At 34.5% G+C, this 72,089-nt stretch overlaps 3 protein-coding genes and 1 long non-coding RNA gene across 4 annotated transcripts; all 4 read left to right on the top strand.

The window, feature by feature from the left end:
• The first annotated feature begins 5,032 nt into the window (after nt 1-5,032).
• Nucleotides 5,033-7,444, top strand: LOC112029006 (subtilisin-like protease SBT1.7). The gene has a single exon (XM_024061691.2). The coding sequence runs from the start codon at nt 5,115-5,117 to the stop codon at nt 7,314-7,316; it is 2,202 nt and encodes a 733-aa protein (XP_023917459.2). The 5' UTR covers nt 5,033-5,114; the 3' UTR covers nt 7,317-7,444.
• Nucleotides 7,445-40,324: 32,880 nt separating this feature from the next.
• LOC112028985 (subtilisin-like protease SBT1.6) lies at nt 40,325-42,955 on the top strand. The gene has a single exon (XM_024061672.2). The coding sequence runs from the start codon at nt 40,457-40,459 to the stop codon at nt 42,692-42,694; it is 2,238 nt and encodes a 745-aa protein (XP_023917440.2). The 5' UTR covers nt 40,325-40,456; the 3' UTR covers nt 42,695-42,955.
• A 3,980-nt stretch (nt 42,956-46,935) lies between these two features.
• LOC136063384 (uncharacterized) lies at nt 46,936-53,303 on the top strand. The gene is made up of 3 exons (XR_010625063.1): nt 46,936-47,144; nt 49,876-50,095; nt 52,926-53,303. It is a non-coding gene; the product is annotated as an uncharacterized LOC136063384 (long non-coding RNA).
• Nucleotides 53,304-63,919: 10,616 nt separating this feature from the next.
• LOC111987265 (NADH dehydrogenase [ubiquinone] 1 alpha subcomplex subunit 6) lies at nt 63,920-69,393 on the top strand. The gene is made up of 2 exons (XM_065763711.1): nt 63,920-64,239; nt 68,995-69,393. Exons 1-2 carry the CDS (start codon nt 64,027-64,029, stop codon nt 69,178-69,180), a joined length of 399 nt encoding a protein of 132 aa, XP_065619783.1. The 5' UTR covers nt 63,920-64,026; the 3' UTR covers nt 69,181-69,393.
• Nucleotides 69,394-72,089: the final 2,696 nt, after the last annotated feature.

The following is a 72,089-nucleotide window of genomic DNA, read 5'->3' as shown; positions in this document are numbered from 1 at the left end:
AACCAAAATATTGAGCAAAACATTAGAGTATAACAAGTAAGAGGAAGCATCAATCAAGAAACTAAAAGTAAGCTACTGAATATATATTTCAAACAGAAAATATATGTTCTCGTTATAATGTCACCAAGCCAAAAAGAAAAAATGAAATGAAAAAGAAAACAAATAAGAGTGTCCTACGCCACCCCCAACTCGGTAGGCAGTTTGTCTAGAGGAGCCTGTTGAAACACCTAGGGACCCTGATTCGGAGGGGCTACTTCCGAGGACCCTTCCATAGTGGGAGAAATCTGAGGGACAGTAGGGGTGGCTTGGGAGTCAACAGGACGCCTCACCCCACCTTGGAACACCTCTTGACCGTCGGTTCCAGCCCCCTCCAACGCTCCATGGGGCTCAGCCTCCTCAGGTGGTCTGTCAGCTAAGGATGTGTCCTCGCAGTCTTGGTCTAACTTTCACTTGTCGCGGGTAATGCAGACTCCTCCTCGGAAGTAATGGAGGTGCCCTCGCGAATTGCGGGAGGATAATATATTCTCTCTGCCCTCCTAAGGTCAGACGAGACATCAACTCCCGCTTGGTTGAGGGCTTCATTCTAAGTCTGGGAACAAAAGCCCCTGCATACTTCAAGGATCTGAGCCTTGAAGGTAGCTTCAGTCTTAGCCACCCCCTCAGCAAAGGCCTCCTCCTCTGCCTATTCGAAGGAACACTCAGTGTGTATCCTTGCAAATACAACCTCATCTTTGGCCCTCACGGCCTCGTCCCTAGCATACTCGGCAATACCCTTTGCCCCAACAGCCTTGACCAACTTTTTCTTTAGATCGGCGACGTCCTCTTCAGCAACCCACAGCTGGCCCTCGGCATCCTACAAGCGCTTTGTCTGATCCTCGGCTTGCTTCGTAACCGCAGCTAGGTCAGAGGCCACTCTATCTCTGTCCTTTGTCATCTCCTCCAGACTTCCGATCACCTTCTTGAGATCTGCCTCAGATCTCTTAAGGGTACTTGCAGCATTTAAGAACTTGTTGCGCTCCTATGCCAGAGCTTTACTCTGACTGTCGACCTCCTCATCCAACCTAAAAACAGCCTGAATGGCCTGCCAACCGAAGCAAATATGTTGTAAAGAAGAAGGGTGATGCTAGGCATTAAAACTCAAACAGAATAAACAAGCATCAGAGGTCTTACCATGCCCAGGTATCTCTTGAGGTTGTAAGCAACTTCTGGCCCATCCATGCTCCCCAGTTCAGCCATGTCGACGGGGAGAAGGAGGGACCTCTCCAGTGCATCGGCTACGCGGGCCCCCTCACTTCCTCAGGATTCCAGAATCGTAGCATCATCCATCAAAGGTTTCCCATGGAGCATGGCAGCAGGCAGCCAGGCCTAGGCCTCGAACTATTGAGCGATCTCTTTTCCTTTGTGCTGGCTACCAATTCTCAGTTGTTTAGAGGTTCGGCGTGCCTCATCTTCCCCTGGGGAAGAATGGGATCTGCCCCCATCCACGGGATCCTTACCCTTAGAGGATCTCTTTCTCTTCGAGTCGGAAGATTTAGGCTGAGAGTCTGAAATTAGAGGGACAGAAGACGACCTAGTCCGTGCAGGTGGGGGATCCTTCGGGAAATGCAAAACCGTCCTCTACCACAGTGATTTGCCTGAGCTGAGGATCACGAGCCCTGATAACATACTTTGGGACTGGGAACGACTTCTGGGCTAGATCGCATCCGAGGATCTTGTGGGCGGCCCTAACTTGGTTGTCGACCTCGTTCAGAAAAAGTTCCGCCCTAAGAACGATTTCCAAGTCCTCCTTGTTAACCAGATGAAAATGACGCGTGAAGGCGTGCGGATTTGCAGAAGGAGAAGCAAAACTCCTATGATCAATCAACCAAAGCAAATATACAACAAAGAAAAAATGCAAGAATCTAGACCACCTTCTACTTCGGGTACCCTACCTGGCTCTCCCTCTACTATCGGGTAGTAGAGACCATCGTGCCATTCCCCCGATACAATGAGGAAATCTTAAGTCAAACCCTTACTAGAATCGGGGAGACACTGGATAAGCCGAACCCTATCGTCCGTCTTCATATAATATGATTTCCCTTTCAGGTGCTGAAGATTGTAGCACCAATTCACATCATGATGGGTTAACCTTAACCCCATCTTCTCATTCAAGGCGTCTACGTACCCTAATATCCTAAACACATTAACGGCACACTGGGTAGGGGCCAACCGAAAATGCGTGAGGTAATCTCTCATCACTGGTCTCATAGGGATTCTCATGCCTCCCTCTACGAAAGCTACTATGGGAATCACAACTTCGCCCTCGTTCCTTTTAGCGTACCACTCTCCCTCCTCATAATACCTCAAGCCCACGTTATGGGGTATCCCATAATCGACAACAAATTTCTCCATCATCTCTTCAGATTCAACTAACTTCTTAAATTTTCCCATCCTTGACAACGACTAAAGGACTCGAAAGAGGGAAAGAGAAAAAAGAATCAAAAAAAACTTTGTACTAGCGGGGGAGGAGAAGACTTACAGAAATAGGGAGATTCTCCTCGAACAGGCTTTCGTCGCTGGAAAAGGAAGCTGGACGATGTGGAAATTGAACCAGATTCACAGTACGTGCATCGAAGTTAGTGAATATGCAAATAAGAATGCCAAACGGGTCAAACGAGTATTTATACCTCCAATTTAAGTTAACCAACCGTAACTTCCCGCCCATAAAAGCAGGAAATCCCTGCCAAGTGATTACCATCACACCGTAGGAAGTGGGAAATGTGAAGCTGCTAGAATTTAATGCAAGCACACATTGGGCCTTGAAATGCCAGAAACGAACATCGGGTAGGCGAAAAGACTCCAACGTTGACGTGGGATGAGGTTGGGTGAATCATATGGAGGGCCCAGGGATATCAAAACCCTCCTCCCCGTCCGTGGGTACGGACAGCAGAATTTTGAGGGGCTATTGTGCGGCCTATGGGCCTGGTAACCTCAGCCTACTTCACATCTGGCCCAGGGCCCATGCTGAGGAAGAAATGTTGTACGAAGATAATATATGAAGGCCCAAGCTCTTAGAACCCCTGCCGATGATATCCCTGTCCTCGGCAAACCGAGACTAACCCCAAGTGGTGGGGGGGGGGGGGAGACGAGTTTAGGAGAGATTGTCACCTCCACAATAAATGCGCTCACCTAACCCCTGGTCACATTAATGGAGATGTGACTCCTAGACTGGATAACCTTGGTCACTGTAAATCACTTGAGTACTGATAGTACAACTGATGGAATGGACAGTCAGAAGGAAGGCGCATGGATGACCAACAGATGGAAGAAAGAGAAGAAAGAGAGGGGGCTATATAAGAAGAACCCAACAGAACAAAAGGAGGAAGAAAGAAAGGGGAAAAGGAAGGAAGCTCCTCGGATGAGCGCCGAGGAGCAACCTTAAGGAGCTGCTTGGATGCCTCGACCCTAAAAGGGTTGGAATTCCTATTTTTAGAGTTGTCTGTCTGTTAGGGCCTAATTCTTCATCCCACTCTCTAAAAATGTTTTGTTTGGGCTTGTTGGGCTAGATTCCCATCCTTTTTCTGGATCCAATCCAAAATGAGTCCCTACATATATAATAATTGTTTATTTGATAATATGTTTTGGGTGGCCGAAATTATAATTTCTACAAAGAAAATAACCTTAATAGATTATCAAAAAACAAAATTTTATCCTAATATTGGTTCAATTAATCATTGTTAAGTTTTATTAATTTTATTTTAGTTTACATTTTTTTTGGTGTTTTAGATTGTTCCTATGTTACATATATGATTATTCCTATAATAAATAAAAATATAATTATGAAATGCATTACTCATTATTAGATTAGTTGAAATTGTAAAAAATAAATAAATAAACAATTAATAAAATCACTATAAAAATAATTATCACGCACAATGCGCGGGTCCACGCCTAGTTAATATTAAATTGGGAAAACAAAAAAGGTTAGTAAGAGGAAAATAAAGGAATATCAAAAAGACTTACCAACATGATTTTTTTTCTTTTATAATTAGTTACAACAATGGGACAAGATGTCTCCATTAGAAATGCTAGAAAGTGTCAGTTGAGCTACAATGTTCTTGGCAACCAACCAACCCAATTTTAATTAAGGACCCAAAACTAAATAGAACAAAAGAAAACCGAAATGTCAATTAATCACCACCAAAAGACTAACCAACTTTACAAAGACCAAAATTTAATGGAGCACTCGTAATTAAACATTTATACTCATAATTAAACATTTACAACTGATTCCAAACAACATGTCAATCAACCATAAGTCTCAAAGTTTGATGGGGCAACACGAGAAAAACTAGAAAATAGAACAAAACCTCCATAGTTATGCTATACTAATACAGAGCGATAATGAGGTTGTCTAAACAGATTCAAGGAATTGATCAACTCTACAAAAAAACTAAATACAGAAATCACAGGTTAAGGTGGTTTCTTTTATCAATTTAAATACCTTCCATGAATGATGAATGTCATTAACCTTAGCAGTTAGCAACTCCCAGTTACAAAATCAAGAGAGAAAATATCTATTGAAAGAAGATATAGCCCTTTGGGCATTTTTACTATGGCTGTAAAGCATGGGATGTCTACGGTAAATGTGCTTGTCCTTCCTATTCTTTATTCTCTCTTCAATTTATGCACTCTACGATTTCCTCTCATTCTAATTCATCTTTAACACACATGCATAAGAGGTTTTCTAATTTGAAAGGTTTAACCCAATCAAACAGTCTTGAATTTATAAATCATGTAAAAACTGCACCCAAAAAAAAAATGTAATGTAAATTTAAAAGATCTCATAATGTCAAGCCGTTATTTGGAGACTTGTATTTATCAACGAAATCATGACTTCGAATCACAAGTTCCCATGTTTTTTGGCTTGTGTGCAAATTTGTTTGTAATAGCTTATGTGCACTAGCATCTTACCTTATTTGAATATCAATTTCAAATTTCATTCAAGTGCATTTCAATAATTCACCATTCTTCAATTGATCTTGCAGAGCCCACTGCCTTGGTTACTATTATTGCTACTTGGTGTGAACTATGCAGTTTCAGCTGTAGAAGAATACCAGACATACATCATCCACATGGACCATTCTCAAAAGCCTGCACCTCACTCAACACACGAGTCATGGCATCGGTCCATTCTAAAATCCTTGTCATCATCTCCGGCAGATGACGAAGAAGAATTATTGCTGTACTCATACAGCCATGCCCTGCATGGCTTTAGTGCAAGGCTCACACCCACTCAGCTATCTGAGATACAGAACTCTTCGGCTCATGTTGCCACATATCCGGAGTCCTTTGGCAGGCTGTTGACAACTCACACACCCAAGTTTCTAGGACTACAACAAAACTATGGCATATGGCCTACTGCCTCTTATGGAGAAGGTGTGATTGTAGGCATTATAGATTCAGGAATTTGGCCGGAGAGTGAGAGTTTTAGCGACGAGGGTATGCCACCAGTGCCACAAAGATGGAAGGGGAAGTGTGAGAATGGAACAGGATTTGGCCCTTCAAACTGCAACAGGAAACTCATTGGGGCTCGATCCTTTAGCAAAGGATTTCGAGGTGCAGGAAAGAATATATCCAATGTAGAAGACTTTAATTCTGCAAGAGACTTCTATGGTCATGGTACGCACACGGCATCCACAGCAGTAGGTAACCATGTACCTGGTGTGAGTTACTTTGGATATGCAAGAGGCACAGCCAGTGGCATGGCTCCCCGTGCACATCTTGCCATGTACAAGGTTCATTGGGCAGGCGAACTAGGAGACATTGGTGTAACTGATGTACTCGCTGGCATGGAACAAGCAATTCGTGACGGGGTTGATATCATATCATTGTCTTTGGGCTTTAATCAGTCAGCTTATTTCTTGGATGCCATTGCCAAAGGTTCTCTTTCTGCAACTGAGAAAGGGATTTTTGTTGCCTGTGCTGCCGGCAATGAGTTTAATTATGCAACAGTAGAGAATGGAGCGCCTTGGATCACAACTGTAGGGGCTGGTACACTTGATCGAAGTTTCCTGGCAACAATGACTCTAGAAAATGGGCTAACCATTGAGGGTACATCGTACTTTCCAGAAAGCATTTTCTTTACTAATTTAACATTGTACTATGGAAAAGGAAACAAGAGCAAAGAAATTTGCCAAGACACAGCATTCGATAGAAACGAGGTTGCTGGAAAGGTAGTCATCTGTGATAGCCAATCGTTTCATATTTCTCCACAAATCAAAGAAGTCCAGAGGGCAGGTGCTTTGGCGGTCATCATTCTGACTGATGTATCACTTGGTCTAAGTCCAGAGAATTACTCACTTCCATGCCTTTTGTTATCTGAGGCTTCAGCAAATTTAGTTATGGAATATGTGACAAAGGAGAGAAACCCAAAAGTGAAAAGCATGACGTTTGTGCATACAAAATTGGGTACAAAGCCTGCACCTCAAGTAGCCGTTTTCTCCTCAAAAGGACCAAATCCAATCACTCCAGGAATTCTCAAGCCAGATATTATCGCTCCAGGAATGGATGTGCTGGCCGCATATGTACCCAATAAACCAAGGGTGACCGTCGGCAACTATGGTTTGGTTACAGATTATGCATTATCAACAGGCACTTCAATGTCAACACCCGTTGTTGCTGGTGTGGCAGCTTTACTGAGAGCCGTTCACCCAGAGTGGAGCCCTGCAGCCATCCGATCTGCTCTAATGACCACGGCCTATGTCAAAGACAATAACAGCACAAGTTTTAAGACCAATTTTATTGATAGTATTGCCACACCATTGCAAGTTGGAGCTGGGCATATTGATCCCAACAAGGCCATGGATCCTGGACTCATTTATGACACAAGTTTTCAAGATTATGTGGACTTCCTTTGTGGCCTGGGGTACACTAACGAGCAAATGAGACTTGTCCTTAAACGAAATGAATGGCACTGCAACAAGAAGCTTAGTCATGAGCTTAACTACCCCTCGTTTATGGTTGTACTCTCCAACCAAACCACATATCCAATGTCAATGAACTTTAGCAGGGTTGTGACAAATGTTGGGAATGACACATCTTCTTACCAAGCACATTTGGAGAACATTCCAGATGGAATGAAAATCAGAGTCGAACCTAGTACTCTGACATTCACTCAAAAAGACCAGAAACAAAGTTTTGTTGTGAGTGTTGAGATTGATAAAGAAATTCCAAGGATAATCTGTTGTTTTCTCAAATGGATTGATCAGCATGGCCACATAGTATCAAGCCCCATAGCAGCTGCAAATCATGAGGCCCCAAAATCATTTTTCTAGATGTTACTGTCAAATTGTAGAGGGTGTCTTGATAGTAAAAGCAGTGGCTGAATGAAGTATTGCCTTTGTGATATGAAACTGAAGTTAGAATGAAAGTACTTCTGTGTCTGTAGAAGTAGAATTTTTTTTTTTTTTTTTTTAAACAATGTATCACTCATCACTATTTCTGATACTATGATGACATAATGCTTATCAAGATTTACCAATTGAACTTGTCGCTTCCAACTTAGTGTCAAAAAAATATTGGTCGTGAAAGAAATCAAAATTTGAAATTTAGTTATTTATATTCTTTAACTATTAAGGTGTACAAGCCTAGGGACCCAACATTTTTCTCAACTGCTTACATTATCTGTTGTAATTGGTGCTAAATAAAAATGATGTCGATAGTAGACCCAAGTAAAAAAGATATTACTCTAATAACAACAAACCAAGTCAAATGGTTGTGAAAAAAGTTGTATCCATTGCATTATTGTTGGCTCCAAAGTTTGTTAGAGATGCCGGAATTCAATATATTGGGTTGGAAGGAGACATTATCCAACTCTGTATCAAAATCAGCCATGCTTCTCAAGTGTGGTCATGTTATTCAGAAAATCAGACATCTACTCAGAACATTTCAACAATGGCAGATCAGTTGTATTCATAGGCGTTGAAGTGTTGTATAGCTTGTGACATAGCAAAATGTGCTAGGAATGTTGCTGATGCAAGAGTTTGGCTTGAGGAATCTCGTGCTTTTCTGTTGGAGGCAGTGACCAAAGATGTGTATTTAATACACCCTTTCGTAATAATGTACTCCACCATTTCCAATAAAAAATTATAATTAGAGTGTCAACTTTTATAATGAAAATAACTACTCTATGACAAAGGTTATGTTCTTTTTCTGTATGATAGAAGTGTAGATCGTCTCCCACTGCTAGTTGCTCCTGTGAACAGGTTAATTCCTCTCAAAGTGATGGCTTCAAAAGCATATCCATATCTTCTTGATCTCCTATTTCTGTAGGCTGCCACTTTGATAATAGCTTGCCAGTTCTGGTGGTCAATGGTCTGTGATTGATTCAGTCTAGCACCTGCTTCAGGATGATGTAGATTTTTCTGGAATGCTTCCTTGTACCATTGGTTGATACACAATGTGCACCATCGGACACACAACAAGTATCATAATGAAACTTGTGATTAGAATCGTAAATTCATGAGCCAAATTAAGTTTTAGTATAAATTAACCACAGGCTCACGTGATGCGTGAGAATGTTATTAATGATCATTTGTGTTTAAAAGTAAAAATATTTATAACAATAGTTCTTTAATGAACATTTTGTGAATTGCCAAAAGAAAATTTTTACCACATAAGTTATTAAACAACCATTACTAAAAACAATCAAAGAAATATAACACAACTTATCAAATTATTCAAACAAAATTTTGTCAAGATATCATTTGAATCAGCCATCAAATTATACAGCATACCTTAGAAACTTCATAAATAAATATAGTGTAGAGTAAACATGGATTTTACAAAAATTAAACAATGAATTCAAATTGACATAATAAAAATAATAAATTATTATTTTAATTCGTCTTTTTACTTTTTTTTTTTTTTTTTTTAAGACAAAAAAGACAAAAAGACAAATCATGGTGTAAATTTTTGTGTCATTGAATATTACTCTCGTACTTGTGAAATATATATATATATATATTGAGTAAGAATGTAATTATTATTTGAATGATTATTGTGATTTATTGATAATAATTAATAATAAAAAATTAAAGCCTAAAACGTTTTTTTCCTGATATAATGGAGGAGGCAATTGATTGCCATTTAATTTAATTAAAGCAATAGAGAATATACTCATATAGTCATACATTCTAATTACTAGTATCTAACTCATGATTACGCACAAGAATGGTGAATTGTAGTTGTGCTATTGATATTAGTTTGAGTTATTAAATATATTGGCATATTTTGACCGGTACATTTGGAGGTACTAAAATAGTTTTTTCTTGCAATTTTCATGATATTGGTTATGCCAAGTTTCTCATTACATTGCTATTATGTATATAATTTTGAAAATCACTATTGGATCTACATATACAATATCAATTCACAATTATTTTCTGTGAAATTTCACCAAATACAACACAAAATAAAATAATAAATTGGTTAAATAATATCTCTTAAATTGAATGAGGATAGGTGTATGAGATCGTTTAGCTCAACTACAGTTTGTTACGTTCAATATCTTCACATACAAATATTTGAATAGAAATTGTATAAAAAAATTTCTCATTAGTTCAGAGAATAAATAATAACAATAATCTAAACAATTTAATTTTTATGGAAAACTAACAAAAGCAAAATCCAAATTTTGATTCAAATTGAATTTTCTCTAAACTATGGTTATATATATATAACCTAGTTAGTAATGGACCGTACGCATGGTCATGATATATTACTTAAATAACTTATAAATTTGAACTTTTTTAGTTATATGATTAGGTTTTTTGTGGTTTATTTATATTGAACTCCTAGTTTTCTGCACTAAATTAACTTATTTGGCACAAAAATTAAAAAACTTAGATTAGATGGGACACTTAGCTCAAGGTTAAACTCTAATTAAAAACCAATTTTTACACTGAATAACTCACTTGGCACCAAAATTTAAAACTTAGATTAGATAGAACACGTGGCGCAAAATTAAACTCTAATTGAATTCCAATTGAATTTTCTCTTAGTTTTACCAATTAATAGATATATAGATTACCTAGGCAAACAAAGAGACATTCTTATAATATTTGATGACTTTAATATTCAATGAACGGTTTAGAAAAGACTTTGATTATTATTATTATAATGCATTAGAGTCACAAAATATTTAGATAGTTTATTCAAATATGATGTGGATAATGAAAATAAAAATGGCACTATAATTTCCCAAAAAAGTAGTAAGCCCGTGTGCTTACAAAAAGAACACACCTGAATTGTCAGAAACAATACACCAATAATGGGAAGAAACTAAATTGAGCATTAACATTATTTTCTTTACAAAACATTTTCCGTGTTTCACATAAGATAGTTGAGAGAACTTAGAGAAGACAAAACATATTCTAAACCTAAGTTTCTATAACATATTGGACATATAGAGTGTTAATGTGTGAAAGCCCATAACAGTTGAGAGAGGAGCCTATATGCATTAGGCTTAGACAAAACAATTCATATGCATTAAACTTTCATTCCAATCACACTACATACTCATGAACGCATAGAAACTTAGAGTGAGGAATCCAAACATATTTTAATTTTACACACTATCTATAACGGATTATTACTGAGTAATCTATTTCTTTTTCTTTTTTTTAAAGTAATCCAAGATTAATAGCTAACAAAAGCTGAATTTTTTTTTTTTTAAGTGTAATAGTAAATGTAGGCTAATGGAGAGAATAAAAGTTTAGAAAAAGAAAAATAAGAGGTTGATAATAAGTGGATGATGTGACCGCTGGTGTGGCTCAATAGGATCTTAATAACAATAAATGTTACGCTTCAGTTTTTAGATATAAATATAGATTAAAGCATATCTTTCCAAAAATATACAAGCAGATATCTTTAGTAAAATCTAATTTTCTTCTCAAATTAGAACTCTCTTTTTTTTTTGTATTTATTTATACATGAATTGCAAAGATTTTTTTCCATTAAAAGGACTAATTGTGATCAATATAAAATTTAAATGATAATTACAAATGATTTAATTGAAAGAAAATATTTGTCTTAATTATATAATTGGACTTGATGAAATTTTCCCATATACCTAAAATAACATACACACACATATATAAAAGACATTCTTTGAGTATAAATTACACGTTTGTTGTATTATTTTGTGAATTTAAAAATTATTGATAGATTTAGCTTAAAAACAAGACTCTAGGAAGTCCATTGGTAGTTGGAGCTTGTATATCTCAAGTACATTGTAATTTAGTAGCTCAGACTTGAAGGGTTTTTGCATATTCTTGTACTCTAACTCATTCTCTAGTGGATCATTTTCGACTTTGAGGTTCATGGAGAGGTTTTTATATTGAGTACTTTAGTTTTCCTTTTCGATAACACATTAGATGTTATCTTTGATTTGCATCCTCTTTACCTTCTACCCTTTATACTGATTGCATTTCTTAATTAAGTTTATTCATGAAAACTAGTAGTAGCATGCTTGGTCAATTTCATAAATTTTGCATTAATCATTAATTAGCCTTAATAAACTCGGTCATAATTAAAATCAACACCTAAATAATTAAGTTTTGTAATTTCAATATGTAATCATGTTAAAGACATTCATTAAGTATAAATTATAAATATGTGTGTGTTATTTTGTAAATTTAAAAAATATTGATCTATTTAGCTTGAACTATACAAAAAGGGTTTTCAATTTCAACACTATAAGGAAGAGTTCAAGTGTTTAGCTTTTGTCACTACAACAGATACAATTATGCTTAGTTCAAACACTAAGAAAAAAATGATAATGGAGGTGTCCACAAGTCATATCGAGTTTGGTTTGGGCTTAATCCGACACTTGACCAATCACATTGGGTGAGGAAGCTGAAACCCATTGTGAACCAAACAAAAAGATCATCTCAACCATGCGGGCCTCCACCCGTGGCAGTCCAAATTGGTCGAATGGGCTGATCACCACTGCTGTTGAAAGTTGAAACTGGTCAAATTATGGCAAGTGAGTCCGAGTCCAGAGGGTGGGTTGGTTTGACCAATTTTATGGTTAGCCTTAAATTATATAATGTCAATCTAAATCCCTTTTACAAGGATTCGACACTATGCATTAGACATTTGATTTTTCCTTAAAACTTAAGGTTTTCAAACAATGACGACGACGACGACAACAACAACAACAACAATAATAATAATAATAAAACATGATACAATATTATTCGTATCTGATGATGTTGAAAAATCACCAATGAATTACACGTCGCTCATACGCTCCAAAAATCACCTGCACAATAAGTAAGAGAAAAAGAACCTACTGAGAGCACCAGTGTGGTGCCGGCCAAATGCCTTCTGAAGGTCAAGTTAGAACCTTTTACAACTCCAGAGTGCTAGAAATGGTTAATTACGTGTATCTTGATTTGTGAGGGTATTTGGGCTTCTATAGTAGTCAAAAGGTGCACTCTTTTACTTGGAGTCAAAATCCTTTCCTTGTAGAAATCATCTTTAAGAGTCCAAAACGTGGTGGACAAGTCTTTTTCTTATAGGGAAGATCTTCACTAATATACATAATCTCTAGAATCCACTTTGCACTAGGATTCTGTTTAAGGCTTTCTGAGAATGGGCCACAAGTATTCCCATCAAGAAGTTCAGCAGGCCCATGGCCGATCAGTCCGTTCCTCTCTTATCCATCCACTCTGGATCCGTCCTCAACAGGCCTTGCACATAACAGGCTCGTCTACCTTTCAGCCCACGAACCATAATCAGCGCGTCCCGTCACACTAGGTATCATAGCCGTACATTTTTTCCCTTTCAGTTGCCCCCTCACCCAATGGGTCCGTCATAACAAACCAGACGGACCCGTGGGGTGACAATTTTAAAACCTCGATCAATTGACTATGATACCTAGCACTGTGAACTTATCTCCATACACTGACAGGTTAGAAGTAACACATTTATGACCCATGCCAAGTGTCACCCCTTCAATGGTCGTTGTTTTAGAACAAGGTGTCGCTTCGTCTTCTGTGCACATCTTCTATAAATATCGACCCCTTTGCCTCTCATTTTTCTACTTTTCACTAGAAAATATTGTCAGAGTGAGTCTGTCATACCCGTCAGAGAGTACTCCGTTCACTCTTATACCTGTCGTCTGCAACCTCTTGCTCATTCTGAAATTTTGGTAAGCAATCCTCTATCCGTCCTCTTTTTAATTTTTATTTACTTTTTAATGCTATATATTTTTTAGACTTTATGCCCCCGTCGCTCTTTCCAAACCCGTCAGAGTCTTAGGTTTTGTCATTACATGTAGGCCATGTCTAGTGCATCAAGAAACCAGTCGGTCGTCCGTGACGGGGCAGACTACGAAGAGGTATACCCGTCAGGTCCTAAAGACCAAGACGCTATGAGCGAGGAGAGTAGTCTGTCTTCATCCTCCCCGTCCTCAACAAATGAGGATATGGAGATGATTGAAATGGAGGAGGGTTCAGCTGACGACGAAAAGCCAATAGTTAGATTCGTCGTGGGAGCTGATGGACTTAGGGAGTTCATCATGCTTCCAGAATGGATGGTGCATGCCTTTACATCCACCATTAAAGAACCTCACTTTAATACCCTTATGGCCCGCTACCAAATCCCAGATCACATCCCACTCTGTCTGCCCTACATGTCAGAAAAATGCTATTATGAAGGAGTGGACGGCGTAGGGGAGTATGAACAGATGCTCAAGGCGGGCCTAAGGTTCCCTCTAAATTCTCTTCATCGTGAACTCCTTAAATACCTAGGTTTATTCGTCAGCCAGTTATCTCCTAACGCCTAGAGGGTCTTTATAGCAATGAAGGTCCTGTACGGAGCTATGTCGGACGGTAAAAGAAGGCTTACAATAAGGGAGTTCCTTCACTGCTACCGTCCAAACGAGATAGATAAATCAAGGGGAATGTATAGCTTCGTCCCTAGGAGCCCCGTCCTAAAAGTTATATATGAAACCCTAGACTCAAACAAAGACTGGAAGAGCCGTTATTTCTTCGTCAGGGGAGACGGTTGGATGTGTCATCCAGGGGAAACGGATTACATGCCCGACGACACAGTTTGGGGCGTTTTAAACCCATCTAGTATGGCCCATCGTGTAGAAACCACTAAGTTTAGTTTATTTAATATTTATTGCATTTTTTAGCGTTCGTCTTCTTTGGCACAATTCGACGGCGTCCACAAATCACTCTTAAGGAGTTCAACTTCCTTGAGAAAATTTTTGCAAAGACAAAACCTGAGGAACGGACCTAGGCTAAGCTCGTCAGTCTCAACACCATTCACTGGTATTGCGACGGGCCCAAACCAACCTCAGTGGCACTTAAGTATAAGAAGCGCACCCGTCAACATAAGTCCATCGCTCCTCCTTGATCTCCTTTTTTTCTTTTTTCTTTTTTTTTACCCGTCTACCTCTTTCAGAGATGGACAACGCTAAAAGGTGAGCAGCTATCAGACTTCAAGCTACCAAAAATAAAGAGGCTGGAACGGACCCTATGGGGATGGGCTCCAACAAACAAACTCTTAAGAGGAAATAGCCCATGAAGGGTGACCGTGCACCCAAACAACCCAAGGTTTCCCTGGAGCCCATCATTGACTTAATGGCTGGGAGGAATAAGACAGTCACCCCTGTGAAGCATGGGGCTGGTAAGGGCCTAATGACAAGTCCGTTTAGTAGCCAGAAGAAGCCCCCCGTCCTACTCCGTGAGGACTCCAAGTATGCTCTTGAGAGGTTGTCGTCCATCATTACCACTAACGACTACAAAGACTTGGGGAACCACTCGACGAAGGCGATGGGAGAGACGGGCCTTTTCAATATTGCGCAGGTAACTCATCCGTCGTCATATGGTCCGTCCTTTCACCCCTTTTCTTTCTGCCTTTGGTATCTTACTTATGTTTTTTTTTTTTTTTTTAGGCCATGATCATGATAAAGGGCATGATGGGATGGTGTCTCAACCATGAGATGACCCTTGGCCGTGTACATGAGAAAGCCAAGGTGCTAGAGAACGAGCTGCTTGAGCTTAAGGCCTAAAAGATCGTCAGGAGCAGAAACTTAAGATGGCTGAGATGGCTCGGGATGAATGTATCAAGCTGACGGACCGTCTGAAGAAAGCTTTGGAGGAGAAAGACAATGAGGTCCATCAGGCGAAAGAGGTCGTGATACGCGAGTATCGTGACTCCTACGCCCTGATCACGGAACTGAGCCTTGCATATAACAACGGTTTTGACAATGCCATTCGTCAGGTGAAGACTTTGCACCTGGAGGTGGACCTGTCAGCCGTCGCTATCACTGCCCCCGAGCCAACATTTGTTCAACTCGTCCAGTCAGAAGATACAGACGCTCTCTTTGACGAGAACCTTCCTGTCCGCGAAGCTCCCGCTGACCAGACCGTCATTGAAAGCCAAGCTAAGGATGATCAGGACCGTCATGGCAAAGAAAGAGAAGCTCCTGTGGAAGATTTGTAATAACTTAGTGTTTTTTTTTTTTTTTTTTTTGAAGTGCAGAACAATTTCTAATGCCCCGTCATGTTTTTCTCCTGTGGAAGATTTGTAATAACTTAGTGTTTTTTTTTTTTTTTTTTTTGAAGTGCAGAACAATTTCTAATGCCCCGTCATGTTTTAGGGTTTTTGAACATTGCCCATCCGGGGTTTTTTCTTTATATATTTGTTAAACTCTGCAAGGTCCGTCGACCTTTATTTTATTTTTGTGAAATGCAGTCATTTTACTTTGAGTATATTTAATGCTATTAGATGGACTCCGTTCAATTTATGTGCTCCATTCGTTCTCTTTTTATTTTATTGGGACGATCCATCCAGTCTTGTGGACTTAGTTTTTTATCCATCCATTCTTCGGTCTTTTAAAGGTTGTCATCCTATAGGATGATCCGTCCATTCTTTGGACTTAGAGTTATCACCCTTTTAGGATGGTCCGTTCAGTATGTGGACTTAGCTTTTTGTCTATCCATTACTTGGACTTTAAGAGTTATCATCCTTTTGGGAAGATCTGTCCAGCTCGTGGAGTGAGTTTTTGTCCGTCTATTCTTTGGACTTAGAGTTATCACCCTTTTAGGATGGTCCGTTCAGTATGTGGACTTAGTTTTTTGTCCGCCCATTATTTGGACTTTAAGAGTTATTATCTTTTTAGGATGATCTGTCCATTCTTTGGACTTTTAAGTGTTTATCATCCTTTCAGGACGATCCGTCCAGCTTGTGGACGTTGTTTCTTATCCGTCCATTATTTGGACTTTAAGAGTTATTATCCTTTTAGGATGATCCGTCCATTCTTTGGAGTTTAAGTGTTATCATCCTTTCAGGATGATCTGTCCAGCCTATGGACGTTGTTTCTTGTTCGTCCGTTATTTGAACTTTAAGAGTGATTATCCTTTTAGGATGATCCGTCCATTCTTTGGACTTTAAGTGTTATCATCCTTTCAGGACAATCCGTCCAGCTTGTGGACTTAATTTATCTCCTTCCATAGTCAACAAACATAGTCGAGTCTGAATATTCATCTTATTAATTAAATGAAAACCATATGTTTGTAATAAGTCAAAAATGCCTGCCCCCTTAGGCTTAAAAAAAGTACTTATAGAAAGAACTGATTGAAGTAAAAACTAGGAAAATGAAAAATTAGGAAAATGGGGAATGTTGATATTCTTCGTATCTTCACACCGTCTCTACTGGTAGTATTTTCAAAGGTGCTCCGTGTTCCATAGGTGTTGTAGCTTCCGTCCGTCCATGGTTTCGAGGTGGTAGGTCCCCTTCCTTTACCATAACGAGATCTTATAGGGTCCTTCCCAGTTGGGGCCAAGTTTACCTTGTGAAGGATCTTTAGTTGCTCCCATCACCTTCCGTAGCACAAGGTCACCGATTTGAAAATCTCTATATCTGACATTGGAGTTGTAGTATTTTGCCATGAGGTTTTGGTATCAAGCCAACCTTTGCTCTGCTGTAGCCCGAACTTTGTCGACTAGGTCTAGCTGTAGCCGTAAGGCCTCTTCGTTCTTATCTTTGTTGTAGTTTTCCACCCGATAGCTCGTAAGCCCTATTTCTGCTGGAATGACAACCTCGCTTCCGTATGCTAGTCTAAATGGTGTTTCTCCAGTAGGCGTTCTTGCCATAGTATGATATGCCTATAAGACACTTGGTAGCTCATCAAGCCAGATGCCCTTTGCCCCCTCGAGCTGGGTCTTGATGATTTTGAGCAAGGACCGGTTTGTGACTTCGACTTGACCATTGGCCTGTAGGTGTGCAGGTGACGAGTAGTGATTCCTGATGCCTAGTTCCGAACAGAAATCTTGGAACGCCTTGTTATCTAAACTGCTTTCTGTTGTTGGAGATGAGTACTCTTGGTATCCCGAACCTGCATATGATATTTCTCCACACAAAACTTCGGATGTTCCTCTCTGTGATAGTTGCCAGGGCTTCTGCCTCCACCCACTTAGTGAAATAGTCGATTCCTACTACCAGAAATTTCAACTCTCACGCAGCCGTCAGGAAAGGGCCCATAATGTCTAGTCCCCACTGGGCGAACGGCCAGGGGGCCGTCATGGGTGTCAGCTCCTTGATTGGTTGCCTGATTAGGTTGCTAAACCTTTGACATTTGTCGCAAGTCTTGACGTAGGCTTGTGCGTCCTTTTGCATTGTAGGCCAATAATACCCTGCTCGAATCAGTTTGTGCGCTAAGGACGGTGCCCCCAAATGGTTTTCGTAGATACCCTCATGGACTTCTCTCATTACGTAGTCTGCTTCTTTGTGGCCTAAACACATTAAGTACGGTCGTAAGAATCCCCTTTTCTATAAGACATCATTGATCATTACAAATCGCGAGGCTCGGACTTTTAGTTTTCTTACTGCGTCTCTTTCGTCTGGAAGCGTGCCCGTCTTCAGGTATGCTATTAACGACGTAGTCCAATTGTTTTCGGGATTCATTTCCTACACTTTTGTTCCGTTGTCAATAATTGAGAAATTTTGGATAAACGACAATACCTGATCGGGGACCGTCATAAACTCTGCGGAGGCTGCTTTTGCAAGACGATCAGCACATTTGTTCTCCTCCCTTGGGATTTGGACGAATGTGACTTGGAGAGTGCCGATCCGACTCCTGACCTCTTCCAGATATTTCTTCATCCTTTCGCTCCTACACTCATAGACGCCACTAATCTGACTGGTTATTACCTGCGAATCGCAATGTACAACCATGTCCTTGACACCTGCTACCTGTGCGAGGTCTAATCCTACCACCAACGCTTCATACTCGGCCTCATTGTTGGTCGTTGAGAAGTCTAGCCGAATCATACACTTGATTTTCTCTCTGTCAGGGGTTTGAATTAACACACTGGCGCCTCCAACTTACTTGTTTTGAAGATCCGTCTGTGTGGATGTTCCATTGTCTGAGGGCGTGTGCCCCCTTGTCTTCTGTTTGGGTGTACTTGGCAATGAAGTATGCCACTCCTTGTCCCTTTATTGCAGTTCGCGGTCGATAATATATGTCAAACTCGCTCAACTCTATCGCCCACAGAGCCATTCGTCCGGCAACTTCAGGGCTGCTTATTGCTCTTTTTAGTGGTTGATCCGTCAAGATAATGATAGTATGGGCCTAGAAGTATGGTTTGAGTTTTCAGGCTGCAGTTACCAAGGCGAAGGCGAGCTTCTCCATCTGGGAGTACCTTTCTTCTACCCCCCGAAATCCCCTACTTATGAAATAGACGGGTCGCTGAGTTCCTTCCTCTTCTCTTACTAAGGCCGCGCTCACCGCTACCCGCGAAACTGCTAGGTACAAATAGAGTTCTTCTCCTGACTTGGACGGGCTGAGCAATGGTGGATAGGCGAGGTATTTCTTCAGGTCTTCAAATGCCTTCTGACACTCATCCGTCCACTCGAATGATTTCCTTAGGATGCGGAAGAACGGTAGACACTTGTCCGTTGCTTTAAAGACAAACCTGTTCAAGGCCGCAACTTTGCCATTTAAGCTTTGCATGTTTTTTATCGTCCTTGGCAGTTCTAGCTTCATGATAGCCCGTATCTTTTCTGGGTTGACCTCTATTCCCCTTTGGGATACCATAAACCCCAAGAATTTTCTCGTGGTTACTCCAAACACGCACTTGCTTGGATTTAGCTTCATGTTGTATGATCGTAGGGTATCGAATGTCTCCTAAAGGTCGCTTAGGTGATCATTTTCACGCAGGCTCTTGACCAGCATGTCATCAACATAGACTTGTACGTTCCTCCCAATCTGGTGCGCGAACATTTTGTTCATTAATCTTTGGTACGTTGCCCCCGCGTTCTTAAGTCCAAATGGCATCACCTTATAGCAAAAAATTCCTTGGCTAGTGACGAAAGACGTTTTCCCTTGATTAGCTTCCTTCATCTTGATATGATTATAGCCTGAAAAGGCATCCATAAAACTTAGGAGCTGGTGTTTGGCCGTTAAGTCGACCAGAGCATCTATCCACGATAGGGGGTAACTGTCCTTTGGGCATACATATTCGCCACTTTCCGTTAGCCTTTTTTACCATGACTACGTTTACCAACCATTCTAGGTAATATACTTCCCGAATGAAATCCGCCTCAAGTAGTTTTCTGACCTCTTTCGCTATCGCTCGGTCTCGTTCCTGAGCGAACGCTCGCTTTTTCTGCCAGACGGGTGGGGATGCAAGGTTCACGTTAAGCTTGTGTACCATTATAGAGGGATCGATCCCGGGCATGTCTTTGTGGCTCCATGCGAATACATCTTGGTTCCTCCTGAGGAATGCTATGAAGGCCTGACGGATTGGCTGGCTGGCTAATGTCCCTATCCTAGTCGTTCGCTCAGGTTTTAATTCATCGAGTATTATCTCCTCCAGCTCTTCAACCAGTTTCGCAACGGTCCGCTGTTCTTCTATGCACATTGTCTGATGGTGATCTTCTATTTCTAGCATGGCAATGTAGCATTCCCAGGCGACCACCTGGTTTCCTCGCAACTCCCCAATCCCATGGTCCGTAGGGAACTTGATCGTTAGGTGGTACGTCGATGTTACCGCTTTCCACGAGTTAAGTGTGGGTCGTCCGAGAATACCATTGTAAGCAGACAAGCAGTTCACCACAAGGAATGTTACATCCCTAGTGAGTTCTTGTGGATAATCGCCCACCGTTACCAAGAGTGTGATTGAGCCTATTGGGAATACCCTTGTTCCTCCAAAACTGACAAATGGAGCACTCGTTGGTATCAATCGCACTCTATCGATCCCCATTTGCTGGAATGTTGAATAGTATAGAATGTTTGCCGAGCTACAGTTGTCAATTAATACTCGATGAACATTATAGTCCCCCACACGTACGCTGACAACTAGCGCGTCGTCGTGTGGATGGTGGAGTCTCCTTGCGTCTTCCTCAGAGAATCCAATGATAGGGTTTTCCTTCCGTGCTATATTAGGTGCAGAGCTTATTATCTGGACATTCTAGACCATCCTAAGGTATGTCTTTCGAGCTTTTTTGGAGGAAACAGTAGTCACAGTTCCTCCCACAATCATCCTTATATCTCCGATGAGGGGTCTAGGATGCTCATTATCCCGCCGGGGGGCCTGCTCTTGGTCATTGGGATTCATTCTCTCTTTGTTAACGAATTTCTGCAACTTCCCTTATCTAATGAGGGCCTCAATCTGCTGCTTCAAGTCATAGCAATCGACCGTGTCATGACCGTGATCTCGGTGGAAACGATAGTACTTGTCTCGAGGTCGTTTGCTTGGGTCGCTTTTTAGTTTCCCTAGGAACGTCAGCGCCCCTCGTCTTTGATTTGCATCAAAACTTGGTCTACTGGGGCATTCAGTGGTGTGAAGCTTCTGAACCTCCCTCCCGAGGGTTTAAGGCGTTTTTCATCCTTTCTGTCTCCTGTCCTTGGTCTCTTTTGCCCTTGATCCTGCCGTACGTCCACCTGCCGCTCTCTCTTCTTGGATTTTTCCTCCAGGCTAGTAATGCGTCTTCTGTGTTCATGTACTTAGTGGCCCTGTAGAGTACCTCTGACATGGTCTTGGGGTCGCTTTTGTATAGTGAGAACAAAAACTTGCCCTTTCGCAACCCGTTTGTGAAGGCTACTACCAGTATTTTGTCGTCGGCTTCATCGATCGAAAGTGCTTCCTTATTGAAGCGGGTTATGTAGGATCTTAACGTCTCGTCCTCTCTCTGCCTGATGCTCATTAAGCATGCCGTGAATTTCTTGTACCTGTGTCCCCCTATAGAGTGTGAGGTGAACTGAGCGCTCAACTCTTTGAAAGTGCTGATGGAGTTCGGCGTCAGCTGACTAAACTATATTCTCGCGGGACCCTTCAGTGTTATGGGGAAGACCCTACACATGATTTCGTCTGGTACCCCTTGTAGGTGCATCAAAGTCTTGAATGTCTCCAAGTGATCTAGGGGATCCTTGACTCCGCCGTAACTCTCTATTTATGGCATCCGGAACTTATGTGGTAGGAGAAAGGAATTGACGGAGGTGGTGAATAGAGAGTCGGTCTGGTTCACTAGGTCGTCAAGATCGCTGGACACTCGTCCCTTAAGGGCGTTCATCATGACCTCCATGTGTTCCTTCATCGCCTGCATCTCTATGAAAATAGGCAGAGGAGTCATGTCCATGAGGGATGGGAGGCTCACATTTTGCCGTTCTGGCCTGCTTGGGGTATTGCTCCCTTCAGGCCCTTCTCAATCTCTTTGCATGGCGCTGGTACGTTCCTGATCCTCCCTCTGGTTGTTAGGTGTTGTGTTCTTCTGCGGCAACTGTTCTTCTAGGTCGTGATTTTGTTTGGTGAGGCGCTCCACGACCGCGGTAAGAGTTCGAACCTGTCTCTCGAGTGCGGTTATGGGTGGTTCCTCTCCTTAGATGTCGTTGGTGGTTGCCATCGAGTGAGTAAGCACCATGCAACCCTTCTATCTCAAGGATGAAGCAACGTCTGATCACTTCAAGTCTTCGTTCCCACAGACGACGCCAACTGATGATATTGAAAAATTACCAATGAATTACACGTAGCTCACACGCTCCAAAAATCACGTGCACAATAAGGAAGAAAAAAAAAAACCTACTGAGAGCACCGATGTGGTGCCGGCCAAATGCCTTCCGAAAGTCAAGTTAGAACCTTTTACAATTCCAAAGTGCTAGAGAGGGTTAATTACGCGTACCTTAATTTGTAAAGGTATTGGGGCTTTTATAATAGTCGAAAGGTGCACTCTTTTACTTGGAGTTGAAGTCCTTTCCTTGTAGAAATCATCTTTAAGAGTCCAAAACATGGTGGACAAGTCTTTTCCTTATAGGGAAGATCTTCACCAATATACGTAATCTCTAAAATCCACTTTGCACTAGAATTCTGATTAAGGCTTTCTGAGAATGGGCCACAAGTATTCCCATCAAGAAGTTCAGCAGGCCTATGGCCGATCAGTCCATTCCTCTCTCGTTCGTCCACTCCGGATCCGTCCTCAACAGGCCTTGCACATAACAGGCTCGTCTACCTTTCAGCCCACGAACCATAATCAACCCATCCCGTCACACTAGGTATCATAGCCGTACATTTTTTCCCTTTCAGTATCTATTTTAATCTTATAACTTACTAATTCATTTAAAGAATTTCTCAGCCAAAAAATAATAATAATTTAAAGAAGCCAATAACTATTAAATGGATCAAAAGATATGAAAATATCATTTCAATAGTTAGTTGGTTTGAGGGTTTTTTTCTTTTAATATTTCGACATTTACAACAGGCTAGCAGAATTTGATTTCTGAATGTCTCTGTTGAAAACAATAGAATGTACTATTTGAACTACAAGACTTTTGATATATTTTTTACTAAACTATTTTGAAGGAAATACCTATTCAATTTGTTATGATCAATATATGTTGTTCAAAATTTTATGTTAAGATAAATCCCACAACATGAGAACTTTTTTTTTCTCCAAAATATAACAGTAGAAAATACTCATATGAATAATAGGAAATTTGATTTATCGCCTTGTTTACGAGTTGAAGTTTCAAAAAGGCATTCAACCTTTATTTTTGGGGTCCATGCAAAGGGTACGTATATGCTGATAATCACGGATCTTGGAATATTTATAAACATAGAAGGGTACATGCTGATAATATCAAGATGAGATTAACGCCGTGTTTAACCAAAAAAGAAAAGATGAGATTAACGCCGTACATCCATGGGTGCCACAAGCTCCATTGCCACAAATTCTTAAAGAAACTTTTCCATTCATTACTTAAATTATTGTACAAATAGATATTTCCATCTATTCATGAACTTGTCGTAGGAATTTTTTTCATTGTCACAGAAAACTTGATAGCACAAGACAAAGCTTTTTCACATGGGGAACACAGGATCAGGAAGTCAATACCGTACCGGCCGATACGTACCTACTGGTTGCATACCAGTATCAAAACATTAACATTTCGTACCGGTTTAAATACCGGCCATACCAGCCATATATCGGCCATACCGGCCAATTTTGGGCAATACCGGCCGGTATAGAAAAAAGTTTTTTTTTTTTTTTTAAAGTTTTGTAATTTTTGAATTTTTGTTAGGGTAGAATGGTATCTTATTTGCATTAACTTATTAGTATTATTTGTTTTCTTAGTATGCAGTGGTAACTTTTAAGCCTTCTATTTTTTATATTGTGTGTGTGTTCTTTTTTTTCTTTTAATTGATACTAAAGTTTAAAACCATGAATAATTAGTTCTGAATTGAGGAAATGTTTTATGGTAAACTTTTATATTTATTATAATATATATACGCACACATACATACATATATATATATATATATAAAATAGCTGTAAACCCGAAATAGTACACCGGTATTAACCGGTATCCAAAATATATCATACCGCTAGGCAAACCGGTACAGCCTCCGGTACGATATTGACTCCCTTTACACAAAAAAGACATTCTGTCACAGAAAAGCTTGTTTTTTTCGGTACATGCAAAAGGAAAAGCAGATAAGCACGAATCTTATTCTTAGCAATATTAGCGAAGATAAAAAGAAACCATTTGTGAGATGAGATTGAAGTTGGTATGGAAGCTTTTATGTACGTTAACAAAATGAGTGGTTGTAATTTACTGGTAGAACAAGTGAAAAGAGTCTATTGTATTAAACTCTTGCCGTAGCAAATTAATGGTGTTGTTTTTGAGTTCAACCTCTGCAGTTGAAAAATACAAAGTTCGTTTAGATCTCTTAAACAGATTGTTTTATTTAATATATTAATCAAGTAATTACTTAGGTTAATTATTCAGACCTAAGTTAAACACAAATATATCATATCATGCAAAGATGCGGAAAAGTAAATAACACCACGATATGATAACTTAAGAAAATCAATGAAACTAAACGTCTTAAGATAAAAACCTAAGTAGGATTTGATCTAGCTATTCTCGAGGTAAACCAAATCCACTATAAGAGAATTAAAATTTTTACAAAAGATTTAACCCTAAACCTAATGCTATCTCCAGTAATAACTTACTGACACGACCACGGGCAAGCTCCGAATCCACAGACTCCTTCTTTTCTTTGATTTACAACAACACAAGTCACCTTGCTTGTGACTTTGAGATCCCACTCAAAGGTTTTATATCACATTCACTTGTTGATCTTAATGAAGCAACTAGTTCTACCAATCCTTGATTGTAGTTTTAGCTCCGGTAGATTCTTGTGTAGTTAGAAGGTACAAAACTTCTCAAATCTCACAAAGAGTAACACATAAGTCTTCTTCAACACCTCGAAAACGTGGTTAGGGTTTTTCTTTTATATGTAGAGAAGTTTAAGTAAAACCCTAAACGTTTTCGCGGGCTTGGGCCTGTTTAAAATTCTGTAGAAAAAACTGAACCTGCAATTTTAGATCAATTGAGCCTAATTCTCGATCGGTCAAGAAAGTCAGAACTTCACTTTTCTTTTCTACAATCAGCTGGACTTCAAAACTTGAAACACCCTTATTTAAGCATTGCCTAAACACTTAGAGTAGACATGTTTTGATCTTGGTTTGCCAACACAATACAATAATGATTCTAAATATTTAATTCTAAAGCTTTAGAACCTAACACAACATATTAAAGAATAAAAAATTAGAGTATAAAATTAAAATAAAGAAGCAAGAGTTTAATCAAAGAGGAAAAAATAAAAGAACATTATTATTAGCTTTCTAAAGTACCCAAAAAAAAATAGATAATAGGATCTCACATTCTTTTTGTAATTATTTATTCTCCTTAATAAATTTTTTTATAAACAATAAAGTATGGAGATTATTATATAATAAACCGTTGAATCTGATATTGTTTTCAAGCTAATTAAGCTCAAAAGTTTCGAATACATAAATGTTTATTATATAGAGTTTCGAATTATTAGAAATTTAAATTTTTATGATCATATATTAGCTAAAATAGCATAAATTTCACCTATTATTATTTAACTACTAAAAATATTTCCATTCGTAAGGGATATTTTGACTTAAAATAAATTCAAAAAGAGATTACTCATGTGATAAAACCGTAATAGATAAACATACTATCTTTTTGTGGGTTTCCTTACATTAAATTTCACTTAGAATTTAAAAATAAAATTTAGTTTTGATTTTGGATATGATCTCAAAGACTATATATACATGTTCACATGCATGTGCATAAATTTATCATATATTTATTACCCTCTCTCAAGTCAAATCGTAGCTTTGTCATTGGATTAAATCTTCTAGCTAACTTATAAATCTTTTTGTGCAATCATATAGCCACTAAATAGGCCAAAATGAGTTTTGCCCCTTTCAACCAAACTTTTCAGCAAAATTCCCCGTATCTGAAACTATTTAGGGATATACCCTTATTTTGAAACTCAATTTTTAGAAAATCGAGTTGGGTGAAAAATTTTGCATGGAACTCGAGTTCCATGCTGGTTTTTTATTTTTTTTCATTGAAACTCGATTTTTAGAAAATCGAGTTTAAAACAAGACCATATGCCTAAATAATTTCAGACAAAAAGCATTTTGCTAATAACTTTGGCTGAAAGGGGTATATCCCCATTTTGACCCCACTAGATATTATAAGGGCACAACTTATCACTACCACAAGAACTATATTTCATGACAAAACACAATGTTGTTGCCAATAGTAACATTAAGCAACCTCGATGGTAACATTACACAAGCTTGCCTCTTTTGATTATGAGATGTAGCACGGTGCTCAAACCCAAATCATTCAATCAAGAGATACATACAAAAAGTTCCAAACTAGAAACCAAATCTTCAGCCTCATCTTCAAGAAAGGGAGATATATATGGAGAGAGATTTTTTCTTGGATTGATATGGTTATATTTCACCCACATCTCTTAATTATTGAATATTGATAAGGTTGAAGTAGTATAATTTGATACTAAATATTTTTTTATCAATAGCGGCGTCACTAGCTTTTTAAAATTCCCCCACCATCTTATATTTTTTATTAAAAACACAAATATGTAACTAAAACATTTAACTATTAATTGGCCCCCAAAGATTTTTTTAAAAACAATAAAAACCAATCATTAATGCATCATTTTCTTTTTCTTTTTCATCCTTCTACCACACATAGCTCATATCCAACTTATATTTTCCTAAAAATAGACATGTCTCTATAAATAATTATTGTATTATTTTTGTTTATATCTTATTATAGCATACTAGTTCATTAATTCAAGTACATTCAAGATATATGAGAAGAACAAGAAATAGATAACTAAATCTATTAAATAAAAACAATTTCATTTACCAACAATAAAACTTTGTTATTTTGCTTTTGGAGAATTAGACATACTGACATTGTGTTATTATTTGGTATAGAAAAAAGTTTTTTTTTTTTTTTTAAAGTTTTGTAATTTTTGAATTTTTGTTAGGGTAGAATGGTATCTTATTTGCATTAACTTATTAGTATTATTTGTTTTCTTAGTATGCAGTGGTAACTTTTAAGCCTTCTATTTTTTATATTGTGTGTGTGTTCTTTTTTTTCTTTTAATTGATACTAAAGTTTAAAACCATGAATAATTAGTTCTGAATTGAGGAAATGTTTTATGGTAAACTTTTATATTTATTATAATATATATACGCACACATACATACATATATATATATATATATAAAATAGCTGTAAACCCGAAATAGTACACCGGTATTAACCGGTATCCAAAATATATCATACCGCTAGGCAAACCGGTACAGCCTCCGGTACGATATTGACTCCCTTTACACAAAAAAGACATTCTGTCACAGAAAAGCTTGTTTTTTTCGGTACATGCAAAAGGAAAAGCAGATAAGCACGAATCTTATTCTTAGCAATATTAGCGAAGATAAAAAGAAACCATTTGTGAGATGAGATTGAAGTTGGTATGGAAGCTTTTATGTACGTTAACAAAATGAGTGGTTGTAATTTACTGGTAGAACAAGTGAAAAGAGTCTATTGTATTAAACTCTTGCCGTAGCAAATTAATGGTGTTGTTTTTGAGTTCAACCTCTGCAGTTGAAAAATACAAAGTTCGTTTAGATCTCTTAAACAGATTGTTTTATTTAATATATTAATCAAGTAATTACTTAGGTTAATTATTCAGACCTAAGTTAAACACAAATATATCATATCATGCAAAGATGCGGAAAAGTAAATAACACCACGATATGATAACTTAAGAAAATCAATGAAACTAAACGTCTTAAGATAAAAACCTAAGTAGGATTTGATCTAGCTATTCTCGAGGTAAACCAAATCCACTATAAGAGAATTAAAATTTTTACAAAAGATTTAACCCTAAACCTAATGCTATCTCCAGTAATAACTTACTGACACGACCACGGGCAAGCTCCGAATCCACAGACTCCTTCTTTTCTTTGATTTACAACAACACAAGTCACCTTGCTTGTGACTTTGAGATCCCACTCAAAGGTTTTATATCACATTCACTTGTTGATCTTAATGAAGCAACTAGTTCTACCAATCCTTGATTGTAGTTTTAGCTCCGGTAGATTCTTGTGTAGTTAGAAGGTACAAAACTTCTCAAATCTCACAAAGAGTAACACATAAGTCTTCTTCAACACCTCGAAAACGTGGTTAGGGTTTTTCTTTTATATGTAGAGAAGTTTAAGTAAAACCCTAAACGTTTTCGCGGGCTTGGGCCTGTTTAAAATTCTGTAGAAAAAACTGAACCTGCAATTTTAGATCAATTGAGCCTAATTCTCGATCGGTCAAGAAAGTCAGAACTTCACTTTTCTTTTCTACAATCAGCTGGACTTCAAAACTTGAAACACCCTTATTTAAGCATTGCCTAAACACTTAGAGTAGACATGTTTTGATCTTGGTTTGCCAACACAATACAATAATGATTCTAAATATTTAATTCTAAAGCTTTAGAACCTAACACAACATATTAAAGAATAAAAAATTAGAGTATAAAATTAAAATAAAGAAGCAAGAGTTTAATCAAAGAGGAAAAAATAAAAGAACATTATTATTAGCTTTCTAAAGTACCCAAAAAAAAATAGATAATAGGATCTCACATTCTTTTTGTAATTATTTATTCTCCTTAATAAATTTTTTTATAAACAATAAAGTATGGAGATTATTATATAATAAACCGTTGAATCTGATATTGTTTTCAAGCTAATTAAGCTCAAAAGTTTCGAATACATAAATGTTTATTATATAGAGTTTCGAATTATTAGAAATTTAAATTTTTATGATCATATATTAGCTAAAATAGCATAAATTTCACCTATTATTATTTAACTACTAAAAATATTTCCATTCGTAAGGGATATTTTGACTTAAAATAAATTCAAAAAGAGATTACTCATGTGATAAAACCGTAATAGATAAACATACTATCTTTTTGTGGGTTTCCTTACATTAAATTTCACTTAGAATTTAAAAATAAAATTTAGTTTTGATTTTGGATATGATCTCAAAGACTATATATACATGTTCACATGCATGTGCATAAATTTATCATATATTTATTACCCTCTCTCAAGTCAAATCGTAGCTTTGTCATTGGATTAAATCTTCTAGCTAACTTATAAATCTTTTTGTGCAATCATATAGCCACTAAATAGGCCAAAATGAGTTTTGCCCCTTTCAACCAAACTTTTCAGCAAAATTCCCCGTATCTGAAACTATTTAGGGATATACCCTTATTTTGAAACTCAATTTTTAGAAAATCGAGTTGGGTGAAAAATTTTGCATGGAACTCGAGTTCCATGCTGGTTTTTTATTTTTTTTCATTGAAACTCGATTTTTAGAAAATCGAGTTTAAAACAAGACCATATGCCTAAATAATTTCAGACAAAAAGCATTTTGCTAATAACTTTGGCTGAAAGGGGTATATCCCCATTTTGACCCCACTAGATATTATAAGGGCACAACTTATCACTACCACAAGAACTATATTTCATGACAAAACACAATGTTGTTGCCAATAGTAACATTAAGCAACCTCGATGGTAACATTACACAAGCTTGCCTCTTTTGATTATGAGATGTAGCACGGTGCTCAAACCCAAATCATTCAATCAAGAGATACATACAAAAAGTTCCAAACTAGAAACCAAATCTTCAGCCTCATCTTCAAGAAAGGGAGATATATATGGAGAGAGATTTTTTCTTGGATTGATATGGTTATATTTCACCCACATCTCTTAATTATTGAATATTGATAAGGTTGAAGTAGTATAATTTGATACTAAATATTTTTTTATCAATAGCGGCGTCACTAGCTTTTTAAAATTCCCCCACCATCTTATATTTTTTATTAAAAACACAAATATGTAACTAAAACATTTAACTATTAATTGGCCCCCAAAGATTTTTTTAAAAACAATAAAAACCAATCATTAATGCATCATTTTCTTTTTCTTTTTCATCCTTCTACCACACATAGCTCATATCCAACTTATATTTTCCTAAAAATAGACATGTCTCTATAAATAATTATTGTATTATTTTTGTTTATATCTTATTATAGCATACTAGTTCATTAATTCAAGTACATTCAAGATATATGAGAAGAACAAGAAATAGATAACTAAATCTATTAAATAAAAACAATTTCATTTACCAACAATAAAACTTTGTTATTTTGCTTTTGGAGAATTAGACATACTGACATTGTGTTATTATTGTTATGTTTTACCTTTTAAAATAAAGGAAAATTGGATTATGAACAGTTAGAAATCCATATTGCATCTGTCATTTACGAAAATAATGTTTTTTCTTTATTTTCTATTATTGTTATATTTTTCTTATATTGACTTATATATGTTTAAATTATAAAATGATGTTAAATGATTTAAAATTGGTTAAATTTTAATATTTTTCTTAACTATAAATATACTTAAACTCTATAACATATATGTCATATCTTTTCATAGAAATATATGCCTATTACCAAGAGGTGTTCGTGTCTCTAAATAGTAATACTCTCATCTGTTTTGAACAGTACTAAATTTTTTCTACAAAAATTATTTTATGTTTGCAATCATCACCCTAATATGAATATAATCGAATAAAACTGAGTAAATGGTATTTCTCTTCTACACAAAAGTAAAGCTTTTGTAATTTAGGCCATTGGTGATTCTCTTATGTGTATAAGACCAAAAATGAAAGAAAGGAAACAATTACTTATGGCACATTATCTTGACTTAGTACCATTCTCATATATTGTTAGAGATTACATAACAAATGATGACATGCACAACAACCTCGATGGTAACATTACACTACACAAGCCTACCTCTTTCAATTATGAGATGCATCATGGTGCTAAAAACCCAAAATCATTCAATCAAGAGATACATACAAAATCTTCCAGACCAGAAACCAAATCTTCAACCTCATCTTCAAGAAAGGGAGATATATATGGAGAGAGATTTTTTCTTGGATTGATATGGTTATTTTTCACACACATCTCATAATTATTGAATTTTGATGAGGTTAAAGTAGTATAATTTGATACTAAATATTTTTTTATCAATAGCGGCATCCCTAGCTTTTTAAAATTCCCCCTACATCTTATATTTTTTATTAAAAACACAAATCTGTAACTAAAACATTTACACTATTGTTTGGCCCCCCAAGAATTTTTTTAAAACAATATAAATCAATCACTAATGCATCATTTTTTTTTTCCATTTCATCCTTATACCACGCATAGCTCATATCCAACTTATATTTCCCTAAAAATAGACATGCCTCTATAAATAATTTTTGTATTATTTTTTTTATATATCTTATTATAGCATGCTAGTTCATTAATTCAAGTATATCGAAGATATATGAGAAGAACAAAAAAGAGATAACTAAATCTATTAAATAAAAGCAATTTCATTTACCTACAGTAAAACTTTGTTATTTTGCTTTTGGAGAATTAGACATATCGACATTGTGCTATATATTATTTGTATGTTGTACCTTTTAAAATAAAGGAAAATTGGATTATCAAGAGTTAGAAATCCATGTTGCATCTGTCATTTACGAAAATAATGTTTTTTTCTTTATTTTCTATTATTGTTATATTTTTCTTATATTGACTTATATGTGTTTAAAGTATGAAATGATGTTAAATAATTTTAAATTGGTTAAATTTTAATATTTTTTATAACTATAAATATACTTAAATTCTATAACATATATGTCATATCTTTCCATGGAAATATATGCCTATTACCAAGAGATGTTCGTGTCTCTAAATAGTAAGACTCTCATCTGTTTTGGACAATACCAAATTTTCTCTACAAAAATAATTTTGTGTTTGCAATCACCACCCTAATATGAATATAATCGAATAAAACTGAGTAAATGGTATTTCTCTTCTGCACAAAAGTAAAACTTTTGTAATTTAGGCCATTAGTGATTCTCTTATGTGTATAAGACCAATGATAAAAGAAAGGAAACAATTACTTACGGCACATTATCTTGACTTAGTACCATCCTCATATATGGTCAGAGATTACATAATAAATGAATGACATGCACAAGGACCACGTTGGTAACATTACACAAGCCTGCCTCTTTCAATTATGAGATGCATCATGGTGCTAAAACCCAAAATCATTCAATCAAGAGATACAAACAAAAACTTGCAGACCAGAAACCAAATCTTCAACCTCATCTTCATGAAAGGGAGATATATATGGAGAGAGATTTTTTTCTTGGATTGATATGGTTATTTTTCACACACATCTCTTTATTATTGAATTTTGATGAGGTTGAAGTAGTATAATGTGATACTAAATATTTTTCTACCAATAGCGGCATCCCTAGCTATTTAAAATTCCCCCACCATCTTATATTTATTATTAAAAACACAAATTAGTAACTAAAACATTTACACTATTAATTGGCCCCCCAAGAATTTTTTTAAAACAACATAAATCAATCACTAATGCATCATTTTTTTTTTTTTCATCCTTATACCATATATAGCTCATGTCCAACTTATATTTTCCAAAAAATAGACATGTCTCTATAAATAATTATTGTATTTTTTTTTTTTTTATATCTTATTATAGCATACTAGTTCATTAATTCAAGTATATGCACGACATATGAGAAGAACAGGAAATAGATAATTAAATCTATTAAATAAAAGCAATTTCGTTTACCAACAGTAAACTTTGTTATTTTGCTTTTGGAGAATTAGACATATTGACATTGTGTTATATATTATTTTTATGTTTTACCTTTTAAAATAAAGGAAAATTGGATTATCAAGAGTTAGAAATCCATATTGCATCTGTCATTTACGAAAATAATGTTTTTTCTTTATTTTCTATTACTGTTCTATTTTTCTTATATTGACTTATATATATTTAAAGTATAAAATGATGTTAAATGATTTAAAATTGGTTCAATTTTAATATTTTTTATAACTATAAATATACTTAAACTCTATAACATATATGTCATATCTTTTCATGGAAATATATGCCTATTACCAAGAGGTGTTCGTGAGTAAGACTCTCATATGTTTTGGACAGTACCAAATTTTCTCTACAAAAATTGTTTTATGTTTGCGATCACCACCCTAATATGAATATAATCGAATAAAACTGAGTAAATGGTATTTCTCTTCTACACAAAAGTAAAGCTTTTGTAATTTAGGCCATTTGTGATTCTCTTATGTGTATAAGATCAAAGATAAAAGAAAGGAAACAATTACTTACTGAACATTATCTTGACTTAGTACCATCCTCATATATGGTCAGAGATTACATAACAAATGAATGACATGCACAAGGACCTCCATGGTAACATTACACAAGCCCGCCTCTTTCAATTATAAGATGCATCACGGTGCTAAATCCCAAAATCATTCAATCAAGAGATATATACAAAAACTTCCAGACCAGAAACCAAATCTTCAACGTCATCTTCAAGAAAGGGAGATATATATGGAGAGAGATTTTTCCTTGGATTGATATGGTTATTTTTCACACACATATCTTAATTATTGAATTTTGATATGGTTGAAGTAGTATAATTTGATACTAAATATTTTTCTATCAATAGCGGCATCCCTAGCTATTTAAAATTCCCCCAACATCTTATATTTTTTATTAAAAACACAAATCAGTAACTAAAACATTTACACTATTAATTGGCCCCACAAGAATTTTTTTTAAACAACATAGGTCAATCACTAATGCATCATTTTTTTTTCTTCTTCATCCTTATACCACACATAGCTCATATCCAACTTATATTTTCCAAAAAATAGACATGTCTCTATAAATAATTATTGTATTTTTTTATTTTATATCTTATTGTAGAATACTAATTCATTAATTCAAGTATATGCACGACATATGAGAAGAACAGGAAATAGATAACTAAATCTATTAAATAAAAGCAATTTCTTTTACCAACAGTAAAACTTTGTTATTTTGCTTTTGGAGAATTAGACATATTGACATTGTGTTATATATTATTTTTATGTTTTATCTTTTAAAACTAAGGAAAATTGGATTATCAAGAGTTAGAAATCCATATTGCATCTGTCATTTATGAGAATAATGTTTTTTCTTTATTTTCTATTATTGTTATATTTTTCTTATATTGACTTATATATGTTTAAAGTATAAAACGATGATAAATGATTTAAAATTGGCTAAATTTTAATATTTTTTATAACTATAAATATACTTAAACTCTATAACATATATGTCATATCTTTTCATGGAAATATATGCCTATTACCAAGAGGTGTTCGTGTCTCTAGATAGTAAGACTCTCATCTGTTTTAGACAGTACCAAATTTTCTCTACAAAAATTGTTTTATGTTTGCGATCACCACCCTAATATGAATATAATCGAATAAAACTGAGCAAATGGTATTTCTCTTCTACACAAAAGTAAAACTTTTGTAATTTAGGCCATTAGTGATTCTCTTATGTGTATAATACCAAAGATAAAAGAAAGGAAACAATTACTTACGGCACATTATCTTGACTTAGTACCATCCTCATATATGATCAGAGATTACATAACAAATGAATGACATGCACAAGGACCTCGATGGTAACATTACACAAGCCTGCCTCTTTCAATTATGAGATGCATCATGGTGCTAAAACACAAAATCATTCAATCAAGAGATACATACAAAAACTTCCAGACCAGAAACCAAATCTTCAACCTCATCTTGAAGAAAGGGAGATATATATGGAGAGAGATTTTTTCTTGGATTGATATGGTTATTTTTCACACACATCCCTTAATTATTGAATATTAATGCGGTTGAAGTTGTATAATTTGATACTAAATATTTTTTTATCAATAGCGGCATCCCTAGCTTTTTAAAATTCCCCCACCATCTTATATTTTTTATTAAAAACTAAAATTTGTGACTAAAACATTTACACTATTAATTGGCCCCCCAAGAATTTTTTTAAAACAAAACATAAATCAATCACTAATGCATCATTTTGTTTTTTTTCGTTTTCATCCTTACACAACACATAGCTCATATCCAACTTATATTTTCCAAAAAATAGACATGTCTCTATAAATAATTATTGTATTATTTTTTTATATATATATCTTATTAGAGCATACTAGTTCATTAATTCAAGTATATTCACGATATATGAGAAGAACAGGAAATAGATAACTAAATCTATTAAATAAAAGCAATTTCATTTACCAACAGTAAAACTTTGTTATTTTGCTTTTGGAGAATTAGACATATTGACATTGTGTTATATATTATTTTTATGTTTTACCTTTTAAAATAAAGGAAAATTGGATTATCAAGAGTTAGAAATCCATATTGCATCTGTCATTTACGAAAATAATGTTTTTTCTTTATTTTCTATTATTGTTATATTTTTCTTATGTTGACCTATATTTGTTTAAAGTATAAAATGATGTTAAATGATTTAAAATTGGTTTAATTTTAATATTTTTTATAACTATAAATATACTTAAACTCTATAACATATATGTCATATCTTTTCATGGAAATATATGCCTATTACCAAGAGGCGTTTGTGTCTCTAAATAGTAAGACTCTTATCTGTTTTGGACAGTACCAAATTTTCTCTACAAAAATTGTTTTATGTTTGCAATCACCACCCTAATATGAATATAATCGAATAAAACTGAGTAAATGGTATTTCTCTTCTACCCAAAGTAAAGCTTTTGTAATTTAGGCCATTAGTGATTCTCTTATGTGTATAAGACCAAAGATATATAAAAGAAAGGAAACAATTACTTACGGCACATTATCTTGGCTTAGTACCATCCTCATATACGGTCAGAGATTACATAACAAATGAATGACATGCACAAGGACCTCGATGGTAACATTACACAAGCCCGCCTCTTTCAATTATGAGATGCATCATGGTGCTAAAACCCAAAATCATTCAATCAAGGGATACATACAAAAACTTCCAGACCAGAAACCAAATCTTCAACCTCATCTTTAAGAAAGGGAGATATAGATGGAGAGAGATTTTTTCTTGGATTGATATGGTTATTTTTCACACACATCTCTTAATTATTGAATTTTGATGCAGTTAAAGTAGTATAATTTGATACTAAATATTTTTTTTATCAATAGTAGCATCCCTAGCTTTTTAAAATTCCCCCACCATCTTATATTTTTTATTAAAAACACAAATCTGTAACTAAAACATTTACGCGATTAATTGGCCCCCCAAGAATTTTTTTAAAACATTATAAATCAATCACTATTGCATCATTTTTTTTTTCTTTTTCATCCTTATACCACACATAGCTCATGTCCAACATTTATTATCCTAAAAATAGACATGTCTCTATAAATAATTATTATATTTTTTTTTTTTTAATCTTATTATAGCATACTAGTTCATTAATTCAAGTATATTCAAGATATATGAGAAGAACAAGAAATAGATAACCAAATCTATTAAATAAAAGCAATTTCATTTATCAACAATAAAAATTTGTTATTTTGCTTTTCAAGAATTAGACATATTGACACTATGTTATTACTGATTCTAAAAATAAAATAAAAAACACTGAGTTATTATTTTTATGTTTTACCTTTTAAAATAAAGGAAAATTGGATTATTAAGAGTTGGAAATCGATATTGCATCTGTCATTTATGAAAATAATGTTTTTTTTTTTTTTTTCTATTGTTGTTATATTTTTCTTATATTGACTTTTATATGTTTAAAGTATAAAATGATTTTAAATCGTTTAAAATTGGTTAAATTTTAATAGTTTTTTTATAACTATAAATATAATAAAACTCTATAACATATACGTCATATCTTTTCATGGAAATGTATACCTATTACCAAGAGGTGTTCGTGTCTCTAAATAGTAAGACTCTCATCTGTTTTGGACAGTACTAATTTTTCTGTCCAAAAATTGTTTTATGTATGCGATCACCGCCCTAATATGAATATAATCCAATAAAACTGGGTACATGGTATTTCTCTTCTACACAAAAGTAAAGCTGTGTAATTTAGGCCATTAGTGATTCTCTTATGTGTATAAGGCCAAAGATAAAAGAAAGGAAACAATTACTTACGACACATTATCTTGACTTAGTACCATCCTCATATATGGTCAGGGATTAAATAACATATGAATGACATCCACAAAGACCTCGATGGTAACATTACACAAGCCTGACTCTTTCAATTATGAGATGCATCATGGTTCTAAAACCCAAATCATTCAATCTAGAGATACATACAAAAAGTTTCAGACTAGAAACCATATCTTCTGCCTCATCATTGAGAAAGGGTGATATACATGGAGAGAGTTTTTTTCTTGGGTTGATATGGTTATTTTTCACACATGTCTCTTCATTATTAAATTTTGATAGAGTTGAAGTAGTATAATTTGATACTAAATGCTTTTCTATTAGTAGTGGCTTCACTCACATATATACTTAGGCTAGGTTAGAATAGAAATTCTATCTTATAAAAAAAAAAAAAAAAATCATACACCAACTTTTTTTTTTGGTTAAAAATACAAATCTGAAACTAAAACATTTAACTATTAATTGGCACCCCAAGATTTTTTTTAAACAATATAAACCGATCACTAATGCATCATTGTTTTTTCTTTATTATCCTTATACTACACATAGCTCATATCCAACATATATTTTCCTAAAAATTGACATGTCTCTATAAATAAATATTTTATTATTTATTTATCTTATTATATCATACTAGTTCATTAATTCATAGTACATTCAAGATATATGTTACAAGAAATAGATAACTTTTTTTAAAAGAACAAAAAATATATAGATAAGTAACGAAGTCTATTAAATACAAACGTTTTCATTTACCAACCGTAAAACTTTGTTATTTTGCTTTTGGAGAATTAGACAAAGAGATATAGTGTTATTACTTTAATGTTTTAAATTTTTAAAGAAAAGACAATTGGATTGTTAAGAGTTAGAATTAAATCCATATTGCACCTGTCATTTAAGAAAATAATGTTTTTCTTTATTTTCTATTATTGTTATAATTTTCTTATATTGACTTATATATATTAGAGTGTAAAATAATGTTAAATTATTTAAAATTGATTAAATTTTAATATGTTTTATAACTATTAATATACTTAAACTCTATAATCACTAAATTATTTAATAAAAAATTTCAATAGAAAATTCCCCAAGATTTTTTTTAAACAATATAAACCGATCACTAATGCATCATTGTTTTTTCTTTATTATCCTTATACTACACATAGCTCATATCCAACATATATTTTCCTAAAAATTGACATGTCTCTATAAATAAATATTTTATTATTTATTTATCTTATTATATCATACTAGTTCATTAATTCATAGTACATTCAAGATATATGTTACAAGAAATAGATAACTTTTTTTAAAAGAACAAAAAATATATAGATAAGTAACGAAGTCTATTAAATACAAACGTTTTCATTTACCAACAGTAAAACTTTGTTATTTTGCTTTTGGAGAATTAGACAAAGAGATATTGAGTTATTACTTTAATGTTTTAAATTTTTAAAGAAAGGACAATTGGATTGTTAAGAGTTAGAATTAAATCCATATTGCACCTGTCATTTAAGAAAATAATGTTTTTCTTTATTTTCTATTATTGTTATAATTTTCTTATATTGACTTATATATGTTAGAGTGTAAAATAATGTTAAATTATTTAAAATTGATTAAATTTTAATATGTTTTATAACTATTAATATACTTAAACTCTATAATCACTAAATTATTTAATAAAAAATTTCGATAGAAAATATTTTATTTTTGGTGTAAATTTTTTTATTATATATGTGATTTTTTTTTTTTTGGTTATATCATGCTACATACATACTTTATGTATAGATAATATATTATGTTATATATATATATATATATAGCATCACCCTTTAAAAAAACCCACACATCTTTAGAATCCAAATCGAGACCTTATCTTCAGTCTCATTGTCAAAAAAGATTTCTACACTCTTTCTTTTTTTGAGAGAAAACACTGGAAACTTTATTAATGAAAACTGGATATATCAATCTGAAGTACATACTAAACTTGTTAGACCTTTTAGCAATTTGCCTCAAAAAAAATAAAAAAAAGCAAACCACAACAACTCAGCCACAAGAGAGAATAATTGGTTTAGGTTGTGAGGTTTATCACCATTTGATGAAGTGGGGCTAAGATTTTGACAAATGGGGGCCAAGATTTTGGAGAGGGGGACCAAAGTTGTATGTGAGTATATCACTTGATGTATATCCTTACGATTTTTTCTTTTCTTTTCTGGTAAGGGGGCTAGCCCCTTTGGGCCCCACCTAATTCCATCTTTATCTTAGGAAATATTAGTTTGAAAGTACATACAAAACTTAATAGACTTTTTAGCAATTTGCCACCAAAAAAAATAGTAAACAACAACAACTCAGCCATAAGAGATAATAATTGGTTTAGGTTGTGAGGTTTATCACCATTTGATGAAGTAGGGCTAAGATTTTGACAAATGGGAGCCAAGATTTTGGAGAGAGGGGGACCAAAGTTGTATGTAAGTATCTAACTTGATGCATATCCTTATTGTTTTTTTTTTTTTTTTCCTTTTCAGGTAAGGGGGCTGGCCCCTTCAGGCCCCACCTGATTCCGTCTCTGTCTTAGGAAATATCAGTCTGAAGTACATACTAAACTGATTAGACTTTTTAGCAATTTGCCACAAAAAGAAATAAAAAATAAAAAATAGCAAACAACAACAACTCAGCCACAAGAGATAATAATTGGTTTAGGTTGTGAGGTTTATCACAATTTGATGAATTGGGGTTGAGATTTTGACAAACGGGGGCCAAGATTTTAAAGAGAAGGAGACCAAAGTTGTATGTGAGTATCTAACTTGATGCATATTTTTACAATTTTTTTTTTTTCTTTTCAAGTAAGGGAGCTGACCCCTTTAGGCCCCACCTGATTTCATCTCTATTTTAGAAAATAGTTATATATTCGAAGAAGTTTAAAAGTACCATAATTAAAAACAAAAAGTTTTCAATAAAAAGTAAGAGGTCATTCATTCAATTTTGGGAATCAATTATAAAGTAGGAATTTCCATCCGTTCATGTACTTGCCATAGTAAATCAAATCGTGAAAGACGAGTTTTTTATTTTTTAGCACGATATAATAAGACATTGAATTTCCATTGGTCCATGAAAAAACATGAAATTGAAAGGAAAGTTCTACTTACAGAAATCATGCAAAGCACAAGTACAAGTATACCCACTCTCTTTTTTATTTATTTCTTATGCAAAGTATATGCCCTCTCTCTTTTGTATATGCATAAAAACATATATACATATATTCCAATTCTCCCATCATTTCCGAGCCTTTCTCCAATAACATTAACCTAAGGATGAGTTACGCACTACCTTTGCTGCTATTTTTTCTTCTTCGATTAAACTATGCAATGTCCAAAGTCGAAGAATACCAAACATACATCATCCATATGGACCATACTCAGAAGCCTGTGTCTTTTATCAACCCATGAGTCATGGCATCGTTCCATTTTGAATTCATTGTCGTCTTCTCCTGGTGATGACCAGGAACTGTTATTGTACTCATACAACCATGTCATGCATGGCTTCAGCGCGAGGCTTACACCATCTCAGCTATCTGAGGTTGAGAAATCTCCGGCTCACCTCGCCACATACCCGGAGTCCTTTGGCAAGCTGTTGACAACCTACTCCCCTAAGTTTCTTGGGCTACAACAAAATGTTGGCATATGGCCCGCTGCCTCATATGGAGAAGATGTGATTGTAGGCATTATTGATACTGGAATTTGGCCAGAGAGCGAGAGTTTTAATGACGAGGGTATGTCACCAGTGCCACAAAAATGGAAAGGAAAGTGTGAGAATGGCACAGCATTTAGCCCTTCATACTGCAACAGGAAGCTCATTGGGGCTCAATCGTTTAGCAAAGGACTCCAAGCTGCAGGTATTAATATATCCAATGAACCATTCTTCAATTCTGCAAGAGACTACATGGGTCATGGTACACACACAGCATCCACAGCGGTGGGTAACTATGTACACGATGTAAGTCACTTTGGATATGCAAGAGGCACAGCCAAAGGAGTGGCTCCCCGGGCACATCTTGCTGTGTACAAGGTCCTTTGGGCAACAAAAACAAGAGAGTCTGCATCAACCGATGTTCTTGCTGGTATGGACCAAGCAATTGATGATGGGGTTGACATCATGTCTTTGTCCCTTCGCATTAATCAAACTTCTTATTTCGCTGATAGCATTGCCAAAGGTTCTCTTTCGGCAATTGAGAAAGGGATTTTTGTTGTCTGTGCCGCTGGCAATGATGGTGATTTTAAAACAATATACAATGGAGCACCTTGGATAACAACTGTTGGGGCTGGCACACTTGATCGAAGTTTCCACGGAAAAGTGACTCTAGGAAATGGGGTTACCATTGGAGGCACATCATACTTTCCAGAGAGTGGTTTCAATACTAATTTACCTTTGTACTATGGCACACGCAACAGGAGCAAAGCAATTTGCAACCACAAATCATTGGATAAAAAGGAGGTTATTGGGAAGGTAGTCATCTGTGATTATAGCACCAAGATTAATGTTTCTGAACAGATTAAAGAGGTCGAGACCGCAGGTGGTTATGGAGCTATCTTCTTGACCGATGCATCATTCTTTCTTTTTCCAAATGAATACACCATTCCGAGCCTTATTGTGCCAACTGCTTCAGGGATTCGGGTTAAAGAGTATGTGACAAAGGTGAGAAATCCAATAGTGAATGACATGAGGTTTCTATTAACAAGGTTCAGTACCAAGCCTGCACCTCAAATCGCCAAGTTCTCTTCAAGGGGTCCAAGCACAATCAGTCCAGGAGTTTTAAAGCCAGATATTCTTGCTCCAGGAGTTGATGTGCTAGCCGCAGTTTCACCCATTGTACCATACATAAGGGTCGGCAAATATGATTTGGCTTCAAATTATGCTTTATATTCAGGCACATCAATGTCAACACCACATGTTGCTGGCGTTGGAGCTTTACTAAAAGCAATCCATCCTGAGTGGAGCCCAGCAGCTATCCGATCAGCTATGATGACCACAGCCTATGTCAAAGACAATACTGGCAAGATTTTTAAAAGCCAATTGACAAATTCTTCTTCCTCACCTCTAGACTTTGGTGCTGGCCATATCAATCCAAACAAAGCCATGGATCCTGGACTGATCTATGATATGGGTCTGCAAGATTATATTCAATTTGTGTGTGGCCAGGGGTACACTAAGAAGCAAATGATTCTTCTCCTTAGACGAACTCGATGGAGTTGCAACCACAAATCTATTCATGATCTAAACTATCCCTCTTTCATGGCTGTACTCTCCAACAAAACTAGATATCCAGTGACAATGAAGTTTAACAGGGTTGTGACAAATGTTGGCAGTGATAAATCTGTTTACCGAGCACATTTGGAGAACATTCCAACCGGAATGAGAATAACTGTCAAACCGAGGATTCTTACCTTCACCCGCAAACATCAGAATCGAAGTTTTGTTGTTAGTGTTGTAATTGATAAGCTTGATGGAGAATATCCAATTCCAACGGTATTTGGTTTTCTCAAATGGATTGATCAAGATAGCCACATAGTATCAAGCCCCATAGTGGCTATCAAATATTAGCGGACAATATATATGGGCATGTTCACGTGCTAAATATTAGCTATTGTCGAGGGCGTCCTGGCTATTTGTCTTCTCAGTTCAAGTAGTGGTTATTCATCATGAAAATCTGCAAGTGCTGTGTTAGAACTATATGTTGGCTTTGTATATGAGAATAAATGTGCTAAATATCTGAAGTTTCTTTTTTTTCCTAGAAAGCTTTCTTCCCTTTTTTGTGTTCTTTATTTTCCTGTTTGAAGAGTGTCATGGAGGGCAAAGCATTCAAGACATTTCTATACTAGTGCTTGTAAGATATTAAAGTCTCTTAACGTGTTAAGCATAATGTCGTAGTTTCGTATATGCTGGTTTGGCATTATCTTGCTACTGCCCATGACCAATGAAAGCTGACCTCTACCGAGTCAATCGAACAGTCAGACGAGGCTGTTGACAATGAATAAGGCGGTGGTCGGTAGAGGCTTGGGTTTTCTACGCTGCTACACCAGCCGGTTCAAAAAATTGTTCTGCTTTTTTTTTTTTTTTTCCAACAAGGAATCGAACTGGACGACCTATTTTATAGATTATATATATTCTCAACCCAGATCGGAGCCAACTCAGTTGAAAAGGTAAGATTCGATGAGAGTTTGATCTAGTTAGATTTTATGAAAACATGAAAAAGAGAATATAGGAGGGAGAACACAATGTTTGCGTTGTAAGGTCCAACGGTCTAGTCCACAGTGAAAAGCCCTATAGTAATAAGGTCCAATCCAAATAAAAAAGCCCTATGGTAATGACTTTAAGGCCCAAACCAAATAAAATAAAAAAATAAAAAAGCCTCATCTTGTGAGTTAATAATTGATTAAAAAAAAACAAAAGTTCACGTACCAATCTAGCTATATCTATATAATCTATATAACAACTAATAGCCGAAATGTTTAACTTTTTGTTGACCACTTCTTATTGCGCCACATAACTACATAAATGATTGTCACATTTACATCTAAAAACACCAAAACAATATGTCTTTTCGTTTGGGCGGTAGTTACAAGGGGAAAAAAACACTTTTTTAAAATAGCAACAAATAAGCAAATAAGCCTTTTTAAAAATAAATTATAAAAAAAAAAAAGAAATTTTAACAAATTATTTTTAAAAGCCCCACACCATTTCAGTGGATAACCACTTTATGTGTGTCTATATATATATATATATGAGATGGGTTCAAGTTACACCTGGTGTAACTCTGTTATAAAATTACACCCTTTTTAAACCATAGATTCCCAAAAGATCGAACGGTTAAAAAGAAAACATTGTTATCCATTATTATATCATTAAATATTTACTAAATTAATAGCATACACATTATCTCTCTCCTTATTAAATGCTTTTTGTGTCTCTTTTTCTCTCTCCTTATTAATTTTTTCAATTTTCATTGTAATTCCTTTTTCTATACAATTCCTAGTATGTTTCTACCATCTCCATCTTTCTATGCTTTTCTTATTTTAGTAAGTTTTTTTCTCCACTAAATAAAACCTATTAGTCACTTTCCTCATCCTTTTTAACAAAATTTTCATGCAAAAATATTCACAGCAGGAGCTACAAATAGCATCAAACAACTAAAACAAGACCACAAATTTCTGGAAAAAATTGCCAAATGCCCTTTTTGGGAAAACTAAGTAGCGTTTTGCCCTATTTTTCAAACTAATTAGAAAAATGCCTCTCTTTTGAAAATCGATTTTCTCAAAATCGAGTTAGCCCCTATAGCAACGTTTTTAAGGAGCCTATGATGACGTTTTCAGGACCTATAGTGGCATTTTGTAACTCGATTTATATGAAATCGAGTTATAGGTAAAAAAATTTTAAAAATTGCCTATAACTCGATTTTATGGAAGTCGAGTTACAAAACGTCACTATAGGTCCTGAAAATGTCACTATAGGTCATTAAAAATGCCGCTATAGAGCTCCAGAATTTATTTTTTTTATAACTCGATTTTGAGAAAATCGAATTTCAAAAAAAGGGCATTTCCCTAATTAATTTGAAAAATATGGCAAAACGCTGCTTAGTTTGCCCAAAAAGGACATTTAGCAATTTTGTCCCAAATTTCTTGAAAAGAACTTCTAATTATTTTTAGTTTAGGTACTTTGCATCTCATGTTCCAATTTTACTTACTCAATTTTTTTTTAATCTTTTTTAAATGTTTGTTGATTTGCAAACAATATCCCTAAGGATAGACTTCTATAGACTTAGGACTTGTATTTGGTGTGGCTGCCGTATATGTCCTTATCTCTATCTCTTGTATTTGAACTCAAACTAGTATGATGATTAGTATTAGTAGAATCCTTAATAGGGCTCAAGTAATCACAGCATAGACAATTATGTTTTTGATTTTGAAACTTTTCTTTGAAGAGTTGAGTTGTTATTCCATAAGATCAAAACAATGTAATTTGATATTTCTTAATTATCAAAACCATGGAAATGGTTGGTGGAGCTATTGGATTTGTATGTATCTTTTTTTTTTTTTTTTTACTTGGTTTAGAGGGCAAGTTCATTAATTCTTTAAATTTTTTTTTTTATCCTACAGATTTATCCTCAAGATCCCATGTTTTGTTTTTAACTTTTAAGTTATTTTTAGATTTCACTGCAACGACAATTAGTCAATTAGATACGACTAATCTCCACACAAAGAGACAGAGCTGGGGTAATTTCCAATTTCTGATGCCTTTTCATTCACTTGTGCTTGAACATTTTGTAAAAAAGGGATGAGGTTTTATTCAAATCATGGGTGGCTCTCAATCCGAAAGAGAAGACAAGGTTTCAATGGAGCTGAATGAAGAGATTATTCAAAGCATGGAAGTTGGCATGGCTTTCAGAGACTATAATGGTAGAATTAGTTTGATGGATTTTCATAAGACTTCAAGTTATCTAGTAATAGCTAGTGATGACAAATCCATTCGCCTTTATGATGTTGCCAGTGCAAGCTGTTTGAAGACAATTAACAGCAAAAAGAATGGGGTTGATCTGGTTTGCTTATTCGCCTTTATGATGTTGCCAGTGCAAGCTGTTTGAAGACAATTAACAGCAAAAAGAATGGGGTTGATCTGGTTTGCTTTACTTCTCACCCTACAACAGTCATCTACTTTTCGAAAAAAACTAAGGAAATAGTAGAAGGAATTGCATAGAAAAAGAAATTGCAATGAATGACTTAATAAGGAGAGAGAAAAATGCATGGCCATTTAATAAGGAAAGAGATAATGAGTATGCTATTAATTTGTTAAATATTTAATAGCTGTAATGGATAATAGTGTTTTGTTTTTAACTGTTTAATTTTATGGAAATCAATGGCTTAAAAAAGGTGTAACTTTTGTAAAGTTACACCAGGTGTAACTTGAAGTCATCTCTCTCTCTCTCTCTCTCTATATATATATATATATATTTCAACTTGAAGAGAGAACAGATCCTGCCGCTACTATCAGCCAGCAAACTGACTATCGGTAAAGATGACTTCTTTCACTTTCCCTTTCAATTGTAGTGATCTGCCTTTTTTTTTTTTTTTAATCTCTTCTTTTCTGTTTTTTTATTATTGTGTTTGGTTTTGGAGACACAACTTCAAAGCATAAAAGCCCTAGAACCATCAGTAAACCAAATACAATTTGTTTTTTATTTTCATTTTACTTTCCAATTTGTTTTATGTTTTCTATATTCCAGATATTTCTTTCTTTCTTTTTTTCAAGAAACAGAGGTATACAAATTTTTTTTTTTTTTTGGGTTAAACAGATTTGAGACTCTTGATCAGATGGGCAAATATGCATGCCCAACTCAACCCAGAGATGGATTTGCTCAAAGTCACGCTTAACCCAGATTTTTATGAAGTTTCTGAAGTGAATGATTTAATTGTCTATACCCATGTAGGAAAATCTCTGTCTAATTATTTATCCCCGTGTCTATGCATCTCTTGGATATGAGTTTTAGATCAGTTTATTGTTTTGGTATGTGTAAGTAATGTAATTTTCAAAACGTATCCTTATTTTCAAAAAACGTATCCTTATGATTGCATATACATCAATCTTTAATGCATTACAAATATGATATGGCTTCAAACCATTGGCAGGAGGAATCACATGTTCCAAAAGAAACTCATTTACGAAGCATTGAATTAAATACCTTAGAAACAAAGTTCTACCATTGTCTCAACACATACAAATANAAATACAATTTGTTTTTTATTTTCATTTTACTTTCCAATTTGTTTTATGTTTTCTATATTCCAGATATTTCTTTCTTTCTTTCTTTTTTTCTCAAGAAACAGAGGTAAAGAAATTTTTTTTTTTTTTTTTTGGGGGTTAAACAGATTCGAGATTCTTGATCAGATGGGCAAATAGGCATGCCCAACTCAACCCACAAATGGATTTGCTCAAAGTCACGCTCAACCCAGATTTTTATGAAGTTTCTGAAGTGAATGATTTAATTGTCTATACCCATGTAGGAAAATCTCTGTCTAATTATTTATCCCCGTGTCTATGCATCTCTTGGATATGAGTTTTAGATCAGTTTATTGTTTTGGTATGTGTAAGTAATGTAATTTTCAAAACGTATCCTTATGATTGCATATACAAACATAGATGATTTTGTAAGAATTGGAAACGACGTTGTTTTTTTTTTTTTTTTTTTTTTGGGCTTTGGAACTGTAACCATTGTATTGTCTGTTTCGACTATTAGTTTTAATTAGAGTTAGTTATTGTTGAAATTGTTATTGACTATGTTTTGGAGGTATTATGGTATTCTATTATGTTGAAATTCTAGTAGTTCTTTTGAACGCAATGTGGTTCTTTGATTCATTATATGCAGGGAATGGTTGCAACAATAATGCATGATGTGGGTTTGATAAAATGTCTCAAAAATTTGCAACTGTTTTGAATAACTTTTTGCATTGTTTTAAATAACTTTCTGTAAACCAATTTTCTATTTCGTATGTCAAGTCCTATAAAAGGACAATGTGAGTTTGTTTGTGTTGGTTGAAAATTCTGATTTTTTAGAGATAGTGAGTGATTTCGTTTGTTCGTCAACTAATTAGTACTGATGAATATATCATCGTTCATTATAAATAAATTTATAAAGAAAATTTAGAAAATATATAACGTGTGATTGAGTTTTAGAATTAAAGAAAAACTGCTTTCTTGTTGTTCTAGTTTTCTGCCGTGATTGTTTTTGTAAATCTCTTTTGATTTTTGATCCTATATGCTATGCTACGTTTAATATATGAGATATATATTGATTCACGTTAATCGTAGTAGGCCATGATTATGTTTCTTTGCATCAAGTGCCGTGTCATGCTTTTATATGCATCAAGAATTCGTATGCATTAAGTTTCGATTTTTTTTTTTTTTTAAATTCTATTGAATCCTATATCATCATTACAAATCGGCACTGTCATAAATGAATCCTATATTAAATATGGGCCATTTGATCCTATATATTCATGAATACAGATTCAATCCCAAAGATAAATTTTGGGCAAGGTTAACAGACCATGGGCTAAAGCAATATAAGGCCACAGTAATAAATTTATGCAAGCAGTAAGCAAGGCATTTTATCAAACACATGGTATGCACAAAATTTCAATGTCTTAATTATTAGCATTCGTTATTATTAAGAAAAAAAAAATTTAAAACAGAAATACACAACCTGTTGACAAATTGAACAGTTCCTGTAATGCTAGAAATCCAACTCTTCCATGACTTTTATATTTCTCATCAACATGTCTAACATTTGTTTTTAAATCGCCAAAGCAAACATATTATATTTACTGTATTCATTTTACTGTTGCATTGTAAGGTTGTCTAAAGTTGTTGTTTGAAAAAGGAATAATATTAGAAAAGAATAAATCAGTTACCGTAATGATTTTGCTGGGTTATTCTGTTTTTTTCTCCACAACCTTTGCTGGGTTTCTTCTCACAGAGGGAAAAAACAATATAGAAAACAAAAGTCAACAATGTGGGTTTGAAAGAATTAGACCAACTAATGCAAGAATAAGCAAGAGCAACTAATGTTTGCGAAGAACCTTCACTGGCTTTGTTCTCGCAGTGGGGAAAAAAAAAAGAACAGAAAAATGGAGAGAAGAAAACAAAAAGCAGACAAAAGGTAGTTACCCAACGTTACTATGTAATCCAACATCAAAATCAATATGACCAGCGAAAGTAATATTAACGCAAATGTTAATATAAATCACACAATAACAATATTTCTATCAAATTAGTGGAAGGTTACCGTAATGATTTTGCTGGGTTACTCTGTTTTTTTCTCCAAAACCTTTGCTGGGTTTCTTCTCACAGAGGGAAAAACGAAAACAGAAAACCGAAAACGAAAGTGAACAGTGTGGGTTTGAAAGAGTTCGACCAAGTAATGCAAGAGTAAGCAAGAGCAACCAATGCTTGTGAAGAACCTTCGCTGGGTTTGTTCTGGCAGCGGGGAAAAAAAAAAAAAAAAACAGAAAACGGGAAAATGGAGAGAAGAAAACAAAAAGCAAACAAAAGGTAGTTACCCACTGAAAGTAAATAAACTAACGACCGAAAAGATACATTGTTCTATGTTTTTAATGGTAGCCGTGGCATTAATTTATGTAACCACGTGGCGGAATGAGGCGCGGTCAACAAAAGGTCAAACGTTTCGACTATTAGTTATTATATAGATATAGATTAGAGTTAGTTATTGTTGAAATTGTTATTTGACTATGTTTTGGAGGTATTATGGTATTCTATTATTGATGAAATTCTAGTAGTTCTTTTGACAGCAATGTGGTTCTTTGATTACATTATATGCAGGGAATGGTTGCAACAATAATGCATGATGTGGGTTTGATAAAATGTCTCAAAAATTTGCAACTGTTTTGAATAACTTTTTGCATTGTTTTTAAGTAACTTTCTGTAAACCAATTTTCTATTTCGTATGTCAAGTCCTATAAAAGGAGCAATGTGAGTTTGTTTGTGTTGGTTGAAAATTTCTGATTTTTTAGAGATAGTGAGTGATTTCGTTTCGTTCGTCAACTAATTAGTACCAAACTATTTCTCAAAAATTTTGCCACAGCAATATATTAGTAAAAAATGTGTAGTTTATTCCAAACCTTCATATGTTAGCCTTGAACTCATTTCTAAATATTACATGTATGTTGACATATTTTTATTTATTTTGTTCTAATGAGTTATTGTGCTTTCAGGTTTCTCAGAAATCACTCCTAAAGCAATAGAATTCATCCTTCGACTCTAGGGATTCCATTTCCCACACACTCTTAGATGCCACGGTCAGCATTCTTAAATCCAATTGGCAAAGCAGGATTTAAATCAATAGATAAGCTCTTAGTGGCTTACAAACCTCAAAAGAGGAAGTTTGCATCGTTTGGCGACAACGCTTTGGGAGATGAATGAGAAAAAAAAAAGGTTTGTTTATGGTTTTTCATTGTTTAAAATTTAGACCCATTAAAACTTATTGCTTGGTGTGTTCAAGTATTTTAAAATCTGGTAATAAAAACTGAATATGGTTTAGATTTTTTTAGAACTAAGGTCTTTAGGTTAGAGTTGATTTTGTTTTGGGTATTTGGGTTAGATTTTATTTTGTTTAGGATTATTGTTTTTTGGTAGAAGAGATTGAAACGATGTCGCCTCACAGCAAACTGTTCATCATCTACTACATAGAAATCTCCCTCTAAAGATACTCGCAGCCAATCACAGGTTCTTTACAAATACAATTTCTTTGTTTTCAGTCAACTAAAATATTTGAATGGCTAAAATAGATAGGAATACGTCTAGTGGCTAAGGGTGGAGCAGTATCCGTTGATCAACTCTAGTCTTTGGGAGGGAATTCATGAGAGGCAGGCATTAAAAAGGGATTCAGGTTATTTTGAAAGGAATTTTCTATCCGGTTCAGACTGGGTATTAATTCAAGGTTTAAGTATTTTTTTTAATGAATATTGTGCAAATGGAAAGTGTAGTAATTTAAAAATGAATATTTGATGTGAGATCCAATTTTGATGTATATTTGTGTTGTTAGCTGGGATGCACAGACGCGGCGCTAGAGGAGCCACATCCACGTCCCATGTGGCGACACGTGAGGGACGCCGCTAACCACGTCAAGCCACGTCCTGCGATGTGTTTTTTTTTCCCCCGACTCTCGCCAACGTAGCTCAGACTTAGGCCGATTCGTGCCAAACTGGGCCAATTCGCGCCGATTCAGGCCAAATTGGATCGTATTGGCCGAATATCGATGTGTTTCGGCTGGAAAAAGGAAATCAGCCGGTAAGGGAAAAAATATATATATAGAATCGAAAATACCAGTGGATTTGATACGCTGCTGTCGCTGTCTTCACCGGCTTAACCCCTTTCTTCTTCTTCTTCTTTTTTGCTTCTTCATCTTCTTCTTCCTTTTTTTGCCATTCTGTTCTGTTTCTTTTTTTTTTTTTAAGTTTTGTTTTTTTTTTTTTAAGGATTGTTTTTATTATTATATGAACTTTCTATTATTATTATATAAAAAAGAATGCTTAGCAATATATAAATAAATATATTTTTAATAAGTTTTTAATAACTGAGTCTCGCCGCACCCGCACCCACCTTTTTCAAAAATTGCTGAGTCCCGCACCCGCACCCGAGTCCCGAAACGCACTCGTGCTTCAAAGGTTGTTAGTTAATTGCTCTCTTATTGCATTTAGTATTAGCATCTTCTTACGATTTCACTTCTACTTGAGGCAATTGTCAAAATTCATAAGTTGCAATCTCATACGTTTGTAGTAGCTTATAGTTGTGTGACATATGAAGCTTTATTTTTTAATGATCATCTCTAATTACTTAGTACCTAACTTTAGGGTGAGAATTTCTTAAAATTTGTAAATTGTAATTGTGAAATGTAAACTGCACTTTGAAAGGGGTCATTATGCATGTTTAATATAGGTTTTTTGGTTATGTAATGGACTGTGTGTTTAGATTTAATTTTGTTGTTGTTTGCTCTATCTGGTTTGTACTGAGATTTAATTTTGCTGATTTTGGTTCTATGAATTAAACTCAAAAGGTTTGGTTTTGTGCCTCTTGATTTGCAAGCATTGTTAGAGTTTTGATCTCATGCTGGGTTAAAGTTATATGAAAAAACTGATTAGATTAGCCGGTGTTCTTAAAAAGTTCTAGGATATTAAAAAAACTTCAATTGGGTTAAACAAAGTAAAGCTGACCGTGGGTGGAACCGAAGTTACTCTTTTAGCATATGGTTAAATCCTCTTGGACTGTCAGATTTTTTACCAATTACAATCAGTAATAGTTTAATCATAATGATTGATGTGTAGATGTAGAGAAAAGTTCTAAATACCCAAAGATGGATAAAGAAGGCAAGATCAGTGTCATGCAATTTGCTTCATTTTAATTTGCTGCTTCTACTTGATTTGTAAACAAGAGTTGGGATTGTCAAATGAGCTTCATCATCCCATTTTAGTTTTTGATTTACTCTCCTACTGTATTTTTAGACATCTATGCATATAGTACATGATACAAATAAATAAAACCTATAAAGTCAGTGCTATTATTCAAATAATAATTGTTGGTGAATTCAAATGTGTTATAACTACATGTTTCTACTGCATATTCCAGATACTTTATATTTTTTTGACAAAGATTCATACGAATGCATCTATTAGTCCAATATTTATACAATTCTTAGATACCAAATGATTATGTGATATCTTGACTCTTGGGACACAACATGGTAATTTGACTATCCTTCAACTCAATTGTGGTTGTATGATAACCCTTTGTCCTTTTTTTCTTTTTTCTTTTTTTCTTTTTTTTTTTTGCAGATTTGTATTAGTGAAATTGTTAGATATCCGCATGGAAGTACAGTATCCAATCTGTCTATGTATAATTTTATGATTTTTAAATTTAATGTAAAAAAAAAAAAAAAATCACTTCCAAGTGATTTTGAATTGCAAAAGATCATAATGATTTGTCTCTGTAATATTCCTTAAGAATGTTTATTTTTTTGGCAACATGTAAAACCCAAAAATCTGGGGCCTTGTGTGTCCATGAAGAAGGTTATCAATTTTATTTCCAAGACATCATATATGCTTCCTTCTACGATAGATATGTCTGAATATAATTTAATTGATTAGAAAGTTGTTTTATAATTGCCATCATTTGAGACTTTTTTTTAATAACTAAATTGATATCAATGTGTTCCTACTTTCTATTGAATCTTCTTGAGTTAAGATTTTTACTAATTATAGTAAATTAGGTTTTACAAAACAAAGAAGGAGCTGAACTGTCAAAGGAGCTGGAACTATGGGCCACAACGGCTTGGGCAATTTGGAATGCAAGAAACAAAGCATACTTTGAGAAAGTTCAGACACAAACTAAAGTCATTTTGGATGTAGCTCTAGCATTGCTGGTGACATATTAGATGCTCTCGCCCACTCAAGCAAACACATGATTATGGTGCAAAAGGGTCTTCATTGTTTTGTTGGTTTAGAGGGAAGCCTTGTATGTTTTTTCTTCCTAATTTGTATGGCTAATGAACTATAGCTTGGGCTGTGTGCCCAGGTCTTTACCTTTGTATATGGTTTTTTACTTCTGAATAAAAGTCATTCTATCTGTTATCTCAAAAAAAAAAAAAAAAAAAGTGTTACAAAACAAATTGGTTGAAATTTATAAGTCACCTTAATTGCTATAACAGATATATGGTTGATAATTAAATAGACACAGATGCCATTCATTTTTTTATTCATACCAATGTGCTTATTGACTTAAGCAGTTAATGGAATTAAACGAAATTTAGGACTCTCTTTTAACTTTGAGAATTATAGGCTTTGGGATGGGTTTAATTATTTTTTAGTGTTAATCTCTATTTGGATACAACAAAGTGCTGAAATAAAAAAGAAGATGTTTGATCACTATGAAAATGCTGCAACTTTATTTCAATAATTGCATTAGGAAGAAATTAGTAAAACAATACATTCAAAATTTTCCCATGCTTCGCACGGGTTAACGACTGCACGGGTTAGTGACTAGTATTACTAAAAGCTAAAGCGTATTATTTATTGCTGCTGAGATTTTGCTGCACCACCTTATCGCCACATAATTATTCTTTTTTTTTTTCCTTTTTTTTTTTTACTAAAAATATATATAAATAGATTATTGACTTTACATATTCATCTTTGTTGGTTTTAACGTCTATATATATTTCATTTTTATTTCCAATTTTCCTATAATTTTTTTTTTTGAAATTCAATTATTTTTTAAATATTTACACTTTCTTCTTTCCTTTCTTTTTCATCTCCTCACTACCCTCTACTTTAATATCACTATTCATCTTTCTTTTCATCTTCCTTTATTTGTCTCTGCTTATTCACTCCCTCTTATTATAATTTAGAATGCAAAAAAGTAATTTATCTTTTATTTTTACATTCAAACCATATAGAATATTTTTTTTCCTTTTCATCTCTTTTTTTCCCTTTTTTTTAATCGTTTTCCATTTCTTTTTCCTTCCTTTAAAAAAAAGTGTTAATTTTAGAGAGTAATTATAAATTTGACTCCCTCTTCACAATATTTTTATTGCGTTGGAACTAAACCTCTTGGCTCCCATCACAAATTCACAACACAAAATTGTGAGAGCATGTATATGAAACTTTCAGTGAAATTTAGGATGTGTCTACTAGAATTTTTCTTGAAAGAGAGGGGAAGAAAGAACAAGCACGACTTTGGAGGTTTATGGGCATGTAAGAAATTTCCAACCCTTCTTCTCAACGTGTGAGCCTACCCCATATGAGAGCTTGGAGTAGTCTGCACAATAATTTTCCTTCAGCTAACAGAACAATTATTGTATCAATCTCAACATCCAAAAACATTGTGCTAATTTCAAAGAGAGAGAGAGACAGAGTAGGGAAGACGAGCATAACTTTTGAGGAGCAAACTGCAAAATGATGCTACATAACGTGAAAGTTTCTAACACGAATCTCTTCTTTTTTCCACAAAATAGTGTTAATGTCAGAGAATCTCAGTCCTCCGCGAAACATTGTATTGTGTTAATTCAAAGAGAGAAAGAGAGTAGCACAACTTTTGAGGAGAATAGTGTAATTGTGGAAATTTCCAACCAATTCTTTGCCCCACCAAGCACTCTGAGAGAGGGAGAGGACAAACAAGTTTTGGCATGGTGTACGAAATTTCCAACCCTTCGTTTGACATTTTAGGAGCAAATTGCAGATCACGTGCATGTAGGACAAACAACCTTCGTTAGTGCATAAAAGAAGACGAACAACTTCTTATCATATTGCTTTGTGACTAGTTTATTTCTTTTTGCTGAATATTGTGAACCATTCATTATAAAGTTCTTTTTATATTGCTTTTCACAAGCTTTTTAAGTGAATTTTACATTACTTTTTGACCAACTATAAAGGTTTTTTTTATTTTACATTACTTTTTGACTGGCAATAACAGTTTACATCATTTAATAAAGAGTTAAATAAACCTTAACTCAAACTCAACTCGGGTTCCATATAAGATAGAAAATTAAATGATCTTAGAATTTTAATAATCAACTTGATTCAGGTTTTTTTTTTTTCTTTTTATTTGTTAAGGAAAATAGGGGTTCGCTAGGTTACGCTAGCCCCTAGGTAGGGCGGTGGAGTTGGACAAGTTCAGTCAACTCATGTGGATGCCCACCAACGAACTCCTGCTAGCAGTAGGACTCAAACCTAGGTGGGTTAGACGAAACACTCAAGTCTTACAAACTAAGCCAAGCTAGCAGCTTCATTCAGTTTAGCACAATTACAACCTATCTCACAAAACACAAGAATACTTTATTATTGCCCATGTTATTCAAACAAATTTAAACATATTTTGAGAAGGACCTGAGTTTTAAGGCCTTGTAATAAATAAAAAAAGACCTCATCCCAATAATTTTTTTGAGATAAATAATTATTATTTTGAACTTAAAGTTGATAAAATGCTAGTTTAGATTAATTAAAATAACCATATTATCCGATTATATATCAACTGAATATTGAGATGTTAGCAAAATTTAAATACAAAAACTTAAAATAATAATTTTGTATCTTAAGAAGAGAGAAACATTTAAATATTGTAATGTGATACAAAATTTTTAACTGAATATAAAAAAGATCTCATTTAGGGTCTGTCTGGAATCCGTTTATTTTACTTAAACTGAAAATTTTTGCTGAAAATACTGTAGATAAAGGTATATGTTAGTTGAAATAATATAGTGGAAATCATAAATAGTACCAAAAAGTGCAATAGGACTCATGAATAGTAGCAAAAATAAGCTGAATAATAAAATAAGTTGGCAAAAAATAAGCTAGTCAAACAAACACTTAAGGTCTATTTGGATACTGTTTATTTGCTAAAAACTAAAAACTTATTGCTGAAAACACTGTAACAAAATAATTTTTAAAAATTAATAGTGCCGTATGTAGGAATGGCAACGGGTCGGGTTCGGGCCAGGTTTTTCCATACCCGGACCCGACCCGCGGGCCAAGACCCACAGCTCGGACCCGGCCCGTTTACTAAACGAATTTTTTTCCGGGACCCGGACACGGCCCTGCCGGGCCCCGCGAGCTCCACGGGCTTCGTTGGGCCGTGGTACTTCAAGGCCCATTCTGTGGCTCAATCAAAGAAAAAAAAAATGGCCTAATATTGATTTTCTTAGCAACCAAACAGGAGGGAAAAAGAACACCCAAGAAAACCCTTTTTTTTCATTACAATATTTTCCCCCATCAAAAGCATTTTTTTCATTACAATATTTTCCCACATCAAAAGCAAAAATAAGAATTAACATACAAACCTAGGTTTGAACAATAAGACCCTACAAAATCAAATCAAACAAGCTGATCTATTCAACCAAAATAGCACTAAAACTAGAAATTACAAATTTGATTCTTTGAACAGCAGCGCCGGCGAAGTGAGCATGGGAGGCGAAGCAGCGGCGCCGGCGAGGTGAGGTGTGCAAGGCGAAGCAGCGGCGTGGGCGACCTTACGGCCGCGGGGGAAGCCGAGCTCGCGGTGGAGCTTGCCGACGTCGTCGAGGCGGAGGACATGTTCGGGTTGGGAGGAGAGGAAGGTTTTGGATTTGGTGGCGAATCAGAGGTAGGAGTCGCGCTCGACGATGCACTCGAAGTGGGGGATTAGGTTTGGGTTGGATTGGACGCGTTTTGTGCGTGGGGATTCTTTGTTTCGCTTGTGTTTTTTCTTGAACTTTTTAGGGGTTTTGGTGACGAGAAAGGAAGTGGAGAATGGGGAGGTGAAGAAGAGTGAGAGGAATGGGAGAGAATGACTGAGTGAGAGCATTGAGAGGGTGAGGACTTGAGAGAATGGGTCTGACCACCTGAGGGATTTAGGGGAAAAGAGAGTATTTATAGTTAGGGTTTTTTTTTTTTTTTAAATATTATATATACGGGTTGGGTTCGGGCCGAGTATGCCTAATACCCGGACCCGACCCGAACCCGCTTCGGGTTTTTTAATGAAAACCCAAACCCGACCCTAATGTTAAACGGGTCGGGTCGGACCGGGTACCCGCGGGTCGGGTTCATTTTGCCATCCCTAACCGTATGGGACCCAGCAAAATATATAATCTAGATTTATCTTGAAGTTGGCTAAAAAGTGCGCAGTTGCCATGGGGCCCACCTTTCAAACGCCTAACGCAAAACGCCAGCTGAAACGTGTAATCCAAACTCATTCTTAGAATTATCACCCTTAAGCCTCAAACTGTATTTTTGTTTGAATGTACTAATATTGTTGTATAAACCACTTCTCCTAGGTTACATAAAGGCCTCTTATTTGTGTGTAATATACCGAATATTTAGTCCTTACATGCTATTATTAGAGCAATGGTTATAGCTTCTCTAAGTATATGTTTTAGTTTTTTTTTTCTTTCCAGAGTCCCCACTAGCAATGTTGTTCATATTAGTACTTTTCACCCATCCATATGTAGCCAATATCATATCTAAGCCCATTTAGTTTCTTTTTGAACTTCCAAATCTCATAACTGGATGTGGACGACTAAATTTCTCGGTTCGAAATAAAGTCAAACAAGTAAAAATAGTTTCACAAATGCGAATTTGTATTGATGATTGTGTGGTACAATTCTCTGTTGATTACAAAAGAGTTATCCTCTGATTCGATCTCCTTGAAAGATTTGTTAATTGGATTTGTGGTAATGTGATTTTGACTTGAACACAAAGTATCCTTCAATTTGGTTGAAGGATGGATCGAAGATTGTTGAAACGGAATTCCACTGAATCTCTGGCTATGAGCTTGTTAGAAATCCTTTGTTCTTCACGTTCTTCATGTTCTTTGTGTGTTCTTCGTGTTCTTGGTGCGTTCTTCATCTTCGAAGGTTTGTGGTGGAAGTTCTTCGGTGCTTTAGAGGCTTGAATCCTTAGAGCTTCGCTGATTTATGATTTGTTGAGGTTTCTGGAGGCTTTTGAGCTTGATTCCAGTGAACTTTGAGATTTAGGAATATGATTTGGATGATTCCTCTTTGAATGTTCTTTGTATTCAAAGGTTTGTGGTGGAAGTTCTTCGGGGCTTTAGAGGCTTGATCCGTAGAGCTTCACTGATTTGTGATTTGTTGATGTTTCTGGAGGCTTTTGAGCTTGATTCCAGTGAACTTTGAGATCAAGGAATATGATTTGGATGATTCCTCTTTGAATGTTCTTCGTATTCGAAGTTGAAGTTCTTGAAGTTCTTGGAGGCTTTAGAGCTTGGTTCCGGCAAAGCTTCTGGACTTCTGAGTGCTTCAAATGGTTTTGTGTGTCCTCTCTAAATCTCCTGATCTCCTCAGCTCAGATCTCTAGATCTCCTTGGATTTCCTTGGATCCCCTTCAAATGCCTTAGGAAGGCTTCTATTTATAGGAGTTTAGGGGTAGGTAAGTGACGCGTGGCGGAGCTTGATTGGTGACACGTGGCAGCGCTTGATTGGTCCGCTTATATCATCGCTTACACGTGCGAGGTTGATTATGTCATCGCTTACACGTGCGAAGCTGATTATGTCATCGCTTACACGTGCGATGATGTGTAATTGGTTTTTTTGCATGACACTTGGCAAATTTCTGTTGGGTTCTGAGTAATGATAGCAAAACCTAGCAGCAATACGCGGCGCTTTGTAATTTGCTGTATTTTGTGGACTTAATAGTGTGACATGTCAGCTTGTGATAGGTCGGGAATTTTCCCTGTCTACACTGGGAAAATCTAAAAACGCATCAGCCCAATACCATTGAAAGCACTTCCAATGGGCCCTCCACAACCTCACCTGCCTCTATTAGATTTATTTGCATCATGGCGCAATTGAGCTGGTGGTTGCACTGAAAAGTTGTTGATAAGATCATTGTGGAAAGCCATAAAGAAATCTAGCTTAGAGAAATCACATAACGAAAATTTCAACTTCTGTTGATAAATTGTCTGATGTGTATGGCTGAAGTCGTAACGTAAGTTGCAATATATGCGTGGGCTATAACTTTAAACTGCGGGACTTGGAGTGATCCTAGTATATGGATTCTATTTACTTGAAAGATAGTGAATTAGAAGTCATCCAAAGTGTACTATAAAAATAGTGTGTCAAAGGGCATGTACTACGATGTACACAAATTGACCATGTTTACACACTGACACCAATCTATGGGAAGTATATATTATAGATGAAAGTTAGCATGGGAAATAACCATAGTACCATGATGCATGCTAACTAGACCTAAAACCATTGATTATGGTGTTAACTCAAGTGGGAGGTGTTAGTTTACAGTTGTTATGGGTGATTACAACATAATATGATGTACCCTCATGTATACTAACGCCCACATAATGGATGATATATATTGATTCACAAATTCACAAATTGCAAATTTATTACACTTAATACATTAGTTTGAAACTTTACTGAGACTTGACCTTCAAATTCATCCCGTCACTCTCTCTATTTTACTACTTAAGGGTTTGTTTGGTTAGAGGGGTGGAAAAGTGGAATGATATGAAAGATTTTAATTTTTCTCTTTTTTGTTTAATTGAGAGTAGAAAAGTGGAAGGATAAAAAAAGTGAGTTTATATAAATTTACTCATACACCCTTGTTAAAAAATGATGGTCAATTAAAACAAAAAAGTAACAAACAACCAATTTTTTTTTTTTTTTTTTTGCAATCACCCAATTTATTAAAAAATAAAAATCATGTCCCAAAAAAAAAAAAATCATGTCCAGTTAAACCAAAAAAAACAAAACAAAACAACTACCACACCCACAACCTAGGAAATCAAAAAAAAAAATAAAGGGGAAAGGAATTGGATGAATTGCCCATGTGCAAGTATACATCTGCATTGTTGTTCATTAAACAACATCATTTTCTCCCTTCAATTTTATCTCCATTTTTAAAACTTTTTTGTGAGCCTAAGGGGAAAACACACAGGTCACACCATTTATTTTTCTTCCTTCCCACCTAACCAAATACACTCCAAAAAAAATTTCCTTCTTATTTTCTCTCTAAAGTTTTTCATCTACCCTATTTCACCTCCAAACAAACACACCATAACTTTTATAAATGAATTGTTACTTATTGCCCCTTACTTTTATTAAATAAATAAATAATGTACCAACACTCTTTTAAAATGTAAAGTACTAACGTGTCATTTTTTTTCTTTTAATATTCAATTTTTTTTTTTTGGTCATGTATAACTGTTAACTTTAGAAGCATTAAAGCATATGGAAATTAAAAGCATTAAAGCATATCTTTAGTAAAATCTACTGTTCTTCTCAAATTAGAACTCTTTTTTTTTTTCTTTTTTTGTATTTGTTTAGAGTTTAGGGATACAGGAATGCATAGATTCTTTTTCATTAGAAAAAAATATGTTAGTGAAAGGTCTTGTAGCTGAATTGGCACTTTTCCATGCACAAAGTACTTGGAGGTCTAGAGAGAAAATGGTTCAAGCTGCGGGATTAGTGGCATGTTATAATTATCTATAAAAAAAAAAATTAAAAAAAAGATGTTTTGTTTTTTATGGTTAAAATTTGGAACATGCTCTGCAAAAACAAAACCTTTATCTTAAGTATTTAACTAATACTAATTGTGAGCAACACATAATTTAAAGGATAATTATTTAACAAAATAAAATATTTGTCTTAATTATATAATTGACTTGGTGAAATTTTTCGATACATGTGAAAATAATTTATATAATAATGTTAAAGACATTCTTTAAGTATATAGTATATACGTGTGTGTGTTATTTTGTGAATTTGAAATTTATTAATATATTTAGTTTGAGCTCCCAAAAAAGATTTTCAATTCCACCACTGCAAGAGATACGATTATGCCTAGTTCTAACACTAAATGAAATTAAATAAGAGACAATAACAATAGAGGTGTCCACAGGTCAAATTAAGTCAAGTTTGGACTCAACTCGACACTTAACCCAATCACATTAGGTGGGGAAGAGGAAACATATCATCAACCAAATAGAAACATCATCTCAACCATGCGATTCTCCACCGGTGGCAGTCTAATTTGGTTGAGTTGGCTAACAGCAACAAGGATAAGAAAAATGATGGGGAGAAGCAAAATACTCAAGATCTTTACTAGATCTAGAAGGAAATATCACCGGAAATACAACACTCTTCAGACAAGCCAGTTTCGTCAGATTCCCAAGTGGGAGAACTAACACTCAAAACATTTGAGGTAGGTTTTGTAATATTAGAATCGTCTTTGTCTCGTTGACCAATTTTTTGGTTGCCTTAAATAACATTATGCCAATTCCAATCCCTCTTAAAAGTCTCCAACATCATGTATGGGACATTTTTTTTTCCCCCTTAAAACTTAAAGGTTTTCGAACAAAGACAACAACAAGAACAATAGCAATAATACAAACATGATACAGTATTTAAAGTTTTATTTTTTGGAGAACGTTTCCTACCAACCTATTTCGATGAATCTCTTTTAATCCATGACCTAACATGCCTATTGAAATTATCATTAATGTCTATTTTAATTTTATGACTTACTAATTCATTTAAAGAAGTTCTCAGCCAAAAAAAAAGCCAATAACTATTACATGGATAAAAAGATATGAAAATTTAATCTCAATAGTTAATTGGTTTGAGGTTTTTTTTAATTAGAATTAAACAATTACAATGGGGTGGGGAGTATTTGAACGCTAAATGTTTCTATTAAAAATATCAAATGGAGCTAGTTGAGGTATAAGACTTCTAGTAAATTTTTTAGTAAACTGTTTTGAAAGAACTTTCTGTTGAATTTATCATTATCAATGTATTCTATTCAAAAATTCATAACACGGGAACCTTTTTTATCCAAAATATAATGTTAGTAAATACTTATCTTAATATATAGAAATATAACATGTTAATTTATCAACTTGTTTACAAGTTGAAAGTTGAAAAAATATATTATCAAAAAATAAAATAAAGTTGAAACAAGAAAGATGATGATAGAATTTTATTTTATTTTATATATGTTTGTGTATATAATAGAATTTCAACTTATAAAGTCTATTTCATAATAATTACTTTTTATTATCAGGCCAATACCTCTTATTCAAGTCTCAAATCTCTTATTCGACAACATCAAAATTTAAGTGGATGAAATTTTTTTTCAAAAAAAATATATATATATATCTCCACCGGTGGCAGTCTAATTTGGTTGAGTTGGCTAACAGCAACAAGGATAAGAAAAATGATGGGGAGAAGCAAAATACTCAAGATCTTTGCTAGATCTAGAAGGAAATATCACCGGAAATACAACACTCTTCAGACAAGCCAGTTTCGTCAGATTCCCAAGTGGGAGAACTAACACTCAAAACATTTGAGGTAGCTTTTGTAACATTAGAATCGTCTTTGTCTCGTTGACCAATTTTTTGGTTGCCTTAAATAACATTATGCCAATTCCAATCCCTCTTAAAAGTCTCCAACATCATGTATGGGACATTTTTTTTTTCTTAAAACTTAAAGGTTTTCGAACAAAGACAACAACAAGAACAATAGCAATAATACAAACATGATACAGTATTTAAAGTTTTATTTTTTGGAGAACGTTTCCTACCAACCTATTTCGATGAATCTCTTTTAATCCATGACCTAACATGCCTATTGAAATTATCATTGATGTCTATTTTAATTTTATGACTTACTAATTCATTTAAAGAAGTTCTCAGCCAAAAAAAAAAGCCAATAACTATTACATGGATAAAAAGATATGAAAATTTAATCTCAATAGTTAATTGGTTTGAGGTTTTTTTTAATTAGAATTAAACAATTACAATGGGGTGGGGAGTATTTGAACGCTAAATGTTTCTATTGGAGATATCAAAAGGAGCTAGTTGAGGTATAAGACTTCTAGTAAATTTTTTAGTAAACTGTTTTGAAAGAACTTTCTGTTGAATTTATCATTATCAATGTATTCTATTCAAAAATTCATAACGCGGGAACCTTTTTTATCCAAAATATAATGTTAGAAAATACTTATCTTAATATATAGAAATATAACATGTTAATTTATCACCTTGTTTACAAGTTGAAAGTTGAAAAAATATATTATCAAAAAATAAAATAAAGTTGAAACAAGAAAGATGATGATAGAATTTCATTTTATTTTATATATGTTTGTGTATATAATCGAATTTCAACTTATAAAGTCTGTTCCATAATAATTACTTTTTATTATCAAGCCAATATCTCTTATTCGAGTCTCAAATCTCTTATTCGACAACATCAAAATTTAAGTGGATGAAATTTTTTTTCAAAAAAAAATATATATATATATATATATATATTAAGAGAGATGCTACGTCTACAACAATTTTACAACATTTTTACAACAAATCACAAGTGGTTAGTTGTTATTGGTTCAAATTTGAAACTAACACTAAAATTACTTTTTTGTCCCAACAATAACAACCAATAATAACCTGCCACTTAAGAAATGTTGTAGAAATGTTGTAAAAATGTTGTAGACATAGTATTTCTCATATATTAATATAAGCAAATGAAAAAAAAAATTTAATCAAATTTATATATTTTAGGCTTTTTAAAGTCTATTAGAGGCCCAACAAAACCATGGGTTTACACAATAGAAACACACGTTTCTCTCTCAACTCCACAACTTTTCCACCAAGTTCCAACCCAAATCCCATCCCCAGGCCCATGGGCTCTCTCTCTCCCCGTTACACCATCAACTACCTAAAAACGGCGTCGTTACAACCTCCCTTAATCTCTTTTGTTTTGTTTATTGGCAATCCAATTCATTCAATCACAAATACAAAACTACACAGCTACTTCTACTGTGGTGTTGTTGTGTGAGCTCGAACGAGTTGACTCGGAGCAAGAAAAAATGTCGTTTACACGGCGGGCCGTGAAAGTACCACCGAACTCAGCGAGTTTGGAGGAAGCGAGGCACCGAGTTATCGATTTCTTCAAAACAGTGTGCCGATCCATACCAACCATCATCGACATCTACAACCTCGACGAAGTCGCTACCGTCTCCGAGCTCCGCTCCTCCGCCGCCGCCCAGATTCGCAAGAATTCTCACATCACCAACACCAAGGTCTAGCTGCTCTCTCTCTCTCTCTCTCTCTCTCTCTCTTCATTTCCAGATCTTTCTAGATTATTCGTTAACATTATTGTGAATTTAGCCAATGTGATTGGTAAATGGCTGTTTGGTAATTAGTATGAATTTTAGGTATAAACTATGAAGTCTCAGACAAGTTTAGGTGCTTAGCACGCGTACCGTGTTATACCTGTGTCGTATTATTGTCATACATGTGTCATATCGGTGTCATTACAGCCATTTAATATTATAATTTTTCAAAAATTACTCGTGTCACTGTGTTATACCCGTGTCTGTGTCCATGCTTCTTTTGTGAGACTGGGAATTGGGGTCAAACTTCAGTTCGTTAGTTACGGTACATTAGGTTTTTCGATTAAATTCAAACATATAATTGATTGAATTTAATGTATTGCATCTAAGGAACTGCAGTAGAAGAATTGGGTATTTAGCTGAAACCCATGTTTCATGAGATCATTTTTTGAATGGTCTCGAGTTTTGGCCCTCTACCGAGTTACATTCTATTGTAGATTTCATTAGGTGTAGTATGTTAGGTTCCTGAATTGAATTCAATTTGGCTAAGTGTTTGAATTTAATTGGAAAACTTAGGGTCCGTTTGGTAATGTTATAGTAACTTTACTTGTATTTTTTAGAAATAAGTGTGTGTGAAAAAATATGTGAAAATACGTGTAATATTGTTTAAATGCTGAAAACTGTTGTTCAAAATTCACTACTAAACAGCCCCTTAATGTGCTGCACTTAAGGAACTGCTGAAGCAGTCTTGGTTATCTAGCTGAAATCGTCTTTTATGAGATCACTGTTTGAATGGTCCTATGTTTTGGGCCATGTTGAGTTACTAATCAAATAAACAATGTTAGCTTTTAGTGAAATTGAAATATTGGATTTCTTCAAACTAATTAAATCGCACTTACACTCAAAATTCATGCTATCAAAGTATAGACCTGTTATGGTTGTACATCTTTTATGTTGAAGGTTTTTAAACCTAATTAAATTGATTGGCTTTGTTTACATCATTGTGCTGTACTTCTTTTACGTTTTGTACATGTTTTAGGGAATCCAGGAACTTTACTTGATGATGCCTATGTTTGCATAACCAAACATTTATGTTCAAATATTGAGGCTGATACGCCCAAAGATTAGGCAAGGTTTGAATTTTTCTCTTTCTTGATTTCTTTGTTTGATTGTCATTCATATGTCAGTGGTGAGCGGTTATAAAATTTATGGTACGGATGTTTTGTTAAGAGAAGGGTTATGATAATGTCATTGGGGATTGTTTGGATTGTAATAAGCATCCTTAATCAATTGAGATTTGCGCTATGTCCCGATTTTAATGTGTGGAGGGCTTAGTAACATTTCTAGCTTTCTAGAGACTTGAAGTTTGCATATTGATTTTTGTAATAAGCTGGTTTATAGACCTTAAAGCTGAAAGTATCACATCTGCTCTCTCTTGAGGACCTATCCTTTGATTCCTAGTAGGCTAATGTTGTACATATCCATTTTTTATAACTTCAATTGCCTTGTATTTAGGCAATTCAATTGATAGAGCAATGTGGTATTGGAATCATTAATTTATTAATCCTTCACAACTACAAGATTGGGAATCTGAATCAATGGGGCATCTTTTTGACTACTTGTACGCTAACTTGTACGCTAAGTTGCTAACTAGCCTACTACCCGATGTGAGGAGTGAGCGCATTGGAAGGCGACAAAAAATGACAGATTTGAAGTCAGATTGTATTGTGGTGTTTTGATATGCACCACAGGAAAGATTAAACCTTAACTGAGTACATGGGGTTTAAAGGTACCAAACAAGATTTCCTTTTTTTCACATGGACAACAGCATTGGGTATAATGCTGATAGTGTATAATCTTCAGTAGTGAAATATCATAATTACTGATCAGTATTGCAGCGGAATTTCTTATGGGGCAGTCTCGGTGATGAACCTAAAATTCATTTGGTTAAATGGGCTACTGTATGTGCTTCTATTTCTTCGGGTAGATTAGGGATTAGGAAGATAAGTCTTTTCAATATAGCTCTACTTGGGAAGTGGTTATGGAGATTTGGGATTGAGAAGGATGCCCTTTGGAGACAAGTGATAGAGATGAAATATGGTCATGTTTGGGGGTGGGGGGGGTGTACCAGATTTGTTAATGGTCCTTATGGTGTTGGTTTATGGAAGAGTATCAATCAGGGTTGGCCTTCTTTCTCACGCCATATTCAATATGATATTGGTGATGGGTCTAGGGTGAAGTTCTGGCAAGACCATTGGTGTGGAGAGACACCTCTTGCAATTAGCTACCCTGACCTATTCAAATTCTGCAGGAATAAGGAGGTTAGTGTGGCTGAGCTTATAAAATCCCCCAGTGAATCCTTTTTTGGGATGTGAGCTTCTTTAGAGGTGTGCATGTTCGGGAATTAGAGGCATTGTCAAGCTTCATGGAAACCATATATAGTTCTTCAATAAGGGGGTTTGGTGAGGATAAGATTTGTTGGATTCCTAGCAAAGATAAGGGGTTCTTGGTGAAAGATTATTATAGAATTTTAGCTGGTCCTACTATCTTCGGTTTTCCTTGGAGAAGTATTTGGAAGTAGAAGATTCCCTCTAGAGTAGCTTTCTTTGTATGGACTGCTGCCTCAGGAAAATGTTAGACAATTGATAACTTACAAAAAAGAAAGGTGTGGATTTTGGATTGGTGCTACATGTGCAAGAGTAATGGTGAATCGGTTGACCATCTCTTCCTTCATTGTCCCATTGCTATGGATCTATGGTCTATGGTTTTGGGTTTATTTGGAGTATCTTGGGTTATGCTGCATACTGTTTTGGGGCTGTTAGGGTGTTGGCAAGGTAGCTTTGGCCGTCATCGAAATGGTTTTATATGGTCCATCGTTCCTCATGGCTTAATGTGGTGTCTTTTATTGATTTTCTAGATTCTTGCAATTTTTGTATTTGATTTGCTGTCCCCTTGTTCACTTCCTATGTACTAGGGTGCTTCCTTTTTTATATCAATATATCTTATTACTTATCAAATAAAATAAAATCAGTATTGCATGTGTAAAAATAGTGGGAAATCTGCATTAGTGAAATATCATAATTACTGATCAGTATTGCATGTGTACAGGGGCGGTTTGATGCATTTGAGGGCCTAAGGCGAAAATTGATTATCTTGTTTTAGATGCAAAATTACTACTAATTTTTTTTTTTTTGATAAGTAATAAAAAATATATTAAAAAAAGAGGGGTGTCACTATAATGGTAAGTAAAAGAGTGGTATTAATGGTAGACTTAAATAAGAACTAGTAAAAATTTGCTAACTAAACTCTTATTATTATTCTTTTTTTTTTTTTTAAGAAGTGCAACATTCACAATATTTTTTACAACAAATTCTAGGTTTTAAGTTACTTTTTGTTTTCTACTTGAAAATATCACTATAATTATTTTTTTGGCCATCAATAATAGGCTTTAACAACCTGCTACTTAACATTAATTATAAAAGTGTTGTGAAAAATATTGTAATTGTTGCATTTTTCTCTATTTTTTATTTTTTTTTCATCTGGTAAAAAAATATTATTTTATTTATCGATTATAAAAAATAACCCTATAGGTTAAAATTTGGGGGCTTTATTTTTACTTGGGGCCTTAGGTGACTGCATCACTTGCTCTACCATTCAGCAGTCCCTGCATGTGTAAAAATAGTGGGAAATCTGTTGGGTATCTTTTGCATCATTGTTCAGTGGCTATAAATATCTGGTCTTTTGCATTTGCTTTGTTTGGGATATCTTGGGTCATGCCAAAAACTGTGATTCAGCTCCTGGAGTGTTGGCAAGGAAGGTTTAATCATCATAAGAGTTCACAAATTTGGAAGGCTGTCCTTTAGGGCTTTTTGTGTAGCTGAAATCTCATGTTAAGATGAGAATTTTAAGATGTATAAGTGAAAATAAATAGAAAGATAAGATTCAAAAAGAGGAAATTTGTGGGGGTGGCCCCTTTTTGATGAAATGATGAGGGAGATCATTTGAGATCAAATGAGGGGGATCATTTGAGATAGTTTGATCATGTGTAGAGGAGAACAATTAAATGATTAATACATCAGTGAGGGAGAGTGAGTTGATGCAAGTCAAGCGAACAAAAAGGGGCATGTCAATTAAGGGGGTAATAAAGAGTATGACTTTGGTCATAAATATCAAGCTTGTAGTGGACTATTTGAGCATGAGTTGGATGTTACTTGTCTGTGTTAATTCATTACTGGAAGCTCCAGTAATAGATCTTATTTCAGCTAGTTGTCTGAAGTTTTAGTGAGAAAAATATTTTCATTTGAATAGATCTGTTGCTATTGCGATGGTTCTTGTGACTGTATAGCCTTGAAGCGGATGGTGTTTGATGTGTTATCTTAATCAATTTGTCTCTTAAACTAGTGTCTATTCATATATTGTATGGACTTTACCTTAAGTTTAAGAAATCTAGTTGCTGCCAGATTATGGGGAATTTTCTGGTTTAAATGTCCCTTGAACCAAGTTTTCACCATGTTATAGAGAAATGAGTCATTCATGGTTCATGCACTTGTAAAATAAATCTTTTATGTTGAGTCTAATAGTTCTAGTGGTTTTAGTATTATTAAAAATTCAAATGGTGCATGCACATTATTAGATATATTGGTAAGATGTCTTATGATATTATAAATTCTGACTCAAAGAAGTTTTCCCCCCATCATCCTGATATTTTTAGTAAATGTGCAGGTGATTGACATGTTGCTGCTCAAGGGAGTTGAAGAGTTCAACAACATAGTGGAGCACGCTAAGCAGCGGCATCATATAATTGGCCAGTATGTGGTGGGTCAAAAAGGGCTTGTGCAGGATTCAGGCACCAAGGATCAAGGCGACTCTAACTTTCTCAAAAATTTCTACAAGAGCAACTACTTTTGAATCTTTACCATTGGATGGATGTGCCTTCTTTGCTTGTGTAAGTGGGCTCCCCTAATAAAGATGTACTTGAAATTGGTTTTGTATCTTGCATTTGGATAAAGATCCTTGTATCTTCTGTTATGGTCAGTATGTTGGAACCGAAGTACTACTGAAACCTTGTTTTTGTTCTCAAAATTCAAGAAATTTGGTGTTAGTACTATTGGATGAGGCAAATAGCAATGTGTTATGTTGCTACTGCTGCATGCTGTACCACTCTGTTTTCAATTAGTTAGATTGGTTTATATCTTAATCCACATGTGGCATAATGATTGCATTTTCATGTTGGCGTTAGTTTGTTTGAATTGGTCTAACAATGATTCAGTGGGTGGAATGTATCTCCAATGGCAGCATTCATGACACCAATGTTTTTGGATTTTAATTTACGGAAGCAAAAGAGACTATGAACTCCAAAGACATGCATAATTTGTGACACCATTTATAAATAGGCATAAAAAAATAATAATACTAGTACTCTATTTTATAATAATACTCTTTTAAGAACCAAAGAGGCAACTAGGCTGTGAAAAGCCTTATGACCGTACGAACTCTAGCATTAGGCTCCTGAGTCCTAACTAGAAATTTGTAGGCTTCACTAACCAAAGTATATACAATACACCTATGCGTCTCTGCTTCTTTACTTCCCATTAATTTTGTTGAACTTGACTCCCATGTATAAATTCATTTCTTCCAGTTGTATACTGTGTTATGATCTTTTAAACACAATTGCTCTTTTTTTTTTTTAATGGTTTCTCTGAATATATGTGCTGCATAATTACTTTAATGCAACACTTGGGTGAAAAAATGGAGAAGTTACTTTATGCAAGAGATGGGGAAGAATTGTCTGGAGCCATCACGATAAAACAAAGGAAATTTGCCCAACCAGCTGTGGAGGAGCATCCACCACCAGACCCTCAATCTTCTCGGTCAGTGAGGCCTTCAAAGGTCACGGGGAACCTTTGGGTCCGCCGCCATCTCCTGCTTCAAATCCACGCCAAGGACCCTGCAATAGGCATTCCTTGTAATTTCTTGTGTTTGTTAGACATCTCTTGATGTCATGTCATTGGCAAATACCAAAATAAAACTTACTGCAAATGTCATTCCAGCGTCAATCATTAATAAATGTGTTAGCATATGGAAATTTAGACTCAAAATTAATCAATCTGGATAAATTAATCTACCTTTGTCGGAAGTCATTTAAACTCATATTAATTTTTGCTTTGAAAATTAAACAATCTGAGACTAGTTGAGATATAAAGTTTTTGTTTCTTTATGTTGGGTAAGATGATAAGAAGGTGATATAAAAATACTCTTTTTGGTTTGTGATGTATTCTAAATATGCTTATAAGTTATATGCATGAGTTTTCTACCTTCCTAGCATATTGGATGATACAGTTTATACTAAGATGAAAGAAAAATATTCCTTCACACTAGTTTACATCCACTATTTCACATAACTGCAATGACAGAGCCAGGAAATTTTCTTAGGGGATCAAGTTTTTTATATATATATATATATATGACAAAACTTAGGTACTGTACTTTAGGTATTGTCCTTAGGTTCTCCTTTTAAAATTCAACCATGTAAATATTTAATTAAAAAATACACTTCCATCACAAGAGAAAAAATTCACATAGCAGAATCTTAAAAGGAGACTTAAGAAACAATACCTAAGTATTGTATGTCTGTATCTAAGTCTTGTCCATATATATGTGTGTATATATATATATCCAAAGAATAACACACACATATAATATTTATTTATTACTTATACATGGAATATTTGTAATTTTGATTTAACATATGATATTTTCTTACGTAAACAAAAATATTTACATCAAATAAGTTTTTACATCTTTGCATCAAAAAAAAAAAATTTTTTTTTTTTTTTTTTGATAAGTCTTGACATGTCTAAAATATACAAGTCAATTTAATAAAAATATAATATAATTAAATTACATATGGTATACATTAAACACACTTGAATTTAATGAACTATGTATGGCATAAGAGTAATTAGAGGGAAAGATAATAAAAAAATGCATTAGTCAACTATATAAACTAGTATGTAACCCCGTCTATGTACACAGGTACAATTAAAAACAATCACAATTATACAATTCAAATTATAAATTTTTTTGAGAAAATATTCAAATTATACATAGTGTCAGCTTACACTTTTTTTTTAAACCATACATTTTTAAAATATGTAATAGCTTCTTATTTTAGAATTTAACTAGCTACGAACCCGCGCATTACGCGTGATAATTTGTTTATAGTAGTCTCGTTAAATTTATTTTTTTACAATCTTGACCCATTTAATAAAAGTAATGTACTTCATAATCATGTTTTTATCTATTCTTGGAACAATCATAAATGTAATATACGAATAATCATAAATCATAAATATAAATATAAATTTGAACAATCATATTTTTATTTATTATAGGAACAATCATAAATCATAAATATAAATTTGTCGTGCTAAAATGAAAACAATACAATTTTTCTCAAAAATTCAAAAGGCAAGTTAATGAAAATATTCTTTTTTTTAATAAAATTTATTTAACATTTTGTGAATCATTAAAAAGAATATAAAGTTTGAAAATTATTCTTTTAGTTTTAAATAATCTTTCTCTAACCTTTTTTTACTACCCTACAATCCAAAACACCAAAAAACATAACTAAAAAATTAATAAAACTTAACAATGATTAATTGGACCAATTAGGAAAACAATATGTTGTTGATAATCTATCAAGGTTATTTTCTTTGCAGAAAACGCAATTTCGTCCACCCAAAACATATTATCAAATAAACAATTATTAGCAAAATCTAAGAATTAAATTTCTATATGCATTGTTACAAAATAAT

Source organism: Quercus suber, unplaced genomic scaffold (genome assembly GCF_002906115.3).
Source record: "Quercus suber isolate HL8 unplaced genomic scaffold, Cork oak 2.0 scaffold_520, whole genome shotgun sequence".
Classification (NCBI taxonomy): Eukaryota; Viridiplantae; Streptophyta; class Magnoliopsida; order Fagales; family Fagaceae; genus Quercus; species Quercus suber.
The sequence above is the reverse complement of the archived record's forward strand: the minus strand, read 5'-3'. Positions and strand labels throughout refer to the sequence as shown.

Coding starts and splice junctions, on each gene's coding strand:
- LOC112029006 (XM_024061691.2), top strand. CDS start 5,115: ATGGACCATTCTCAAAAGCCTGCACCTCACTCAACACACGAGTCATGG.
- LOC111987265 (XM_065763711.1), top strand. CDS start 64,027: ATGTCGTTTACACGGCGGGCCGTGAAAGTACCACCGAACTCAGCGAGT. Junction 64,240..68,994: donor CTCACATCACCAACACCAAG/GTCTAGCTGCTC, acceptor GTAAATGTGCAG/GTGATTGACATGTTGCTGCT.
- LOC112028985 (XM_024061672.2), top strand. CDS start 40,457: ATGCAATGTCCAAAGTCGAAGAATACCAAACATACATCATCCATATGG.